Source organism: Apium graveolens, chromosome 8 (assembly GCF_009905375.1).
Source record: "Apium graveolens cultivar Ventura chromosome 8, ASM990537v1, whole genome shotgun sequence".
Lineage (NCBI taxonomy): Eukaryota > Viridiplantae > Streptophyta > Magnoliopsida > Apiales > Apiaceae > Apium > Apium graveolens.
In genome coordinates this window covers 206,245,886-206,317,974 of record NC_133654.1, presented here as the reverse complement: position 1 = coordinate 206,317,974, position 72,089 = coordinate 206,245,886, and the positions used below count along the sequence as shown (strand labels likewise).

Here is a 72,089-nt window from a genome sequence, read left to right as displayed (position 1 = left end):
GCAATAATTTATTACCACAAAAACTCTCCAACTTTTTTCTCCCTGCAATGTCCCAAACATCCTTACTTATATGATAACGATTATCCTAAATTATGTTGTGGCGATTTGGCCCCGACAACATATTCCCGAAATTGTTAAAATAAACCATCCCTGAAAGAATTTTAAAGATAAATTCAGTTACGACGTATTCAACATTACACAAAAATTAAATAATAACCAGTATTTCAAATTAAAAAACTATCACAACACAAAATCTGATTTATTTTAAATTAAATACTATTATTTTGAATTAAATACCATTATTTAATTTGAATGACCAAAAATCAAATTATCACAACTCCAATATTGTTTCATTCATACATGTAGTTACAACACAAAAAAATCTCAATATCAAACACCTAATAAGCCCCAAATTTGAAACTCTAAATCAACGCAATTCGAAAACTTACCTTTTAAAATATAAAAAACTCTTATTATCGATCGGATAATTCAAATAAAAGCAAAATATATACATACACGTACATTATAAAACTAAGAGGGATTTAATCGAACAAAAACAACCATTCAATCATAAAAAAATCATTAATTTGCTTAAATAAAATCATTTCTGATAAAGGAAAAAGGGAGAAAATCGATTACATACCGTAGTTATGAAGAAGCCCTCAAATCGGTTGAAAGTAGGAGCCTCCCTTCACTAAATCTCCTTTATTTTCCCTTGTTCACCTTTATTTTGTGTTGATTCATTTTTTTCGTTTGTTATTTGCTTGATGCGATGCTTACAATGTCCGCGGTCGTGCACAGAGGCAAATTTATAATTTCTTCGAGCCAAAAACATTGTACGCGGTCCATGTGAATATTTTTTCAAAATCAGTCGTTGGATGGTTCATCCAACGGTTACAAACCTGTTTGTTGCTTAACATGTCCCTAGCAAACATTTGCTAGGGATCGGCCCCTTAATATTTAGGTTTTAGTTCTAGTTTTGTTTCTTATTATTTCTCACAAGTTTAGATTCATTACCTTGTCTCTAATCACTCTTTCTTAGTGGAAACTCCCATGTGTTTAATTATGAAAGCAAACATAAGAGTTTTAAGAGTTTGGTTTTTATCATGGAATGTCATTGACAAATAGCACTAGTAGCAATAACTGAAGTGACATGAGTACACTATAGGTAGTAATGGTATATTTATACCTTTGTTGTGCAAGACAGCCTGTACTTTAACAAGACTAAGTCAAATTGACAACCCTAAGTAAGTTATATTATAATTTTAATTTGCATTTTGTACTTGTAATATTTAAAGTCTGTAAAAATGTCAAAAGTGCAGACTAGAGTATTTTTCTATAAACAGTGTCAAGCCTAAGAATTCTATCTGGAAGAAGATCAAGAAGATCATGCCTCAGAAGAATTATGAAGAAGCTTGAAGTTGATTAAATCTGTTTTAAGAAAAATATTCTAAGTCAAAATCTCTACAGGTCACATATTTAGTGTTATAGAGAAGTCACTCGAGAACTCCAAATGACATATAAAGAACTCAGAAAAGCTACTAGACAACTCAGAGATATTGAAAAGCTAAATTGAAGACACGAAGATTGGAGATATCGACAAGTCATTTCTTCACTGGAGAACTAAGAGTTATCGACAAGTCAACATTCATTAGAGAACTCTGAGTTATCGATAAGTCAAATTCCACTAGAGAACTCAGAGATATCGATAAGTCAAAACTCACTAGAGAACTCTGAGTTATCGACAAGTCAAATTTGACTAGAGAAATATGAGTTATCGACAAGTCAATAAGCCACTAGAAAACTCAGAGAAATCAATAAGTCAAAGTAAAGATATGAAGACTAGAGATCTCGACAAGCCAAATTCTCTTATAGAGAACTCAGAGACCTCTAAAGTCAAATTTACTATGGAGTATTAGAGATCTCGATAAGCCAATATACTTATCGAGATGTCAAGTTCTCTATAGACCAAACTGGAGATCTCGAGGTAAAATCTCAAAGTACAATTTGCAGACCAGCTCAATATCCAAGATTAACAATCAACAAATAATCCAACCAGCTGGATTGACAAGTCTACAAAACGCAGCTTGAAGAGTGTCCAACATCAAGGGTGAAGATTAACTGACAAAGGAAGATTAAAGGTAACACAGGATGTAAAGAAATGCTAAGCCAGAAATAAAAGATAGGATTTTCCTAAAATAGAAATGACAAGTGATAGTTTACTAAAGTTAATAGCATGTCTTATTATACACTGTGTAAACCAGCAGTTAACTAAATTATAAAGTTAACACTGGTCCTTTGTTAGTAGTAATAATTTAGATCATGAACTCTTGTATACTCTTAAGAAAGAAGCTAAGCTCTTTATCAACAAAGAGCCTAGAAATTTTGTAGCAAAACATTCTTAATTTTAATATAAAATTAAGTGATTTTTGAAAGATCCGTGTTCTTTATTATTGCATGTTTAGTTTCTGCATGAACACATTTCACTACAAGATTTGATTTAATTTGTTCCCAACCAAAATAGTTCAAGAAAAGCATTAAAACACAAAAATACATTCACCACCCTCTGTGTGTAATTCATTACCTAACATGTGGTATCAGAGCTAAATCTGAAAGTAAACAAATTCAATATCTTGGAAGAATGAATACACAGAAAATCAGTAGCATCAAAATTTCTACTTTTGGCAAAGCTAACTACACTCTTTGGAAAAAGAAAATGTTGCTGTTTATCCAGGTGGGCAATCCACTCTATATTCAGATTCTCAAGAATGGGCCCTTCACTCCTATGGTTAGAGTTGAAGAATCAACAGATGGTGATATGGTCATTCCATCTCATTATGCTCCAAAAGACCCTTCTGAGTACACTGAGCCTGAAAAAGAGAAAGTTTCCCTGGATAGTGGCTTGCAGCTGATATTGATAGAGTCACTTGACAATGTAATGTATAACAACATTGTCAACTGTGACACTACCAAGAAAATCTGGGAAAAGATTGAAATACTCTGTGAGAGAACTGAGGAAGTTAGATCTAATCAAAGAAGGATACTGATTTCACAATATGAGGGTTTCATGTCCAAGCCAAAAGAAAGTATCACTGATGTGTTTGAAAGGTTCAATAAGATGATAAATGACTTGCAGCTCCATGATAAATACTATGAAGCTGAAGAGGTGAACTTGAAGTTTTTGCTCACACTCCCTGATCATTTGGAAGATCTAAGCAGGATAACACTGGAAGTTCTTTATGGAATCTTAAAAACTTATGAATTAGAAATGATTCAAAGAAAATCATTAAGAATTGGTCAAGGGCATGTTGTAGATGGTTCAAGTGCTCTAATTGTCAATGAAAGCCATACCTCTAATGATGAGCCAAGATCCCAAACTCCAGTTGGCTCAACAAGTGAGCAAATAATAAATGATTCACAAGAACAAGTCATTCTGGAATTGGAAGAAGATGAGTTCTACACCTTGGATGAACTTGATGAGCTTGATCAGTTAATGGCCTATCTGGCAGGAAAGTTCTCTAACATTAGAGTAAAGAAGCCAAGATTCTTCTAGGGTAAAGGACATTCTTTCAACAAAGACAACAACTAGAAAGGAAAAGGGAAGTACACATCTAATAGCAAAAATGGTTACAAAACTGGATCTGTTGACAGATCAAAGATAAGGTGCTTCAATTATGATGAACTATGCCATTTTGCTACAGAATGCAGAAAACCCGAGAAAGCAAAGAAAGATAAAAATTATCTTGAACTGGAAGCAAAGTATGAAGGTCTTCTGAAGAAACAGCAAAGCAAAGCTTATATTGCAGAGGGAAAAAGTTGGGATGATTCTGATAATGATGAAGATAAGGAAGTTGGAAATTATGCACTAATGGCCTAGGAGCAAGGAGAGTCATCCTCATCAAAATCACATGTACCAACTCTCATTATCATTGATTTAAATGTGAGTCAATATAAGGAAATTGTATAGAAGATGAGCACATAAATGTTTCACATACATACAAGTATGGTTGCTGCTAATGAAGAAGTTAGCAGACTGACAAAGATAAATGAGAAGCTTGAAAATTAGAAACAAGAAGCTGAATTGTTGTTGGTGAAGCTTGAAACTGTAAGACAAGAAAATGCATATCTGAAGAACAAGCTCAAGTGTGCAAGTGAAATTGAAGTAGTGCTAAGGGAGAAGCTGGAAAAAATGAGGTGAAGTTGAAGTCCTTCAAGAATGCATCTGAGTTGGTTGGACAATACCATGAGAAAAACAAGCCATGTGCAAACATTGCTATTGATCTTGACTATGACACCTTAAACCACAAAAAGAAAGATATAGGTGACAAAGGAAAAGCAACAGAAAATGAAAATATTCCAGCAATGCTAAAAAGGGTTGTTTCACCTATGTTCAAGGCATGTGAAGTTAACTTCAGTGAAGAAGAGTTGATTATGAAGCAAGAAATTGATGATGAAGACAATGAGAAGAAAGATGCAGAAGCAACTCAATCTTTCAAAACTGAAGAGAAGCTCATGGAATATCAATGTTCCAAGACACCTGTCAAAGAAACCAAAACTGAAGATGCAAGAAAGAAAAAGAAAAATATAAATGGGAAAATAGGGATAAACAAAAGCAATAATTTTTCTTATGTTGCAGATGCTCCAAGAAAGAAATGTGAAAAATGTGGCTCTGTGAATCACCTAACTCACCTTTGTAAAAAGGTTGTTAGCAAGCCAGCTGAAGGAGCCTGCAAATACAATGAAGCAGATGCAAATGATCCCTAATCATTTTTTGACAAGTTTGATTGGATCCCTTGCAACTTGAAAGTAATGCAGAGTTGTCATAAACTAAGAATATACCTTAAAGAAACAAAAATTGGGTCTACAGAAGATAAGGAAAATGCACAACAGTCATTGAATTCTACTTTATCTGAAACAACTCATTCTACTTCTGCTAAATCAGTTAACAAGAAGAAAGTACCCAACACTGCTTGGGTTGCTAAACACACTTAAAACTCATTGTGTGCAGGGAAAAATAAAGAAGGTCATATGGATCATGGATAGTGGATGTTCCAGACATATGACAGGTGATAAGGCCCTGCTATCACAGTTTGAGGGAAGGCTGGCCCTTTGGTGACCTTTGGAGACAACAACAAAGGATTCACAATGGGATATGGCAAGATTGTTTCTGGAAATATTGTCATTGATGATATAGCACTAGTAGCTGGTCTTGAAGTGAATCTTCTCAGTGTTAGTCAATTTGCTGACAAAGGTTTTGAAGTTTTATTCAACAAAGAAGAATGCACTTTTATCAGCAAGAAAACTGGTGAAGTTGCTCTGAAAGGAGCAAGAAAAGGAAGCTTGTTTGTTGCAGACTTGGACTCAAGAAACAAGGATGGTATTTGCTGCTTCTACACCAAGGCATCCGAAGAACAAAGTAAGATGTGGCATAAAAATTGTCTCACTTGAATTTTAAGGCAATTAACACCTTGGTCAAAAAGGAGTTAGTAAGAGACATGCCTAATCTGGAGTTTGCTCAAGTTGAAGTTTGTGAAGCTTGTCAGAAAGGAAAAATGAAAAGATCAAGTCACAAGTCAAAAACTGTGAATTCTATAAGTGCACCATTGCAACTTATTCACATGGACTTGTTTGGACCAGTAAATGTCTTATCAATTTCAAGAAACAAATATGCACTTGTGATGGTGGATGATTTCTCAAGATACACTTGGGTAGAGTTCATGCATTCTAAAGATGAGAGTCCACACATCATAATTGAGAACATAAAAAAGATAGAAAAATAGGCTGAAGATCATAATTGTGTAAAAAGATTGAGAAGTGACAATGGAACAGAATTCAGGAATGCAACATTGAATGAATTCTGCAAAAACAAAGGCATTGTACAAAAAGGCTGGGAAGAGGCTGTTAACACTGGGAAGATGCTGTTAACACTGCATGCTACAAGGCTCATGGCAAATCACCATACTCAATCATGTCTAAGAGAAAGCCTACTATAAAGCATCTTCATGTGTTTGGAAGCAAGTGTTATATTTTTTAAGACAATTCTGAATATGTGGGAAAATTTGACTCAAAAGTTTTTGAAGCAATTTTTCTGGGATATTCATTGGAGAGAACTGCCTACAAGGTCTATGTGATTCATTAAAAGAAAATTATGGAAAGCACATATGTGACTTTTGATGATGATAAGTATCCAGGCTTGGAATGCCTTGATGAAAATGAAGCTGAAGCCCTTGCATTTGAAAATCTCAACATTGATAGTGATTCTGATGGTGAAGATGGAGTCAATGCATAACAGATATTGAATGAAGAGATAACTGAACAACAAAATCATGGGAATGGATGCTGTGTAAAAGACATGCCTGTAATTTAACAAGACTAAGACATTTTGTCAACCCTAAGTAAGTTGTATTGTTATCTTAATCTATATTTTGTACTTGTAACACTTAAAGTCTGTAAAAATGTAATAGAGCATACTGGAGTCTTTTTTCCTAAAACAGTATCAAACCTTAGGATTCTATCTGGAAGAAGATAAAAAAGATCATGCTTCAGAAGAATTTTGAAGAAGCTTGGAGTTGAATAAATTTGTTTGGAGAAAAATACTCTAAGTCAAGATCTCTACACGTCTCAGATTTAATGTTATAGAGAAGTCATTTGAGAACTCCAGAATGGCTTATCGAGAAGTCAGGAAAGCTACTAGAGAACTCAGTGAGATATCGACAAGCCAAATTGAATACATGAAGATTGGAGATATTGACAAGTCATTTCTTCACTAGAGAACTCAGAGCTATCGACAAGTCTGCATTCATTAGAGAACTCTGAGTTATCGATAAGTCAAGTTCCACTAGAGAACTCAGAGATATCGATAAGTCAAAATTCACTAGAGAACTCAGAGATATCGACAAGTTAAAATTTACCAGAGGACTCTGAGATTTCGATAAGTTAATTTGACTAGAGAACTCTGAGAAATCGACAAGTCAAGAAGCCACTAGAGAACTAAGAGTTATCGATAAGTCAAAGTGAAGATGTGAAGACTAGAGATCTCGACAAGCCAAAATTCTCTTACAGAGAACTAAAGACCTCTACAAGCCAAACTAAATATAGAGTACTAGAGATCTCGATAAGTCAATATACTTATCGATATGTAAAGTGTTCTATAGACCTAATCTGGAGATCTCGATGTATAATCTCAAAGTACAAGGTTGCAGATCAGTTCAATATCCAAGATAAACAATCAACAAACAATCCAACAGCTAGATTGACAAGTCTACAAAAAGCAGCTTGAAGAATGTGCAAGATCAATGGTAAAGATTAATGACAAAGGAATATTAAAGTGAAATCGGGATGCTAAAGATATGCTAAGCCAGAAATGGAAGATCTGCTTTTCTATAAATAGAAATGACAAGTGACAAATTAGAAAAGCTAATAGCATGTCTTATTACACACTGTATAAACCAGCAGCTAACTGAGTTATAAAGTTAACACTGGTCCTTAGTCAGTTGTAACAATTTAGATTAAATTTATTCTAACACTCTCAAGGAGAAGCTAAGATATTTATCAACAAATAGCCTAGAAGTTTTGTAGCAAAACAGTCTTAATTTTAATATAAAATTAAGTAAGTTTTGAAGATCTGTGTTACTTATTTTTCTGCAAGTTTAAATTATGCATGAACACATTTCACTACAAGAATTAATTTACTTATTTTAAACATAAGCATTCAAGAAAAGCTCAAAAACAGTAAAACACATTCACCCCCCTGTGTTTTATTCATTTCCTTACAAGTGGTATCAGAGCAAAATCTGAAAGTAAACAGATTTAAGATCTTGGAAGAATGAATATACAGAAAATCAGTAGCATCAAAATTCCTACCTTTGATAAAGCTAACTACACACTTTGGAAAAAGAAAATGATGATGTTCATCAAGATGGCCAATCCACTCTACATTCAGATCCTCAAGAATGGACCCTTCATTCCTATGGTTAGAGTTGAGGAATCTACAGATGGAGACATGGTTATCCCAGCCCATTTTGTTCCAAAAGATCCTTCTGAGTATTCTGACCCTGAAAAGGAGAAAGTCTCCCTGGATAGTAGCTTGCAATTAATATTGATTAAGTCAGTTGATAATGTGATGTACAACTATATTATCAACTGTGACACTGCCAAACAAATGTGGGAAAAGATTGAGATACTATGTGAAGGAACTGAAGAAGTTAGGTCAAACCAAAGAAGAATATTGATTTCACAGTATGAGGGTTTTGTGGCAAAGCCAAAGGAAAGTATTACTGATGTGTTTGAAAGGTTTAACAAGCTGATAAATGATTTGCAGCTTCATAACAAATATTATGAAGCTGAAGAAGTGAACTTGAAATTCTTGCTTACTCTCCCTGAATATTTGGAACAGAAAATCTCAGCAATCAGGGAAGGGAGAGACTTGAGCAGAATAACTCCAGAAGTTCTATATGGAATTCTCAAAACATATGAACTAGAGATTATTCAAAGGCAATCATTGAGATCTGGTCAAGGCCATGTTGTGGATGGCTCAAGTGCTTTAATTGTAAATGAAATCCAAATATCTAAATATGAACCAAGATCTCAAACTCCAGTTGCCTCAACAAGTGAGCAAAGAACAAATGATTCACAGGAGCAAGTCATTCTGGAATTGGAAAAGGATGAGTTATATACATCTTGAAGAACTGGATGAGCTAGATCAGTCAATGGCCTATTTAGCTAGGAAATTCTCTAATATTAGAGTAAATAAGCCAAGATACTTCAAGAATAAAGGACAGTCCTTCAACAAAGACATTAGCTGGAAGGTAAAAGGGAAGTACAATTCTGATAGTACGAATGGCTACAAAACTAGATCTGTTGACAGATCTAAAATAAGATGCTTCAATTATGATGAACAAGGCCAGTTTGGTACAGAATGCAGGAAACCCAATAAAGCAAAGATAGACAAGGCTTATCTTGAACTTGAAGCAAAGTATGAAGCTTTTCTAAGGAAATAGCAAAGTAAAGCTTATATTGTAGAGGGTAAAAGTTGGGATGACTTTGAGAATGATGAAGATGAAGAATTTGGTAATTATGCACTCATGGCCCTGGAGCAAGGAGAATCATCCTCATCTAAATCACAGACACCAACTTTTACCACTATTGATTTAAATATGAATCAGTATAAGGAAACTGTTGAAAAGATGAGCACAGAAATGTTTCACATTCACACAAGCATGATTGCTGCTAATGAAGAAGTTAGCAGACTAACAAAGATAAATGAGAAGCTTGAAAGTGAGAAGCAAGAAACTGAATTATATTTGGTGAAGCTTGAAGCTTTAAAACAAGAAAATGCTTATCTAAAGAACAAGCTCAAGTGTGCAAATGAAATTGAAGCATTGCTAAGGGAGAAGTTGGAAAAGAATGAAGTGAAGATGAAATCTTTCAGAAATGCATCTGAACTGGTCGGACAGCATCATGAGAAGTAAGCCATGTGTAAATATTGTTATTGGCCTTGACTATGATGCCATGAATGATAAAAAGAAGACGGTAGGTGACAAAGGGAAAACAAAGAAAACTGAGAATGCTTCAACCTTTTTGAAAGAGATTAATGCACCTATATTCAAAGCATGTAAAGTCAACTTCAGTGAAGAAGAATTGATTATCAAGCAAGAAATTGCTGATAAAGATACAGAGAAGAAAACTGAAGAATCAGTTCAGTCTTCCAATACTGAAAAGAAGCTAAAAAACAAACAAAGTCCCAAGAATCCTGTTAAAGGAACTAAAACTGAAGATGCAAGAAAGAAAATGAAAAATAGAAATGGGAAAATAGGGATAAACAAAAGCAATAATTTTTCTTATGTTGCAAATACTCCTAGAAAGAAGTGTGAAAAATGTGGCTCTGCAAATCATCTAACTCACCTTTGTAAAAAAGATGTTAGCAAGCCAACTGAAGGAACTTACAAATAGAATGAAGCAGATTTAAATGATCCCTATTCATTCTGTGACAAGTTTGACTGCATTCCTTGCAACTTGAAAGTAATGAAGACTTGCCACAAACTGAGAGTAGACCTTAAAAAAATAAGAAATGAGTCCACGTCAGAAGGAAAACATGCACAACAGTCACTTAATTATAATTTTTTTCTAAAACAACTCATTCTACTTCTGCTGAACAAGTTACTAAGAAGAAACTACCCAACACTGCTTGGGTTTCCAAACACACTTAAGTCTCATTGTGTGCAGGGCATAGTGTAAAGAGTCATCTGGATCATAGATAGTAGATGTTCCAGGCATATGACAGGTGATAAGGCCCCGCTATCACAGTTTGAGGAGAAGGCTGGCCCTTTGGTGACCTTTGGAGATAACAACAAAGGACTCACAATGGGATATGGCAAGATTGTTTCTGAAAATGTTTTCTTTGATGATATAGATATGGTAGCTGGTCTTGAAGTGAATCTTCTCAGAGTTTGCAAATTTGTAGAAAAAGGCCTTAATTCTTCCTCAACAAAGAAGAATGCACAGTTATCAACAAGAAAACTGGTGAAGTTTCTCTGAAAGGAACAAGGAAAGGAAGCTTGTTTGTTGCAGATTTTGACTCAACAAATAAGGATGGTATTTGTTGCTTCTACACCAAGGCATGAGAAGAAGTAAACAAGCTATGGCATAAAAATCCGTCTCATCTGAATTTCAAGGAAATTAACACCTTGTCAAAAAGGAGTTAGTAAGAGACATGCTAAGCTGGAGTTTTCTCAAGTTGAAGTTTGTGTAGTCTGTCAAAAACAAAAATTGAAGAAACTACTCAACAAGAAAATCTTGAAAATGGAAGCTCATCTCGTACACCTGAATTTAATTGCACAAACCCAGGGGGAGAAAGAAGATTTTTAGATACTTGAAGGAAACTCCAAACTTGGGATTATGGCATCTTAAGGGAACTAGTTTTGAAGTTGTTGGTTACACATATGCAGATTTTTCTAGATGCAGGGTTGACAGAAAGAGTACCAGTGGAAGCTGTCAATTTCTTGGACAAAGAATTGTATCATGGTATAACAAGGAACAACAATCTGTATCAACTTCTACAGCTGAAGCTGAATACATAGCTGCATGAAGTTGTTGTGCTAAAGTGCTTTGGATTAGAAAACAGCTAATGGATTATGACCTAGTGTTACACAAAATTCCTATTATGTGTGACAATACTAGTGCTATATCTATAGTAGCTAATCTAGTTAATCATTCTAGGACAAAGCACATTGATGTTAGGTACCATTTTATTAGAGAACATGCTACAAATGGTACCATTGAGCTCATTTTTGTACCAACAGAAAAACAATTGGCTGACATTTTACTAAACGTTTGGATGAAGCAACTTTCACTAGATTTGTAGGTGAAATTAGAATGCTTAATTCTTCATCCTAAGGCAAGAACCCAGGTAATATTTTATAGCAGATTAATCTCCAGTAAATCAATATTAATTTGATTTAGTTGGAAATTAACTAAAATATGAATTATAAATATTTCAGAAATCTCTGCATATCTGTTTTTCAAATTCAAATTTAACTAGGAATTTTTCAAATTCTAAGTAAACTGCTCAGTTGTTAATTTACATTCTTAATATGTAAAATTAACATAAGGAAGAATTACAAAAACCAAAAGTATTTAGAGAACTGAGTTCTCGATAAGTAAAAATTGACTTCTCGACAAGTCATTTTAGGACTTCTCGAGTGAGTCCTCGATAAGTCAATTACTGACTTCTCGAGTGACTTCTCGATAGGCTTAATATGACTTATCGATAAGTCTTTGTAGAGTTCTCTAGTAGTATTAATTCACAGAGTTCTCTACAAGTGTAACTTTTGACTTATCAATAACTCAGAACTGAAATAATTTAATAAATTATTTTGATAAAATACATTTGGAAAATTCATTCTAATTTTATTTTGAATTTATTCAAATAAAAGTTGGAATTAATTCGGTCCATTTTTTGGACAAACTCGGTATTTATTTGACATCTCGATAAGTCAATTTTTAGTTCTCTAAAAGAATAATTTAAAATGACTTCCCAATATCTATTTCATTTCTTAAAATGACTTCTCGATAGACAAACTCCAAATGTCTATTTTTGAGTTCTCGACAAGTCATTTACTTTTACTATAAATACCCAGACTTCTCGATACATACACATACTTACAACTTCGAGATCTAAATTGACCTAGCCTTTCAAGCAAAAACCCATTACTCTCTCGTTTCTACTCTTTTCTCAAAAATTCTTCTTACCCAATCTCTCTTACTAAGCTACAATGGCACAAAACACTATTAGAGCAACTATCCCAAAGAAAGGAACAAATTTCTTGGCTTTTACTGATGCTAACCAAGCCCCTGACAGTTTTAAGGGGTTTCTGAAATTTCTGTCAAAATCGTACATTGCAGGAGCCTTGACTGCTAATCCAGTGTTGTACCTGGATGATGATGTTGTATCCTTGGTAGTGACTTGCTCAGTTGGCGGTCAATAAATTGAGTTTAATGAGCATGATGTGAACCTAGCTTTGGGACTGCCTACTGCAAATCTGGTGGAAGTGCCAACTCCTGATGAGATGATTGAGTTTCTGGACTTCATCAACTATGGTGGAAGAATCAACTTATCAAGTCTAAACAGAACTAATCTAAGGAAGGAGTGGTCATTCATTTTTGATTCAGTGATGAGAGCCTTTACATGCAGGAAGACAAGATATGACAATATTTCAAGTGTAGTGCAAAAGCCGGTGTATTCAATTGCCCACAAAAAATACTAGAATGTTGATCTGCTGATCCTGAAAGAACTTGCAACCAGGCTAACTATGCCCCTGTCAGCTAGAGGTAAGGAAATTTTCTTCCCTAGATTTATTATGTCCACTTTAAATAATAAAGTAACAGACATACACCTACTGAATGGTATAGATTGTACTAAATTAGGCAATTGTAAGCAAGTGTCTAAAATAATATTTGGCTCACTTACTATAAAGAATAAGGTCAATGTAAGTCTGAAAATCACTCCATTTATGTTGGAGAGGTTTAGGACTTACCCTTATCCTATGCCTGACATGAGACCTAATATACAATCTAGCACATCTATGATTCCTGAACCTGTGGAAGTACAAACACAGGAACATCAACAGGGATCTTCCCAAGCTGCAACCATTCTTTCATAACCTTTAGAAGCTAGGAAACCAACTACCTCATCTTCTCAAAAGGATGAGGTCAGTAAAAAGAAGAGAAAGAGGGAAACCTTAATTGTGGTAACTGAGAGTGGTGAGGAGATAGCTGAAAAAGAATCACCTATGGTCAAAAGATCCCAAAGAAGTAAACAACCTGAGCTGACCACTCTAGCCACCTCTGCATCTTCCTAATAGGACGCAGTTGTAAAAACAACTAGGAGTGAGTCTGTACTAAAAGCAATTCAAGTATATGGTAGGAGAAATAAGGAAGGCACACACAGTGAGAGCATATTTCTTGAAGCTCCCTCATTCATTCAGGGGGAGCTGCCAACACTCACAACTGAGCAACAAATTCTTATGTCTAAAATTTCTTCTATTCCAATCCCAGTTGAATCCACTTCTCAAGTGCACCGAAAATCAAGTGACTTAGCTCAAGAAGCTTTGCTCACCACCCAGACACTCCATGTAGATGGTGAGAGGCTACATGCTGGGGTAGACCTTGATGACACCATCACAAACATGGGGGATTCATCCGTTTTTACTGAAGACCCCATGGATACTTTTAATGCACCTTCATGTGCAAAATAGTCTTAACAGACTGAAAGGTTTGAGGGTAGTACTCCTGAGGGGGAGTTATCTAAATCCTCTCCAATTCAGTTGTGGAGGTTCCTCATGTAGGGACAACTCCCCTCACAACCCTTATAATAACCCCCAAAATTTTCAACTTTTTGTAACCCTTGTGAATAGTGTTTTAGCTGAATGAGAAAACTTTTCACGCCACACTATGTAGGGGTTCTGTTATGGATATTCTGGGATATTATTAGTACTCTATGAAGTATATAAGTGTATGTAAAGATCGTCAGAATCCAATTCCGAACACTTTGGTTTTTCCCGGAAATCCACAAGATACGAAGAGAATTGAGTATAAGGTAACAGGATAAAAAGGGATTTAAATTAAAGGATTATAATAGAGGATCATAAAAAGGAATATAATGTATTGAGAAAGGTTAAGGGAACCTAAGTAATAAGATCCCGGGTATGATTCTTCAAACGATAAACGAGAACGAAAGTTAAGCGAACCGTATAACAGATCAGCGGTCATTAGGCAAACAATTAGGAAGTTAATCAAAGGGATTAGTGGTAATGATGTCATCCAACCAATAGAAAGAGGACAAGGAAGGGAGGACGACATCATGAGGATGACACAAGCATGACATGGGAAGGAAGGAGGTGTGGTGGCTTTGTAACCACACAAATTCAAGGGCAAGAAGGTAATTGACTAAATCAAACACAAAAGCAAAGCAACCAAGCCAAGTAAAATCATTTTCATCAAAAATCAAAAAGCAACCAAGGCTTGTTCTTGAAGAGCTCTCGGCTTTTTAGCATTTTAAAGGCAAAGAATTTCAAAACTCAAGATCCAAGCCTCCTAAATTGGTAAGATAATTCCCTAATCATCTTCATGCTTAGTTAGGGCTATATCATGAGTTTAAGCCATTAATTCCTTCTCAATCTTCTTCATTTAATCAAAGAAGAAGACTATGAATAGTGTTTTCAAGTTTTTTTAACTTGAAGTTTTCTTGTTTTTCTTGAAGATCCAAGCTTTCCTAAGACTTCTCAAAGCTTCTTAAGGCTTCATAGCTCCTCCCACCACTTCAAGGAAGGTATACCATCTCCAAACCCTAGATTCCTATATATTATAAGATGATTTTGATTAGTAGGATGATATTGTAGCTTGTTGTTGCGATTAGAGTTTGGGATTTGAAATGGTAGTGAAATGGAATGGTAAATGTTGTGGTTTTGATTTAAAAGAACTTAAGTATGATTAAAGTTAAGTTTAGGCATAAGTATGAATGATTAAATTGAATTGGTTGGGATTGTTATGATGAGATAAGGATGGATGTTGGTTGTATGTTGGATTTGAGGTTGATTTGGAATGGTTTTGAATGGTTTAAAATATTGGAAATCGCGTAAAAATAGCCGTCGTAACGTCCGATTTTCTTTGGACTGTTTTTGTGCATAGCATTAGGACCCGAGAACCCCCTGCTAGTTTATGACCACTGCCATGTTTAGATAGCTCATGTTACGAGCTTCGTTTTGATATGTAGTTCATTCGATTCCGATGCACGGTTTAGGAGAAACGACCGTTTCAAGTAACGGCGTTTCACGAACGAAACTTTTTCCCTCGCCTTACTTTGAAACATAGGTTAAAGACCAAAAAGGGTTAACTAATGTATGAAACATTTATGGTAAGTGTGTTAGGCAGTTGGTAAGACACTCGCGAAGGAATCGCTTTAAAACTCGTAAAGGTTAAATTATTAAAAATGGTGGAGCCGAGGGTACCCGAGTGACTTAAGCGAATCAGTGAGCGCAAAACAAGCGTTAGAGTCTAAGTTAGTTAAAGTATAGATTTACAAGTGACTTTGGTTTAATTCCAACTTACTTGTTGTTTATAGGTTACCAGACTCGTCCCGAGCCTTTTATCACCCCAAGTCGCTCAGGCAAGTTTTCTACCCGTTATAACTGTTGTTGTGATGAATATATGTATTTGCATTATCTTGCGATAGATGGATGTTGGTTAATTAGCAAATGATGCAATATATTGAAGCATGCTGCTATGGTATATATATATGCATGCCTGTTTCGCATTCTTTCCATATATATATCTGTTGGTTCAGTTGATAATACCTATGCTAGAGAATAGCGGTAACTTGCATATACCCTTAGTATAGGGACCCAAAGGTGAAAATATTTTCTAAAACCGGGAGTCGAGGATCCCGAGTAGATTTTGTATATATGGATATGGATATATATATATATATATTTATATATATATATGGTTATAGTTTTCCAAACTATTAATCGAATAAGGTTTATTCGATAACTTTAACTTTATTTTATTATTGAATATTATTTTGAATATTCATTTGAGGACTTATGACTCCTTTTATTTTAATTATCTGAATATTATTTGAATATCATTCGAGGGCTTATGACTCAGTTTATATTATTTAATGAATATTATTTGAATATTCATTTGAGGATCTATGACTCCGATTATTTGCTGAGGTATATTCTTTATTTTATTAAAGAATAAGGTGTCAATAATCAAACTTATTTTCGATTATTCAAATAAAGATAATACTTTCATATAAGTATATCTTTGGTTATTTAATACTCGTTTCAAGTATAAGTTTTAATACTTCTACTTTAATTATTTTTATAAAGATTATTCTTTATGGGAATATTATTTAAATAATAATATTCAGTCATTTTCTAAATATTCTGGGGACTGATTTACTTCATTAAATCAGCTTTACTCCAAACACTCTATAAAGTGTTTTCGAGTCTTCAAAATGATTTTTAAAGTCAGAGCGGATCCCAAAACTCATTTTTATATTTAAGATCTTCCTTTTTTAAGGGGATTTAAATACTCGCTCAAAACCTGGGGAATCCGGCTCTGTGGTGTATTTTATATTCGCAACAAGGTTGCAGTTTTGGTAAATGAATTGATTACTTGCCCAATGTTCGGGAAGTAAGCCCATCTAATTGAGTCGGCATAAGCGACAGGCCGGGGTACGGTCTATTAAAGTGTAAGTGGCTGGGTGGCAGTCCATCAATGCGTAAGAGGCCGGGTGGCGGTCCAGCACAAGGTCCTTATGTGGCCAGGGTGATGACCGGTGGGGGATTCATCCATCTACTAGTAGAAAAGGTTACTTATTGGTATCTTTGCCTGATCAGCAAGATATCTGGTTTATGCCAAAATTCTTTTCCTTTCCAAAATTTATTGGATGTTTCAAACTCTGTTCATACTTTACATAACAGAGGTTCCAGGAAATGTTTAAAGAGATATATATGTGGATATATATATCGGGACTAAATAAAGTATCTCGTAACTTTTTTTCATTCAATAATATTTCAAAGATTGAATCTATTCAAGTCTTAACTTGTGGTCTCATCTATGGGATGTTTTTTTTTAAAACTTATAATACTTTGAACGGTGGTAGTTCAAGTAGCTTTATAAAGGATATAAGTGTAGTGAAGTATTGGTAACTTCATTCCTTGTTTTTACTTATATCTATTAAGTAATTATCTTACACACGATAAAGATTCTAGTAAGTATCCATTTAGATACTTATATTATTGTTATCACTATGTATTATCTTGCGAGCTGTAAGGCTCACTCTTGCTTTATTTCTTCATCACACAACAACAGTTAGGAGAGATGGCCAGACTCCAGCAGACCCAGCGCAAGCGCATGGGAAGCGTCCCGCGTCTTCCCGATGATGTTGTAGCTGCTATAGCTGCAGAGGTAGATCCATTGTAGTTCAGACCATCTACTTTTGAGAATCAAATTATGTATAATTATAACTTGTGGCAGATAATGGCAATTAACTGTAAATTTATCAAGTAATCATTTTGGGTTGTAATAACTTTTAAATGGTGGATTCAAAGACTTGTACTTATTTCAATTTCATCACTGAGACTATAACGGGTTGTGGTGTGTGTTAGTATGGGGTCACAGCATGAGGTTATTTATTATTAATTAAGTGAAGTGATATTGTGGAAAGAAAGACCGTGACAACCCGGATCCCCGACCCCGGATCTGGGGGTGTTACAATCTAGGTCATCTCAACAGCAACTCCAGGGGGCTGAAAAGAAATCTAAAGAAGTTGATCTTGACATGGAGAGACTTATTAGGTCTGCTGAAGGACCTAGTCTGAGCAGAGAGTTTGAAGAACTACTCAAAGCCTTAAAAGCTTCTCTCAACAACAATGACTTCACATATAAAAAGGCCCTGGACAAGACAATCAATTTCATAAGAGTGATCAAGGTTAATAAGGACAACTTTCTGGAAGAAAAGATAGAGGTTAATGCAAATGACTCAGGGACAGACAGATGTATGCAGATATCCCTCAATTGCCTTGTCTCAAGGAGGGCATCTGAGTTAGATATCTTCATCAGCAAAGTTAAAGTTATAACTCATGAAGATACCATGCTATTAACTGCACTGCGAGATGCTCAAGTAGCCGCCTTCTCTGAAGCATATCTACAGCCAAGCAAGGGTATAACATACATCTGTCCAACCACCAGACAACTCAGACATTTCAATATCCTCAAAAACTGTGTCATGAGCAAAAAGAAGCTTATCATGATCCTAGAAACTAGCTTAAAAACTAAGAAAAACAAGAACAATGATGATATGGAAATGATAAATCTACTAAGTAGATATCTGAAAAATGCAGAAACCAACTTGCCCAAAAAACAGTTCAACAAGGATGACTTGGATGATGATGAGCAGAAGAATAATGATCAAAATCCTTCTGGCTCAAATCCTAGTCAGTCCAGTAAGCCATCTGGGAGCAAGGGTGGAGAGAAGAAGAAGGAGGATGACAAGAAAGATGAAGAAAAGAAGAGAAGAGGTTAGAGGAAGAGTAGAAAGCCTCATGATGATTCAGAAACTCAAACAACCCTAAAAATCCAAACACAATCAACTCATACCTCAGCTTAACCTACAACATCAACTATCTCGAACATCAAACCTTCCCAAACATCTAAGCCAAAATTTTTATACAAACAAACATCAAATTCTTTCCTAAAAATTCCAATCACCTCAAGCCAAACTAATCCCAAGAAAATGACAACCCTACCTTTAGCCAATCCTTCACTAAAATTCAAGCACAAATCTGTTGGAAGAAAGCCTAAGAATGTCAAGCCTACAAAGAAAGTGGAAGTCATTGAAAGGGCCATCTAGAAGTGTTTTAAAGAATCTGACTTTCTACCTCTAAATTGGTGCATCTCAGATGAAGACCATTTCCAACATCTAGCTGAGGAAATTGTTAGAGTTTGGATTGTATCCCTGAGAGAAGTTAGAGTTTATTTTAAGGATGGTACATTCACTCTTCTAGACAAAAATTTAATGGACTCTTTGGCTCCCACAAAAATCAAGAGAGTGATAAGTTTGTTAAAGGACAAGGATACTGCTACAAGGGAATGGAGATCATCTCTAGCTAAATGGTTAATTGAAAGGGAGGAAACCAAGAAAAGAGATGAGGCTGAAGCTGAAGAAAGAAGAATGAGGCATGATGAAGAAATAAACATGTACATAAAAAGATCAGAAGAGTTGAAAGCAGAAGGAATGAGCAGAATTTCTAAATATGGGAGATTTCTAAACATCAGAGCTTGTGGATTCTCAAGATTCTACATAGAGGTTCTGGACAAAGGTTATCCTAAGGCAGCAAGACAAAAACTTGTAGAAGCTCTAAGTGGAACACCTATCATAGAAGAACTTGAAATTCTTGACAAATTGAAGGATCAACTTAGAAAAGAAGCAGATATAAAAACTGTCTTTACCTGAGTCATGTAATCATTGAACCTTGTGAATTTTGTGTTATACAAGTTGTAATTCTACCTAGCACTATGTATTAATTTTATTCTCCATCATTTGAAACTTGGGGGTTAGTCTTGTTAACGGGCATGAATTTGTGTTAAGCAATCTTCTCACAAATTGGGGAGATTGTTGTAAAAGACATGCATGTACTTTAACAAGACTAAGACATTTTGTCAACCCTAAGTAAATTGTATTGTTATCTTAATCTGTATTTTTTACTTATAACACTTAAAGTCTGTAAAAATGTAAAGGTTCAGACTGGAGTCTTTTTCCTAAAATAGTATCAAGCCTAAGGATTCTATCTAGAAGAAGATCAAGAAGATTATGCCTCAGAAGAATTTTGAAGAAGCTTGGAGTTGAATAAATCTGTTTAGAGAAAAATACTTCAAGTCAAGATCTCTACAAGTCACAGATTTAACGTTATAGAGAAGTCATTTGAGAACTCTAGAATGGCTTATCGAGAAGTCAAGAAAGCTACTAGAGAACTCAGTGAGATATCGACAAGCCAAGTTGAAGATATGAAGATTGGAGATATCGACAAGTCATTTCTTCACTAAAGAACTTAAAGTTATCGACAAGTCTAAATTCATTAGAGAACTCTGAGTTATCGATAAGTCAAGTTCCACTAGAGAACTCAGAGATATCGATAAGTCAAAATTCACTAGAGAACTCAGAGATATCGACAAGTTAAAATTCACTAGAGGACTCTGAGATTTCGACAAGTTAATTTAACTAGAGAACTCTGAGAAATCGACAAGTCAAGAAGCCACTAGAGAACTAAGAGTTATCGATAAGTCAAAGTGAAGATGTGAAGACTAGAGATATCGACAAGCCAAAATTCTCTTATAGAGACCTGAAGACCTCTACAAGCTAAACTAAATATAGAGTACTAGAGATCTTGATAAGTCAATACACTTATCGAGATGTCAAGTATTCTATAAACTTAACTGGAGATCTCGATGTACAATCTCAAAGTACAAGGTTGCAGATCAGTTCAATATCCAAGATAAACAATCAACAAATAATCCAACAGCTGGATTGACAAGTCTACAAAAAGTAGCTTGAAGAATGTGCAAGATCAATGGTAAAAATTAACTGACAAAGGAAGATTAAAGTGAACACGGGATGCTAAAGATATGGTAAGCCAGAAATGGAAGATCTTCTTTTCTATAAATAGAAATGACAAGTGAAATTTTAGAAAAGCTAATAGCATGTCTTATTACACACTGTGTAAACCAGTAGTTAACTGAGTTATAATGTTAAAACTGGTCCTTAGTCAGTTGTAACAATTTAGATCAAATTTCTTATAACACTCTCAAGGAGAAGCTAAGCTCTTTATCAACAAAGAGCCTAGAAATTTTGTAGTAAAACAGTCTTAATTTTAATATAAAATTAAGTGAGTTTTGAAGATCTGTGTTCTTTATTTTTCTGCAAGTTTAAATTCTGCATGAACACATTTCACTACAAGAGTTAATTTACTTTGTTCAACCATAAACATTCAAGAAAAGCTCAAAAATAGTAAAACACATTCACACCCCCCTCTATGTGTTATTCATTTCCTAACAGAAGCTTATCTTAAACACCTGAATTTGATAGCACAAACTCAGGGGAGAAAGAGAAGAATAATCTAGCAGTCATACCAATAGTGAAGAAAATGATGAAGGCACAAGTCAACAAACTCATACAAGGAAGTGGGATAGAAGTCACACTAGAGAAGCAATTATTGGTGATCCTACTGGTGGTGTGAGGACTAGAATTGAAACTGCTAATGAGTGCCTACATGCATGTTTTTTGTCTCAAATAGAACCCAAGAAAACTGAAGAAGCTCTAATGGATCCTGATTGGATATCTACAATGTAAGAGGAGCTTATCAGTTTGAAGGAAATAAAGTTTGGGAGTTAGTTCTGGCACCAAAGAATAGAAGCATTATTGGAACAAAATGGTTGTTCAGGATCAAGATGGATGAAAATGGTATAGTTACCAGAAACAAGGCAAGGTTGGTTACAAAAGACTACTCACAAGAAGAATGAATTGATTATGATGAAACTTTTGCTCCAGTTGCAAGACATGAAGCAATAAGGATTTTTCTAGCATTTGTTGCATATTCAAATTTTAAAGTGTATCATATGGATGTCAAGAGTTCTTTTCTAAATGGTGAGCTAGAAGAAGAGGTTTATGTACAACCGCCACCTAGCTTTGAGGATTCAGAATTTCCAGATTTTGGGTACAAGCTACTCAAGGCTCTATATGACTAAAGCAGGAACCTAGAGCTTGGTATGATACATTGTCAGAATTCCTGCTTAAACATGGTTTTACTAGAGGTACTATAGACAAGACTCTCTTCTACAAGAAACATGGTGAAGATATGATCCTAGTTCAGATCTATGTGGATGATATCATCTTTGGCTCTACAAATAAAAAACTTTGCCAAAGATTTTCTAAGCTTATGCAGAGTGAATATGAAATGAGTATGATGGGGGAATTAAGTTACTTTCTTGGACTACAAGTCAGTTAAAGAAGTGATAAAATCTTCATCAGCCAAACTAAGTACGTCAAGGACTATTGAAAAAGTTTAGTATGGTTGATTGTTCACCTGCTTCTACACCTATGTCTACAACAACAAAGTTGGATGAAGATAGAAAAGGAAAGAGTGTAGATATTTCAAGCTATAGAGGATTGATTGAATCATTGCTTTACTTAACTGCAAGTAGACCAGACATCATGTTTGTAACATGTCTATGTGCAAGATTTCAAGCCAATCCAAAAGAATCACATCTGATGCCTGTAAAGAGGATTTTCAAATACTTGAAGGGGACTCCAAACTTGGGATTATGGTATCCTAAGGGAACTGGTTTTGAAGCTGTTGGCTACACAGATGCAGATTTTGCTGGATGCAGGGTTGACAGAAAGAGTACTAGTGGAAGATGTCAATTTCTTGGACAAAGACTTGTATCCTGGTATAGCAATAAACAACAATCTGTGTCAACTTCTACAACAGAGGCTGAATACATAGCTGCAGGAAGTTGTTGCGCTCAAGTGCTTTGGATTAGAAATCAGCTGATGGATTATGACCTAGTATTACACAAAATTCCTGTCAAGTGTAACAATACTAGTGCTATATCTATAGTGGCTAATCCAGTTAATCATTCTAGAATAAAGCGCATTGATGTAAGGTACCATTTTATTAGAGAACATGCTACAAATGGCACAATTGAGCTCATTTTTTTTCAACAGAAAAACAATTAGCTAACATTTTTACTATACCCTTGGATGAAGCAACTTTAGTAGACTTGTAGGTGAAATTGGAATGCTTAATTCTTCATCCTAAGACAAGAACTCAGCTAATGTGTTGCAAAAGATTAATTTCTGGTAAATCAAAATTAATTTGATTTAATTGGAAATTAACTAAAATATGAATTATAAATATTTCAGAAATCTCTGCATATCTATTTTTCAAAACAAAATTTTAGCTTGGAATTTTTCAAATTCTTAGTAAACTGCTCAGTTGTTAATTTACATCCTTAATATGTGAAATTAACACTAGGCATAATTAATTTAATCAAAAGTGTATAGAGAACTGAGTTCTCGATAAGTCTAAATGACTTATCGATAAGTCATTTTAAGACTTCTCGAGTGAGTTCTCGATAAGTTAATTCACTGACTTCTCGAGTGACATCTCGATAAGATTTATTATAACTTATCGATAAGTCCTTGTAGAGTTCTCTAGTATTGTTAATTCACAGAGTTCTCCAAAAAGTATAATTTTTAGACTTATCAATAACTCATATCTGAAATAATTTAATTTAATAAATTATTTTGGTAAAATACTTTTGGGAAATTTATTCTAATTTTATTTTTAATTTATTCAAATAAAAGTTGGAATTAATTTAGTCTACTTTTGGACAAACTGGGTATTTATTTGACATCTCGATAAGTCAATCTTTAGTTCTCTATAAGAGTAATTTAAAATGACTTCTCGATATGTAATTTTATTACATAAAATGACTTCTCGATAAACTAATTCCAAATGTATATTTTTGAGTTCTCGACAAGTCATTTTCTTTTACTATAAATACCCAGACATCTCGATACATATACATACTTACAACTTTCGAGATCTAAAGTGACCTAGCTTTTCAATCCAAAACCGATTTCTCTCTTGTTTTTACTCCCTTCTCATAATAATTCTTACCCTTTCAATCTCATCAATCAACAATGGCACCAATATTGTAAGAGCTACTATTCTAGAGAAAGGAACAAGTTACCTCGCTTTTACTGATGCTAACCAAGCTCCTGACAGTTTCAAGGTGTTTGTAAAACTTTTGTCTGAATCTTATCTTGCAGGAGCTTTGACTACTAACCCTGTTCTGCATCTGGATGTTCTGCATGAATTTTGGACAACATCAGTAGTGAGGACTGATATGAATGATAACTCTCTCTCTATGGTGGTCACCTGCACAATTGGAGGCCAACAAATAGAGTTCAATGAACAAGATGTGAATAGAGCTTTGGGGCTGCCAACTGCAAATCTGATGGAGCTGCCAACTCCTGATGAACTGACTGAGATTCTGGACTTCATCAATTATGATGGAAGAATCAAATTGTCAAGCTTGAACATGACAAATTTAAGGAATGAGTGGTCCTTTGTCTTTGATTCTGTGGTTAGGGCATTCACATGCAGGAAGAAAGGGTATGACAATATTTCAAGTGTGGTGCAGAAGCTGGTGTACTCAATAGCCCACAACAGACACTTGAATGTTGGTCTATTGATCCTGGAAGAACTTGCAACCAGGATGACCATGCCCTTGTCTGCTAGAGGTAACGAAATTTTCTTTCCTAGATTCATTATGTCCACTTTAAATCATAAAGTAGCAGACATACATTTGTTGAATGGTATAGATAACACTAAAATAGGCAATTGTAAGCAAGTGTCCAAAATAATATCTGGTTCACTTACTACAAAGAACAAGGTAAATGTAAGTCTAAAAATCACTCCATTCATGTTGGAGAAGTTTAGGACTTACCCTTACCCAATGCCTAACATGAGATCCAATGTACAATCTAGCACATCTCCGATTCCTGAACCTGTGGAAGTACAAACACAGGATTACCCACAGGGATCTTCCCAAGCTAAAACCATTTCTTCAAAACCCTTAGTAGCTAGGAAACCAACCACCTCATCTTCTCAAAAGGATGAGGTGAGTAAAAAGAAGAGAAATAAGGTAACATTAGCAGTTATAACTGAGAGTGGTGAGGATCAAGCTGAAGCTGAGTCACCTTTGGTCAAGAGATCAAAGAAGAGTAAGAAATCTGAGCTGACCACTCAAGCCACCTCTGTATCCTCCCAACAGGATGCAGTTGTAAAAATGGGGACTAAAAAGACTCTAGATACATCCTCTCAACAGGGTGTGTCTATTGAAAGAGCATTCACCCCAATGCATCTTGTACAGAGTCTGCACAGCCTGCACCTGAAGCAATTAAAGTGCATGGTAGGAGGAATAAGGATGGCACACACAATGAGGGCACATCTTTTGAAGCTCCCTCATTCATTCAGGGGGAGCTGCCAACACTCACATCTGAGCAGCAATCTCTAATCTCTTATATTTCTTCTCTACCTACAACACTTGAATCCAATTCTCAAGTGCAAGCTAAATCAAGTAACTTGGTTCAAGAAACCTTGTTCACCACCCAGACACTACATTCAGATGGTGAGAGCCTACTAGCTGGGGTTGACCTTGATGATATCATCAAAAACATGGGGGATTCATCAGTTTTTAATGAAGACCCAATGGATGTCTCAAATGCACCTTCATGTGCACATCACCCTTCACAGGCTGTTAGGTTTGAGGGTAGTACTCCTGAGGGGGAGCTATCTAAATCCTCTCCAATTCTATTGGAGGTTTCTCATGTAGGAACAACTCCCCTCACAACCCTAGCAGAAATTACATTAGCAGTTGATGCTAGGAGTACAATTGCCAATGATCCTGCTATGGGGGAGGCAAGTTTATCATATTCAAGTGACAGTGCTTTGCAAGAAGCACAAGGGTTTGAGACTGGTGCACATGACAGTAACCCAGTCAAATCCCTTACAATTTCATTGGAGGTTCCCATTTTATGTGAGGAACAACAACTTGTCAAAACCACAGAGGAATCTGTGACCAAAACTGTGACTTCAATCACAGGTGGTTCTGATTCACAACCCTCCACATCTCAATCACACCTCATCTCTCAATGGCTCCAAGATACTGAAAATCAACCTTTTACAGTTGAAGATCTTAGGGTTGATCAACTTGGAGGCCTTGCTCATATATCCCAACAACTTCTCACATCAAACATGTCCAATCAGGACTACCAAGCAATCATGCTCACCTACCAGGCTGATGTTGAACAAAATCAAGCAAAGATTGTTGATGAAACTGGTCAGGATGCCAATTGTGATGCTTGGCTGGATAAGGACTTCACCATTGAAATGGATGTTGTGCTGCCCAAGTTCAGGGAAGAGTACATAACAATTTTGGGAAGCAATGCTAGATCCCTCACTCCACAAGAGGTGTATGATGCCATCAATAATTTCTATAAAGCTCAAATTAAGGCTTTCCACAACTTTGGAAAAGCACTTCAAATCACATTGAAGGGAAATCAGGACAAGATAATGAAAATGGTCAGGGAAAAGATGGACCAAATCATCCCCTCTCAATCTGAGATAAAAAACAAATTCAAAATCTTCTCAGAACAAATGTCAAGGTATGATCTCAGTGGGATTGATAAAGTGTAAATCAGATCAAAGAATCATTTGTAGCCTTGTACAAAGTAGTTCAAGATCACATCACTAAATCCAATGACACAAGGTTGAAGTTGGATCAAACGCACACTGCAAGATACACTCCTTCACCTTTGGTCATGGATGAAATTCAGAAATTTATGCAAGCTACTTTTGGTCTACTGCTATCTCTACATCAAGCTCCAATCCAGCTGCATCTACTTCAACAAATCTTCAAATTTAAGCACTTCAATAACAAGTCTCTACACTGCAAAAATCAAATGATCAGCTTACAGCTCAAGTGCATGCTCTCACCACCCTGGTGCAGGGTCAACAGGCAGACATCCAATCCTTGGTGGACTCTCATAAACACCTACAAATGCACAATTCAGTTGCTTTAGGGGCTAGAATGGATAAGCTCAATATTCCATTGCCTGCACTACCTGAAGCTGTGGGCCTGTAATACCTACTCCCCTTCTCATACCTGCCAACAAGACTAGGGGGAGATAGAGGCTAGGCTAGCAAAATCAAGATCATCCACTCAACATGTCCAAGGTGCTGAAAAGAGCTTAAGTCAAGAAGTAGATATTGATATGGAGAGGGTTATTAGGGCTGCTGAAGGACCAAGTATGAGCATGGAATTTGATGAATTGCTCAAGGCTCTAAGGGCTTCCCTCAACAATAACCTCTTCACCTACAAAAAGGCCTTGTACAGAATAATAAATTCATTAAGGGTGATTTTGGTGACCAAAGACAGTTTCCAGGAGAAGAGGATAGTGGTCAATATAAATGACTCTGGGGTAGATAGGTGTATGCAGGTGTCCCTCAATTATCTTATCTCAAGGAGGGCATCTGAGTTGGATATTCTGATAAACCAAGTCAGAGTTGTGATCCATGAAGAAACCCAACTTCTAGCTAAATTGAAAAATGTTCAAATGGCTGCTTTTCCAGAAGCATACATCTGTCCTACCACCAAGCACTTCAAATTCTTCCAAATCCCTAAACAGTGTGTCATGGCCAACAAGAAGCTAATCATGACTCTAGAAACTGCCTTAAAGGTAAATAAGAATAAAACTTTTGAAGATGAAGAGATGATTAAGCTGTTGGGGAGATATCTTAGAAATACTGAAGCTAATCTGCCCAAAACTCAAATCAACAAGGATAATTTGGATGATAATGAGCAGGAGAAAGATGAACAAAATCCTTCTGGCTCAAATCCAAGTTAATCTACTAAGCCATCTGGAAGCAAGGGTGGAGAAAAGAAGAAGGAGGATGAAAAGAAAAATGATGAGAAGAAGAGAGCAAGTGAAAGAAGAAGCCAGAAGAGACATGATGGCTCAAAACCACAAAAAACCCTAAAAATCCAAACACATCTAGCTCTACATTTAGCTCAACCTTCAAAGTCAACAACCTCAATTATCAAACCTTCTCTAACCTCTAAACAAAAGTTTCTATACAAACAAACTGTAAACACCTTTCTTAAAACACCAATCACTTCAAACCAAACCTGTCTCAAGAAAATCACTACCTTACCTTTAGACAAGCCTTCACTCAAAATCAATTTCAAGTCTGTTGGGAAGAAACCTAGAAAAGTCAATCCTACAGACGGGTCCTTCACTTTTCTTGGTTGTGCTTTAATGGATTCTCTCTCTCCCACAAAAATAAAGAGAGTGATAAGTTTGCTAAAAGACAAGGACTCTGCTACAAGAGCATGAAGATCAGTTTTGGCTGAGTGGTTGATTGAAAGGGAAGAAAGAAGAAAAAGAAATGAGGCTGAATATGAGGAAAGAAAAAGAAAATATGATGAAGAGATTGAAATGCTCACGAAAAGATCAGAAGAACTCAAGGCTAAAGGAATCAGCAGAATTTTAAAAGATGGAAAGTTTCTAAACATCAAAGCTGGCAAATTCTCTAGATATAGAATTGATTTACTAGACAGTGGTTATCTAAAGGTAGACAGGATCAAACTAGTAGAAGCTCTAAGTGGGACACCTATTGTAGAAGAACTTGAAATTCTTGTTCAGTTAAGGGATATTCTTAGAGAAGAAACAGAAGCAAAAATAGTCTTTACCTGATGCTTGTAACTACTTAAACTTTGTAAATCTTCTAATGTATAAAAGTTGTAATTATGTCAATTTTCATGTACTTACTCTATTTTTCATCTTAACTTGGGGTTAGTCTTGTTAACATGCATGAATTTGTGTTAAGAAATCTTCTAAAAAATTAAGGGAGATTGTTGTGAAAGACATGCCCGTACTTTAACAAGACTAAGTCAAATTGACAACCCTATGTAAGTTGTATTGTAATCTTAATTTGCATTTTGTACTTGTAACATTTAAAGTCTATAAAAATGTCAAAAGAGCAGACTGGAGTATTTTTCTGTAAACAGTGTCAAGCCTAAGAATTTTATCTGGAAGAAGATCAAGAAGATCAAGCCTTAGAAGAATTATGAAGAAACTTTGAGTTGAATAAATCTGTTTTGAAAAAAATATTCTAAGTCAAGATCTCTACAAGTCACAGATTTAGTGTTATAGAGAAGTCACTCGAGAACTCCAAATGACTTATAGAGAACTCAGAAAAGCTACTAAAGAACTCAGAGATATCGACAAGCCACATTGAAGACATGAAGATTGGAGATATCGACAAGTCATTTCTTCACTAGAGAACTCAGAGTTATCGACAAGTCAACATTCATTAGAGAACTCTGAGTTATCGATAAGTCAAATTCCACTAGAGAACTCAGAGATATCGATAAGTCAAAAATCACTAGAGAACTCTGAGTTATCGATAAATCAAATTTGACTAGAGAACTCTGAGTTATCGACAAGTCAATAAGCCACTAGAGAACTCAAAGAAATCGATAAGTCAGAGTGAAGATATGAAGACTAGAGATCTCGACAAGCCAAATTCTCTTATAGAGAACTCAGAGACCTCTACAAGTCAAATTTACTATGGAGTATTAGAGTTCTCGATAAGCCAATATTCTTATCAAGATGTCAAGTTCTCTATAGACCAAACTTGAGATCTCGAGGTAAAATCTCAAAGTACAATTTGTAGACCAACTCAATATCCAAGATTAACAATCAACAAACAATCCAACTAGTTGGATTGACAAGTCTACAAAAAGCAGCTTGAAGAGTGTGCAAGATCAAGGGTGAAGATTAACTGACAAAGGAAGATTAAAGTTAACACAGGATGTAAAGATATGCTAAACCAAAAATGGAAGATATGCTTTTCCTAAAATAGAAATGACAAGTGACAGTTTACTAAAGTTAATAGCATGTCTTCTATACACTGTGTAAACCAGCAGTTAACTAAATTATAAAGTTAACACTGGTCCTTTGTTAGTAGTAATAATTTAGATCAGGAACTCTTATATACTCTCAAGCAAGAAGCTAAGCTCTTTATAAACAAAGAGCCTAGAAATTTTGTAGCAAAACATTCTTAATTTTAATATAAAATTAAGTGAGTTTTAAAAGATCTGTGTTCTTTATTATTGCATGTTTAATTTCTGCATGAAAATATTTCACTACAAGAACTTTGTTCACAACCAAAATAGTTTAAGAAAAGCATTAAAACACAAAAACACATTCACCCCCCCTTTTGTGTGTAATTCATTACCTAACAACCTTTACATTTCTGATAGTCATGTAGCTGTTAGCCTAATGCAGCAGGGATGTATAATTTAGATTTGCGCAAAAAGACAAAACAAAATTGAAATTGAACCAAAATCGGTAGAAACCAGCAAAATCGAAGCAAAATCGAAACTGAAAAATTAAAAATCGAACGATTTCCTGGGCCCGGTTCCGGTTATTAGTCAAGTCAATATCGGACGAAAAAACCCGAACATTGCCGAATATTTAAATAATTAAATATGCTTAATGTATATATAATTTATCTAAATTTGATGAATGTTTAAACAATTTTAAAATATCTAATATTTTTAAAATTGGGCCAAAGTTAATTTATTTGGACCTAATATTCAAGCTCACGCGTTAATAATATGCCTAACATTCAAGCTTATACCTTGTTAATAATATATGTTCAGTATCAACTACATATAGACTATAAAGTATCAATCTGTAATGCTTGATTTTTCTCTTTTCCGTGAAGATTTTCTCTGGTTATTAACAAATTTAAAATTCATGTGGCATTAGAATTGATAGAAGATAAAATAATTCCTGATTACATAATTAGTGTAGAATTAATTATGCTTGGTTTGGGCCGTAAAGAAGCCCGTTTAGAGAAGCCCAAAACCCTGAATATTAATTAGTTTCTTTATTAATAAATATGGGTAAAATCAGCTGACAAATAGAATCCAATAAGGATATAGTTCCTTGGAGATTGGCCTCCAAGAAGCCTCATAGAATAAGGAATCAATTTTCTGCATTCTAGGACTCTAAAGTCCACTATAAAGCTGAGAACTGTCCACCAAGTCTCATAAACCTAAAATGATTCAAAGCTTCCCATGCCTATATTAGGGGACTCACCTCACAAATTAAAACTATGTTTTTGACTTAATCCTTGGCATAGAGCAAGGTATGTAGGCATCTTGTGAAGGCAGATCGAGTCACGAAGCACGAGAGCAGTCAAATAGAGCCTTGAGCTCAAGAACCCTAGTCTTAAATACAATATTAAATACACCCTAATTTTTTACCCATAACATTTGGCGCCGTCTATGGGAAAAGAACAACAACCATGGTGAATACACGAAGCAGAAACAACATCCCTGAAGAAACACTAGTTGTGACTACCCCTCACTCAAATTACTCCCGAGGGACAGCAGATCCTTTGAATCCCCGATTTGAATCACAACAACCCTACCTTTAGGGGCGAATCCTCAAAACTCAAATCTAAATGCTCCTTTGGGAACTCAATCCGCGAGCTTCGAGATATCAACCATAGTGCATCATATGCCCGTAAATCCAACGTATGGGATGCCAATCTAGTTGGAGGCTGGAGGAAGTAAGCCACCCATACCCTCTCGATCCCATCCCTGGGATGACCCTAATTATCTTAGAGGTCTACAACCAATCAAAAATGCAAGAAATATATCAGGACCCTATATAACTGAGGAGAGTGGAGAGTTAACTGATGAAGATGCCCATCATAGGAGGAGAAGAAGGGATAAAGAGCCCGTTGGATGTAGACACCTTGAGCTCTTTGGGGGTAGGCAACCCGGACTTCAAGAAATTCAAGGAGTGGTATCCTAGTCTTTCAAAGAAAGGATACGTGCCCATGAGGCAAAATCTTAAGGCTAAGGAGGGATATGGAGAGGAGTTAGGCTAGCCATCCCAAGGGCCAACCAGGCGAGAGGAACTAGGGAAACTGCCCAAGTCATCAATTTGGAGGAAACTCCTAGGAGAAGATCAATGGATGTTACTCGGGGAAACCCGTTTGAATTTCTCCCCTCGAAGACCCAGACGATCCAACCACGCCTTTCACGGCAGAAATAATGAACACCCATATCACAAGGAAGTTCAAGATGCCGACTATAAAGGCTTATGATGGAATGGGAAATCCAGCTAATCATGTTAGAACCTTCTCTAATGCACTGTTGCCGCAACCCGTGAATCATGCAATCCAATGTCGGGATTTTTCTCAAACCCTATCAAGGATGACCCAAAGATGGTATAGCCGCTTGCCACCAAACTCAACTGGATCCTTCAGAGAATTAAGCCAAGCTTCCATCAAGCAGTTCATTAGTGAAAATGTGTATGAAAAAAGCTCTGCATCTCTCATAAGTATTGTGCAGGGAACAAAGGAGTCCCTTATAGACTATCTGAATAGTTTCATAAAAGAAGCCCTGAAGGTCCCAGATCTTGATGACAAGGTAACTATGATAGCGTTACAACAAGGAACCAATGATGAGTTCTTCAAGATGTTTTTGGCCAAACGGGCACCGGAAAACATGCTGCAACTCCAAAGTAGATCTGGGAAATACATCCAAGTTGAAAAAAGCATGGAGAAAATAGTAGTGAATAATGAGCCCACTGGAGGCAAGAAGCGGAAGACGGACCAATAATACAATGCCAAGGACAAGTATCCTAGAGTTGAGAAAGACGTTGATTCACCACCCAAGAAGGGGGAACCTGGGCAAAAGTTTACTAGAGTATGCTAGATTGAATGCTCCTAGGAGTCAAATCTTGATGGAAATCGATAGAGATAAAGATGTTCGTTGGCTTAAGCCCCTGAAGGCCGATCCTTCCAAGCTGGATAAAAGTAAATATTGCTGATTTCGCAAGGATGTAGGGCACGACACTGATGACTGTTGGCAACTGAAAGACGAAATTGACTTCCTTATTCAAAAAGGAAATTTGATTAATTATACTGGAGATGAAGAGAGAGTAGAAAGAAATAATAATGGAAGAAGGAATTTTGATGATCCTCAACCTTGCGGACCAGTGATAAATACAATATTTGGAGGATCGACTACAACTGGTTCGTCTAAAAACTCAAGGAAATCTTATGCTATAGAAGTCATGCATATAATTGGGGAAGCTCCGAAGAGGGCTAAGACAGGAGTAGTAATGGTATTCGATGATTTCGACTTAGAAGGGGTCAAGTTTCTCCATGATGATCCCCTAGTCATAACACCTATCATAGGAAATAGCCTGGTAAAGACAGTTCTTATAGACAATGGGGCATCAATAGATATATTACTCTATGATACCTTCATAAAAATGGGATACAACAATTCTCAATTAACCCTGACTGATATGACGATATATGGTATCGCCGGGTCGAATGTTCGGTTGAAGGGATAATTAAACTACCCCTAACGATGGGGCAGGATCCAAGACAGACTACGCAGATGTTGAACTTTGTGGTGGTTAAGGATGGATCAATATATAATGCGATCATAGGAAGGATAGACATACATGCCTTCAAGGTAGTCCCCTCATCCTATAATTCCGTGATTAAATTTCTAACCAGAGATGGAATAGGAGAAGAAATAGAAGACCAAAAGATGGACATAAGCTGTTATGTAGCCTCGCTGAGGGAAGATGGAGCCGGGGGTAGGTCTTTCCCATTAAAATCTGGATATTTGTAAGAATGATGAGAAATAAGGAAAACTGGCAAAAGAATTGATCCCGATCCTTTTGGCTCCCGAGGATCCCGAGAGAGTAACTTTCGTTAGATCGTCGTTGGAGGAGCCCCTTAGAGGAAAGTTAATAAGGTTTTTGCAAGAGAATAATGATGTGTTTCCATAGTCTGCAGCATATATGCCCGGTATATACCCAGAGTTGATCACCCATAAGTTGAACGTAAATCCATATTAAAAGACCGTAAAGCAAAAAAAAAGGAGTTTTTTCCCTTAAAGGCAGGAAGCTATCAAGCAAGAAGTTCAGAAACTCTTAGAGGCTGATTTCATTGAAGAGATTGTATTTTCGGAATGGTTGGCGAATCCTGTAATGGTAAAGAAAGCCAATGGAAAGTGGAGGATGTGTGTTAATTTCACTGATCTGAATGATGCATGCCCAAAGGATTGTTTCCCTCTCCCGAGGATAGAAACTCTGATAGACGCTACCGCGAGGCACGAGATGCTGAGTTTCATGGATAGATTTAGCGAATGCAATCAGATTAAGATGCATATGGATGGCATCCCTAAGGTATCATTTATCACTGACTTTGGTGTTTTTTGCTACCTTGTTATGGAATCTCGTCTCAAGAATGCAGGAGCCACATACCAAAGATTGGTGAACAAGATTTTTAAGGTCTTTATTGAGAAAATCATGAAGGTTTATGTAGATGACATGTTAGTCAAGAGCCTTGTAAAATCAGACCATGTAATCCACTTGAGTGAAGTTTTTCAGGTCTTAAGATATCATAAAATGATGTTGAATCCTGCCAAATGTGCTTTCAGAGTAGTATCTAGAAAATTTCTAAGATTGATGGTCATTGTAACACCCCCCAAATCCGGGATCAGGGATCCGGGTTGTCGCGAGTTCCATTTCCATTAATAACACATAATCTTAATAAAAAACCAACAACTGCGTACTGTGACCCCACAACATAGACACATACACCACAAGTTATAGCCTCAGAGATGAATACCAAAAAAATAGCATAAGTAATTTTATTCCACAATTGTAAGTCATTACACCTCGAAAGAGTTTTTGAATGAATTACATATTCTTTTCCATTATTACACTTCATAAATAAACATAAGTCTGGTATATCAAAGGTTGAAATCCTAGCCTATTGGTAGTTCCTACCTCAGCTATAGCGGCTTCAATGCCTACAGTAAACTGTGGAACATTTCCTATCTGCTCGTGAATGGAGAGCTTGGTCATGTTCATCTTGCCTAGCTGTTGTTGTGTGATGAAGTGAGGAAGCAAGGGTGAGCAAAACAGCTCACCAAAATAACATGTATAATAATTAACAACATATGAGCATTCTCATAGTACAGATGAAAGTCTTGGTCAAGCAAAAATGAACCAAGTTTGAAATCTTAACGCGACGAAGTCGTAAAATATTCAGTATATATATACACACTTTTCAAAATCTTTGAATCCTCTTCCATGCATAATATACACAGAGTTCCAGTTCATAACTGTATAAAAATATCGTTGCAATGTGATCTCATATATCTAACCTTGTCTCAATGTTTTTCTGAAAATCTTTGTCATGCATAAGATAATCATTTACTAGATATAAGTTTAAAAGATGAAGTTACAAGATACTCCAATATACTTATATCTTTTCCGAATACTACTTGAACTACCACCGTTCAAGGTGTAATCAGTTTCAAAAGTTCACCACATAGATGAGACTATAAGATAATATTTGAATAAAATCAATCTTTGAAATATCATTTAAAGAAATGAAGTTACGAGATACTTCACTAAATTTTGATATATATACACTCACATATATATATATATCTCATACTTTTCTTGAAAACCTCTGTTATGAAAAGTATAAATACAGTTGTAATACATAATGAATTTGGAAAGAAGAAAACCTTGGCATAAATCCAATATCTTGCTAATCAGGCAAATATATCAATTAAGTCACCTTTTCTACTAGTAGATGGATGAATCCCCCACCGGTCATCACCCTGGCCATATTGGGACCTTGTGCTGGACCGCCACCCGGCCTCTTACGCGTTGATGGACTGCCACCTAGACACTTACACTTTGTTAGACCGTACCCCGGCATGTCGCTTATGCCGACTCATTTAGATGGGCTTACTTCCCGAATGTTGGGCAAGTAATCAAAAACTCTTTTATTAATCAGCAACCTCGTTGCGAGTATAAAACATATCACAGAGCTGGATCCCTTAAGTATTGAGCGAGTATTTAAATCCCCTTCAAAAGGAAGATATTAAATAAAAATTGAGTTTTGGGATCCGCTCTAACTTTTAAAATCATTTTGAAGACTCGAAAACATTTTTGAAAATGTTTGGAGTAATAATGATTTAATAAAAATAAATCAGTCCCGATATTTTTAGAAAAATATCTGAATATTATTATTCAAATAATATTCCCATAAAGAATATTTTTTTATAAAATAAATGAAGTAGAAGTTTTGAAACTAATACTTGAAATGAATAATAATTCAAAAGATATACTTATACGAAAGTAGGATCTTTATTTGAATAATCGAAAATAAGTTTGATTATTTATTCAAAACTATCGAATAACCTTATTCGAATAATAGGTATATAAAACTATATATATATATATCTATACATATAGAGTTCATACACGGAGGTAGCGCCTCCCAATTTAGGAAAATATTCAACGGGTCCCTATACTAAGGGTATACGCAAATAATGCATATCTCTAGCATATGTATTATGCAGTTTAAAAGAAATTGAATCAACAATGAGATATCAAGATTACAAAACAGGCATGCATATATATATATAAGCCAGAATTAAACCACAGTAGCTTAAGAAACTAGATTTTATCCACTTATATTTTAATGTTCGCTTTTGCGCTTAATGATTTACATAAGTCGCTCGAGTACCCTCGGTTCCACCATATTTATAAAATTAACCACTTAACTTTTTAAGGAGACTCTTTCGAGAGTACTTTACCACCTTCCTAATTCACCTTACATAATTTTTTCATAATCCAATTAATCTCTTAAGGGCCTTAAACAAGGTTTCAAAGTTAAGAAAGGGGTAAGGCTCGTTCGCGAAACTCCGTAACTTAAATGATCGTTTCTTCTAAACCGTACATCGGATCTAAGAGAACTACATACCAAAACAAAGCTTACGACATGATATAGATAAAAATGGTAAAGTTATAGATTGTTCAGTGAGGTCTATGGTCCTAAAGTCATGCACAAACAATCTAAGGAAAACGGGCATTACGACGGCTATGTTTACGAGTTTTTCAAGTTTCTCACTACACCAAAACCTCTCCAAACAACCCACAACCACCAACATAAAAATATTCAACCATAATACTACAAACTCAGTCCCCAACTCCAATTTTTACCAATTTATCCAACTAATAAAAGACCTAATATTCAAAACTAATACAAATCCACCAAAACTACTTATAATCAAAGATCAAGCCTTAATACTAACAATGCTTTAATAAAATTTAATGGAATCATAAATTCAAAGCTAGGGTTTGAAATATATACCTTCATTAGATCCTTAAACCACTAACAAGAGATTTTAATCCTTAAGAGAGCCTTGATTTATGCTTATCATGTTCAAACTTGCAAAGGAGTTCAAGAATTGAGTTAGAACTTTTGGAGTTATAATTAGTCCGATTGAAAGAACTGTAACAATTAGGGTCTTAACTTGCTCATTTGGACGAGACTTGTAAACAAGAGTTGTAGGCTATCTCACTACCTTTCCAAAGAGCTATAGAACATAATATTTGAGTGAGTATTGAAGGAGATATGGCAGTTTGAAGTTGCTGGTCTTGTTTTGGCCGAAAGCAAAATGAAGAAATGGAGAAATGGAAGAGAATGAAAATGCTTATTTGATTGACTTGGTGTTTGTGTGTTGGTTTTGTTATCCTAGTTAATACTAACCAATGTTTGACCAAGGTTTAAATGCATGGCCACAAATCATTCTTGTAAAATATCTACTAATCATGCTTACTTTACTTGGCTAGAATTCATCCACACAAAATATCTCTTTTGTAACGTCTGGGAAATTTACGTCTGTATTATATCATATTTATAATAAATTATGTGTGTCAATGTGTCATGTATGTGGAATTAACTATCAAACCATAATTGCTATATGTTACGTGCATTCTGTGTCATCCCGGTATTTTTAAGATATTTTTCAGATATCTTATTTTGCATCTATAGCTTTCATTTCAAACGGTTTACGACCCGAATCATGATTTTAAAGCAGGTATTTCAAATAAAATAATGGGCCTTATTTTTCATCAAACGGCTTTTCCCATCGCATTATTCTGAACATCTAAGTATTTTATAAATTTTCTCATTTCGTGAAAAATGACTTTTTCGTGCCCCATTGAGTATTAAAAATCCCACAAAAATCCCATTTTTATTTTTATAAAATTATAAGACTTTCCTTTATACCATTTCTTTGTATTTTTGCATTATTCACAATTTTTGGGAAATTTTGGCATATATATTGCATATATAAAATATTTATAAATTAAATTTTAATACTCAAAAATTATAAAATTATGGGCTTATTAATTTTAAAAAGTGTAGAATTAGGGCATTAATTTTAACTAGGAGTATTAATTTTATTACTATAAATAGCCTAATTTTTTATTTAATTTTTATTAATTAATTAATTAAAAATCAGAAAATATACAAATTCTCTGCAAACCGGGTCGGGTAGAACAGTTGCGGGTCGAAAAATCAATCGGTGATTTTGAACTTAATACAACATCAAATCAAGTGATTCAAGTACTCAAATCAAAGGTTTTGATCTGTTCTTTCTGTTTCTAGCATCAATTTCATATTTTAATGCATCATTTTTGATTTTTGATTTCTAGGGTTTATGTTTGAATTAGGACTTTTTGATTCTGGGGTAATTATGATATTTTGATGATTGATATAGCTTCATGATGTTATTTGCAATCGTTTCATGGTGTTTAATCGAACAAACGATACCTGGATAGCAAAGTTCGATTATTAGGGTTTATGTTCGATTTTCAAATCACAACTCTGTAATTTCTGTGAATCTTTGGTATGTGTAATGTTAGGTGTAATAACCCCAATTTTTGGAAATTTTTGAAACCCTTATGAATAGTGTTTTTGCTGAATGAGAAAACTTTTCATGCCACGCTATGTAGGGGTTCTGTTATTGATCTTATGGGATATTATTAGTACTCTATGTGGTATATAAGTGTATGTAAAGATCGTCAGAATCCAATTCCGAACACTTTGATTTTTCCCGGAAATCCACAATATACGGAGAGAATTGAGTATAAGGTAACAGGATAAAAAGGATTTAAATTAAAGGATTATAAGAGAGGATCATAAAAGGAATACAATGTATTGAGAAAGGTTAAGGGGACCTAAGTAATAAGATCCCGGGTATGATCCTTCAAACGATAAATGAAAGCGAAAGTTAAACGAACCGTATAACAGATCAGCGGTCATTAGGCAACGATTAGGAAGTTAATCAAAGGGATTAATGGGAATGATGTCATCCAACCAATAGAAAGAAGACAAGGAAGGAAGGATGACATCATGAGGATGAGGTAAGCATGACATGGGAAGGAAGGAGGTGTGGTTGAATAAGAACCACACAAATTCAAGGGCAAGGTAGTAATTTGCTAAATCAAATACAAATCAAGTCAACCAAGCCAAGTAAAAATCATTTCCATCAAAAAATCAAAACAACCAAGGCATGAGTTCATCTTGCTCACGACTTTTTAGCATTTTCAAGGCATAGATTTTTCAAAATCAAAGATCAAAGCTTCCTAAATTGGTAAGAAAATTCCCTAATCATCTTCATGCTTAGTCATGGCTATATCATGAGTTTAAGCCATTAATTCTTTCTCTAACTTCTTCATTTAATCAATGAAGAAGACAATGAATAGTGTTTTCAAGATTTTTAACTTAAAGTTTGTCTTGTTTTCTTGAAGATCCAAGCTTTCTTAAAACTTCTCCAAGCTTCTTAAGGCTTCCTAGCTCCACCCACCACTTCAAGGAAGGTATACCATTTCCAAACCCTAGGTTCATATATATTATAAGGTGATTTTGATGAGTAGGATGTTATTGTAGCTTGTTGTTATGATTTAGAGTTTGAGATTTGGTATGGTAGTGAAATGGAATGGTAATTGTTGTGGTTTTGATTTAAAAGAACTTAAGCATGATTAAAGTTAAGTTTAAGCATAAGTATAAATGATTAAATTGGATTGGTTGGGGTTGTTATGATGTGATAAGGATGGATGTTGGTTGTATGTTGGATTTGAGGTTGATTTGGGTTGATTGTGGATGGTTTAAAAATTGGAAATCGCGTAAACATAGCCGTCGTAACGTCCGATTTTCTTTGGACTATTTTTGTGCATAGGATTAGGACCCGAGAACCCCCTGCTAGATTATGACCACTGCCATGTTTAGATAGCTCATGTTACGAGCTTCGTTTTGATATGTAGTTCGTTCGATTCCGATGCACGGTTTAGGAGAAACGACCGTTTCAAGTAACGGCGTTTCGCGAACGAAACTTTTCCCCCCCGCCTTACTTTGAAATGTAGGTTAAAGACCAAAAAGGGTTAATTAATGCATGAAACATTTATGGTAAGTGTTTTAGGCAGTTGGTAAGTCACTCGAGAAGGAATCGCTTTAAAACTCGTAAAGGTTAAATTATTAAAAATGGTGGAGCCGAGGGTACCCGAGTGACTTAAGCGAATCAGTGAGCACAAAACAAGCGTTAGAGTCTAAGTTAGTTAAAGTATAGATTTACAAGTGACTTTGGTTTAATTCCAACTTACTTGTTGTTTATAGGTTACCAGACTCGTCCCGAGCCATTCGTAACCCCCAGTCGCTCAGGCAAGTATTCTATCCGTTATACTGTTGTTGTGATGTATACACTTGTATATGCATTATCTTGCGATAGATGCATGTTGGTTATTTAGCAAATTCTTGCGATATATTGTAGCATGTGATATGGTATATATGCATGCCTGTTTCATATTCTTGAAATATATATCTGTTGGTTCAGTTGATAATACCTATGCTAGAGGATAGCGGTATCTTGCATATACCCTTAGTATAGGGACCCAAAGGTGAAAATATTTTCAAAAACCGGGAGTCGAGGATCCCGAGTAGATTTTATATATATGGATATGGATATTTATATATATATATATTTATATATATGTATGGTTATAGTTTTCTAAACTATTAATCGAATAAGGTTTATTCGATAACTTGAAACGTTATTTTATTATTAAATATTATTTCGAATATTATTCGAAGGCGTATGACTCCTTTTATTATTTATTGAATATTATTTGAATATTCATTTGAGGATGTATGACTCCTCTATTTTATTTAATGAATATTATTTATAATATTCATTCGAGGGCTTATGACTCAGTTTATATTATTTAATGAATATTATTTGAATATTCATTTGAGGATGTATGACTCCTCTATTTTATTTAATGAATATTATTTATAATATTCATTCGAGGTATTATGACTCAGCTTATTTTATTTATTGAATATTATTTGAATATTCATTTGAGGATCTATGACTCCGATTATTTGCTGAGATATATTCTTTATTTTATTAAAGAATAAGGTGTAAATAATCAAACTTATTTTCGATTATTCAAATAAAGATAATACTTTCATATAAGTATATCTTTGGTTATTTAATACTCGTTTCAAGTATAAATTTTAATACTTCTACTTCAATTATTTTTTATAAAGATTATTCTTTATGGGAATATTATTTAATTAATAATATTCAGATATTTTCTAATATTCTGGGGACTGATTTACTTCATTAAATCAGCCTTACTCCAAACACTCTTTAAAGTGTTTTCGAGTCTTCAAAATGATTTTTAAAAGTCAGAGCGGATCCCAAAACTCATTTTTATATTTAAGATCTTCCTTTTAAAGGGGATTTAAATACTCGCTCAAAACCTGGGGAATCCGGCTCTGTGGTGTATTTTATATTCGCAACGAGGTTGCAGATTTGGTAAATGAATTGATTACTTGCCCAACGTTCGGGAAGTAAGCCCATCTCATTGAGTCGGCATAAGCGACAGGCCGGGGTACGGTCTATTATTGTGTAAGCGGCTGGGTGGCAGTCCATCAACGCGTGAGGGACCGGGGTACGGTCGAGCGCGAGGTCCTAATGCGGCCAGGGTGATGACCGGTGAGGAATTCATCCATCTACAGTAGAAAAGGTTACTTATTGGTATCTTTGCCTGATCAGCGAGATATCGGGTTTATGCCAAAATTCTTTTCCTTTCCAAAATTCATTGGATGTTTCAAACTCTGTTCATACTTTGCATAACAGAGGTTCCAGGAAATGTTTAAAGGGATATATATATGTGGATATATATATATCGGGGCTAAATAAAGTATCTCATAACTTTTTCATTCAATAATATTTCAAAGATTGAATCTATTCAAGTCTTATCTTGTGGTCTCATCAGTGGGATGAACTTTTGAAATTGATTATAACTTGAACGGTGGTAGTTCAAGTAGTATTTGGGAATGATATAAGTGTAGTGAAGTATTTGGTAACTTCATCTTTTAAACTTATATCTAATTAATAATTGTCTTATGAATGACAAAGATTTTCAGAAAAATGTTGAGACAAGGTTAGATATATGAGATCACCTTGCAACGATATTTTTGTACAGTTGTACAATGGGACTTTGTGTATATTATGCATGGAAGAGGACTTCCATTACTTTGAAAAGTATATATGTATATATACTGAATATTTTGCGACTTCATCGCATTAAGATATCAAACTTGGTTCATTTCTTTTGACCAAGATTTTCATGAGTATTATGAGTAGACTCATATACTATTAATCATTATACATATTATTTTGGTGGGCTTGCTGCTCACCCTTGCTTTCTTCTTTCATCACACAACATCAGATAGATAAGATGAACAGGACCAAGCTCCCAATTCGCGATCGGATAGGAAGCGTTTCGCAGCTTCCTATAGGCATTGAAGTCACTGTAGCTGAGGTAGGGAACTACCAATAGACTAGGCTTCAACTTTTGATGTACCAGATTTATGTATATTTATGAATTGTAATAATGGAAATGAAATGTAAATTTATTCAGAACCTTTTTAAGGTGTATTGACATATAATTGTGGAATAAAACGACTTGTGATTATTTTTGGATGTTCATCTCTGAGACTATAACGTGTGGTGTGTGTGTTTATTGTGGGGTCACAGTACAGAGTAGTTGAGAAATTATTAAGATTGTGTGTTAATAAGGGAAATGGAACTCGTGACAACCCGGATCCCCGACCCCGGATCTGGGGGTATTACAGAAATGGTATCAGAGCTAAGCGTTATAAACCTCAGAGATGATGGGACGTTAAGATAATAAGTTAACTAAGATAATAAGAACTCTTGCCAAGTTCATAGTCGGGCTACCTAACGTAGCACTGACAGTTAAAAACCTTATGGGAACCCTTATAAATATCGTGATAGGAGCGTAGTTCGTTATCGTATATGGTAGCGGGACTCCGAACCCTGAGGTTGAGGAGCAACATCGTGATGATATTTTATTACTAATTGGAGATCGGATTGTGGATCCGATAGAGTGTCCTAATATAGGACCGGATGATGTTGATATTGAGGATGTTGTCCTAGTAGGGATAGTTGTTGAGGAGGACCCCATGCAGGATCCTAACAGGATTGGATAAAGGACCACTGATGAATTGATGACCATGGTTTGGTCGACTACCAGAGGTAGGATTGGCCGGTCACTACCGGAGGTTCGTTCAAGTTTGTAAAGATAGTAACCCCTTTAACGCGGCTTACTCGTAAGACTGAGAAGTTCGAATGGACAGAGAAATGTGAGAACAGCTTTCAAGAACTGAAGTAGAGGTTGGTGATGGCCCCTATGCTGGCATTGCCGAATGGAAAAGGAGATTTTGTGAAGTGTGGTGACGCTTCGCACAAGGGCTTAGGGTGCGTGCTTATGCAGCACGGTAAGGTAATCGCGTACATGTCAAGACAATTAAGGTAATATGAAATTCGATATCCCCGCCCATGAGCTTAGACTCGTGGCAATAGTTTTACCCTAAAGATTGGAGGCACTACTTGTATGGAGAGAAGTACGAGAATTACCTAAGCCATAAGTGCTCTAGTACATTTCTACGTAGAAAGAGCTCAACATACGACAGAGGAGGCGGTTAGAGCTAATCAAGAATTATGATTGGGAGAGTTGATAAGAGACTTTGAGAAAATGGAAATAGTAGTGAAGGTAACCGGAGCCGGTACCGAAAAGCTGTTTGAGATTGCAATAGAGACCGAATTATTGGAAAAGAACATATTGTGCCAGAAAGAGTGATGAATGAAGGCAGAGAGCCAACAAATAGATAAGAGGTTAATACTGAGAAAGATGAGAAGGGAATAATGAGGTATTCCTACAGAATTTGGGTTCCAAATGTTCAAGAGCTTAAAGATGAGATCTTAGATGAAAGCTAGTTTGAGGAATAAAATTTTGAGCAAACCCTGAACCTGATAGTCAGGGAGGTCGCCATCAAGATAGAAGGAACCCATAACATAATGTAGTGGAAAATGAGGATTTTAACGTATAAGATAACCCCGATTATGGGAGAAGGTTGGAACATTTCATACTGAGAAAACTGAAGTTGAACAAGATAGGGAGAATCAGGATGGTACTCGTATTGGGCAATTCATGGACCTGCCTAAACAGAACTTATACTATTATCCCCAACCACCACCCTGAGGAAATAATGCGGTGAGAAATTCTTTCAGGACCTTTAAGTCGCTAAGCTCTCAGAGTTCCAAGGAACAGGTTGACCCAGTCGAGGCAAGAGCCTGGCTAAAGGAAATATAGGAATTATTTGAGATTCTAAATGATTGACGAATCACAAAAGACTATTTTTATCACTTACCCTCCTAAGAGAGAGACCACCCACTGGTGAAAGACCAAGGAAGGCACGGAGCAAGAGATTATAATTAACTGATTTAAGTTCAGTCAATTGTTTTCAGGAAAGTACTTCCCAAGGTTATAGAGATAGAGTAAAAGCTTTAGAGCCAGAACAAAGGCAGACGAGTATGATGAATTGTGAATTTAAGTTGTAAAAGTTGTCAAGATTCGTTCTGAAGACACGAATCCAGAATGACGGAATGTTTGGAATCAATGCTTATGTTGTGTTGGTTCATGAAATAATGATAAGAGAAAGGAATATAACGGCAATATAGTTTGAGGAATGATAAGGGAGTTGGGTATGAGGAAACCCTAAAGACTCGTAGAAATAGAAATAGAAGAGTATGTAATCGTCAGGATGAGGGTGATTCACCATGAGTTAAAATTGATGGTTGAGGGCATAAGAGATACATATATTTTATCCCCCGTAAGTTGGGAAGATTCGAGGAAACCTTGAGATAATTCGAAGGATAAATAAGGAGACGCGGATAGACTGAGGAGACAAGAAAGTAAGAAATTAAGAAAATTGGATGAAGGAAGTGACCTTCAAGAAGGTGAAGTGTAAGACCGGTGGCATGATACCCAGAAAGGGAGACGCCAGATATGAAAGATATCCCAACATCGAGGTGACTGTTGAGATAAACAACAAAAGTAAATAAGGAATTATTAAGAAGAAGTTCACGTTGAACACGACCAATATCCTCCAGAACATCCTTGTTATCGTTACCAAATTAGGCAAGAAAAGCGGGTGACCATTGTTATCTTTTGGAGGCCAGATGGATTGACCTCAATTTGAATAAGGATGCTATTATGAAATTAGGTATCGACTATCGAGGTGGGAATGATGAATAAGATAATCTGTCAAGGATATATGACTTGATTTATCCATGGATGGATGCAGGTACCTTTTAAAGGTGGAATTAAGGCTAGAACATCGGTAACTTAAAATGAATCCTAGGGGAATGCATAAAGGTTTGCATTTCACCCTTAATAGGGACAGTATGAGTTTTGACAGTATGATTGGGAAAGGGTTAAGGTAGCAACAACCTTTAAGAATCAGTGGAGAAATTTTTCAGAAGTATATAGACAATGGTTCTAGTATTAGTAAATGGTATTTTGATATGCCCTGTATCTAGGGAATACAGGAGGAACGATTGAAGGATAACCTTAGAGGTTTTACAAGGAGAAAGGTAATATTCAAAATTCTCAAGAATAGAAATGTGGATAAAGGAAATATGACGTAATTATAATGATGCCAAGTGGGGCACGTGTTAAACCACGAGAAAGTATGGATCGAACCAGTAATGGTCGAAATTGTTCAGGGCAATCAGGACTTAAGAAAAAAAAAAGTTCTAAGTATGATTGAGAGTCAGTCTTGACAGTGATTAGCCTCTAAAGACTGAGGCAATAACTTATGGAAAAATGGTGATATTTTTTTTCCCATCTGATTTTAAGGAAAACATCTTCACTCAAGCAGTGATCGGAAATAAGGTAGAAAATTTATTTGGAGGTGGTTAAAATGACATTGACTGTAAGGAAATTTTACTATCAGGAAAGGCCAAAGAGGTGGCCGACACTTTAAAGGTAAGTGGATAATTATAGGAGCGTGTGCCAAAAGAAAACAGTGATGATGGTTAAAAATGTGAAGGTTGAATTATGGTTTGGAAGATTGACATTCCTTCTGATGACTGTGCAATACCCAACCGTAATAGTAGTTGGTAAAGGTTTAATTCGTGTAATCGCCAGGAACGGGCTATCTATCTTAGGAGGTACTATCTTGAGAATAATCCAGGACCATGTTTCATAAAGGACTAAACGAACCTTTGAGTTAAGTCTTCTATTTAAGGCATATGATTAAAAATGGTATTAACCTGCTATCGTTGCTTTGATTGAAACTCTTCTGCAATTTTATCTGCTTCATGACATGAAAGTACGTCAGAGTTTGGAGTGTTCTTCATGAATTGTGATTGGTGGTTATGTTAACTCCTTAGGAGAATTTGATACGACATGTATAGACTCCGTATGGTTAGATATTAAGATTTTATGGAAAAATGAATGACGACAGTAGGTCAGTGGTGGACCATAGTAAGGCAGCAATGATTCTGCGAGTATTGAGCTGATTACAACCGTGAGAGTTGTATTGGAATGGATGTTGAGATTGAGTACCACTAATCAGGTCGTGGTAGTGTATAAGTTATCATTGATAGACTAATTAAGTAGATTATCTACCTAGTGAATAATTATTCTATCTTATCAATAGAGAGTCGTATTATTATATGAGGAAGGTTGCGGTGCAAGCATAGAATTCTAGTAACGATGATGTATAGAATGAGATCCCAGATTCGATTTTCGATGTCGAGGGAGTTTCAAAGGTGATTATGTATAAGCTCGAGGAAGAGTGTGGGTCCATAGAATGATGGACGGGATAGCGAAAATATTTAGGCATGGGAAATATGAGGCTATAATGCTTGATGCTGATATAAATACGTATATGTTTTGTTCTCCTATGACAAACCTCTATAGTTCAGAGGTAGGTTCCAAGCCAGATATTTTGTGGCAGTATATTTTTTTTCATATATACAATTCTCTTCAGTTCGTTCTTTTCTCTTCTTTTCATTTCATGTAAGCTGAGAAGAACAACCCTTCCAGAAGGGGAGGTATTGCCGAATGACTATCTATCTGTGTGATAGAAGCCGAGTAGGATACCAACTATTGTTGAATTGCTTGTCAAGTACTAAAGGCTGGCCACCTTCTGTACTAACTATGCAATAGGACAAGTGTTCGTGATCATAGTGATCTCTCAACAAATTCCTTTACTTCTATTTGATTGATCAAATTCCGGAAAATAGAAACAACTGAAAAGGGAGTAATAAAGTGGTGGTAGTATGCGGAATGGGAACACATTCGTGATACTAAGGTTGACGTGGTTATTAAAAGGTTATAGAACGCTAACGAGCAAAAGTATAACCAGTATAATATTAGGAACGGAAGGTGATAGCGATTACGAACTGGAAAAGAATGGGTATTGAGAAGCAAAAGCTTTAATGTTAAAAGCTATAATGAGAGTCTGTGCAATAGACTTGAAAGAAATTAGAATGATCACTTAACACGGATTGAGTTTTCTTACGACAATAGATCATATGTCAGTATTGAGATATCGCCTTATGAAATCCTTGAGGGAAGACAATGTCGATCTCCCTTATGTTAGGATGAAGTTGTAGAGCGCAAGATGCTCGGACCCGCAGTAGTCCAAAGGACCAAGGATATGATAGATCTAATCAGAGGACGGCTGGTAGTAGCCCAAGATGGACATGATAAGTATGTTGATTTCACACGAAAGGATAAAGAGTATGAAATAGGGGACCTAGTAATGTTATAGGTATCCCTTAGAAAGGATTGATGAGGTTCGGAAAGAAAGGAAAGCTAAGTCTACAATTTGTTGGACCCTTGGATATATTAAGATGTTTGGGAAGTTAGCATATGAGCTAGCCCTAACCCCGAACATGTAGCAGGTCGTAACGTGTTTCACGTATCAATGTTAAGGAAGTGTAATTCAGATGCCAGATAAATAGAGGCATATGAGCGCATAGATATGCAACCCGACGTAACCTATATGGAGCAACCAGGAAGGGTTATAAAGTGAAAAAGGAACAAGTGCTTAGGAGAAGGATTATCAAACTAGGCAGAGTTTGGTGGTAGAACCACAATGTGGGAAAATTGACTCGAGAGTTAGAAAGTGTAATGCTAAGCAAGTATTCCCATTTGTTTTCTATCTGATTCCGGGACGGAATCCTTTTAAGGAGGGGAGACTGTAATAACCCCAATTTTTGGAAATTTTTGAAACCCTTATGAATAGTGTTTTTGCTGAATGAGAAAACTTTTCATGCCACGCTATGTAGGGGTTCTGTTATTGATCTTATGGGATATTATTAGTACTCTATGTGGTATATAAGTGTATGTAAAGATCGTCAGAATCCAATTCCGAACACTTTGATTTTTCCCGGAAATCCACAATATACGGAGAGAATTGAGTATAAGGTAACAGGATAAAAAGAATTTAAATTAAAGGATTATAAGAGAGGATCATAAAAGGAATACAATGTATTGAGAAAGGTTAAGGGGACCTAAGTAATAAGATCCCGGGTATGATCCTTCAAACGATAAATGAAAGCGAAAGTTAAGCGAACCGTATAACAGATCAGCGGTCATTAGGCAACGATTAGGAAGTTAATCAAAGGGATTAATGGGAATGATGTCATCCAACCAATAGAAAGAAGACAAGGAAGGAAGGATGACATCATGAGGATGAGGTAAGCATGACATGGGAAGGAAGGAGGTGTGGTTGAATAAGAACCACACAAATTCAAGGGCAAGGTAGTAATTTGCTAAATCAAATACAAATCAAGTCAACCAAGCCAAGTAAAAATCATTTCCATCAAAAAATCAAAACAACCAAGGCATGAGTTCATCTTGCTCACGGCTTTTTAGCATTTTCAAGGCATAGATTTTTCAAAATCAAAGATCAAAGCTTCCTAAATTGGTAAGAAAATTCCCTAATCATCTTCATGCTTAGTTATGGCTATATCATGAGTTTAAGCCATTAATTCTTTCTCTAACTTCTTCATTTAATCAATGAAGAAGACAATGAATAGTGTTTTCAAGATTTTTAACTTGAAGTTTGTCTTGTTTTCTTGAAGATCCAAGCTTTCTTAAAACTTCTCCAAGCTTCTTAAGGCTTCCTAGCTCCACCCACCACTTCAAGGAAGGTATACCATTTCCAAACCCTAGGTTCATATATATTATAAGGTGATTTTGATGAGTAGGATGTTATTGTAGCTTGTTGTTATGATTTAGAGTTTGAGATTTGGTATGGTAGTGAAATGGAATGGTAATTGTTGTGGTTTTGATTTAAAAGAACTTAAGCATGATTAAAGTTAAGTTTAAGCATAAGTATAAATGATTAAATTGGATTGGTTGGGGTTGTTATGATGTAATAAGGATGGATGTTGGTTGTATGTTGGATTTGAGGTTGATTTGGGTTGATTGTGGATGGTTTAAAAATTGGAAATCGCGTAAACATAGCCGTCGTAACGTCCGATTTTCTTTGGACTGTTTTTGTGCATAGCATTAGGACCCGAGAACCCCCTGCTAGATTATGACCACTGCCATGTTTAGATAGCTCATGTTACGAGCTTCGTTTTGATATGTAGTTCGTTCGATTCCGATGCACGGTTTAGGAGAAACGACCGTTTCAAGTAACGGCGTTTCGCGAACGAAACTTTTCCCCCCCGCCTTACTTTGAAATGTAGGTTAAAGACCAAAAAGGGTTAATTAATGCATGAAACATTTATGGTAAGTGTTTTAGGCAGTTGGTAAGTCACTCGAGAAGGAATCGCTTTAAAACTCGTAAAGGTTAAATTATTAAAAATGGTGGAGCCGAGGGTACCCGAGTGACTTAAGCGAATCAGTGAGCGCAAAACAAGCGTTAGAGTCTAAGTTAGTTAAAGTATAGATTTACAAGTGACTTTGGTTTAATTCCAACTTACTTGTTGTTTATAGGTTACCAGACTCGTCCCGAGCCATTCGTAACCCCCAGTCGCTCAGGCAAGTATTCTATCCGTTATACTGTTGTTGTGATGTATACACTTGTATATGCATTATCTTGCGATAGATGCATGTTGGTTATTTAGCAAATTCTTGCGATATATTGTAGCATGTGATATGGTATATATGCATGCCTGTTTCATATTCTTGAAATATATATCTGTTGGTTCAGTTGATAATACCTATGCTAGAGGATAGCGGTATCTTGCATATACCCTTAGTATAGGGACCCAAAGGTGAAAATATTTTTAAAAACCGGGAGTCGAGGATCCCGAGTAGATTTTATATATATGGATATGGATATTTATATATATATATATTTATATATATGTATGGTTATAGTTTTCTAAACTATTAATCGAATAAGGTTTATTCGATAACTTGAAACTTTATTTTATTATTAAATATTATTTCGAATATTATTCGAAGGCGTATGACTCCTTTTATTATTTATTGAATATTATTTGAATATTCATTTGAGGATGTATGACTCCTCTATTTTATTTAATGAATATTATTTATAATATTCATTCGAGGGCTTATGACTCAATTTATATTATTTAATGAATATTATTTGAATATTCATTTGAGGATGTATGACTCCTCTATTTTATTTAATGAATATTATTTATAATATTCATTCGAGGTATTATGACTCAGCTTATTTTATTTATTGAATATTATTTGAATATTCATTTGAGGATCTATGACTCCGATTATTTGCTGAGATATATTCTTTATTTTATTAAAGAATAAGGTGTAAATAATCAAACTTATTTTCGATTATTCAAATAAAGATAATACTTTCATATAAGTATATCTTTGGTTATTTAATACTCGTTTCAAGTATAAATTTTAATACTTCTACTTCAATTATTTTTTATAAAGATTATTCTTTATGGGAATATTATTTAATTAATAATATTCAGATATTTTCTAATATTCTGGGGACTGATTTACTTCATTAAATCAGCCTTACTCCAAACACTCTTTAAAGTGTTTTCGAGTCTTCAAAATGATTTTTAAAAGTCAGAGCGGATCCCAAAACTCATTTTTATATTTAAGATCTTCCTTTTAAAGGGGATTTAAATACTCGCTCAAAACCTGGGGAATCCGGCTCTGTGGTGTATTTTATATTCGCAACGAGGTTGCAGATTTGGTAAATGAATTGATTACTTGCCCAACGTTCGGGAAGTAAGCCCATCTCATTGAGTCGGCATAAGCGACAGGCCGGGGTACGGTCTATTATTGTGTAAGCGGCTGGGTGGCAGTCCATCAACGCGTGAGGGACCGGGGTACGGTCGAGCGCGAGGTCCTAATGCGGCCAGGGTGATGACCGGTGAGGAATTCATCCATCTACAGTAGAAAAGGTTACTTATTGGTATCTTTGCCTGATCAGCGAGATATCGGGTTTATGCCAAAATTCTTTTCCTTTCCAAAATTCATTGGATGTTTCAAACTCTGTTCATACTTTGCATAACAGAGGTTCCAGGAAATGTTTAAAGGGATATATATATGTGGATATATATATATATCGGGGCTAAATAAAGTATCTCATAACTTTTTCATTCAATAATATTTCAAAGATTGAATCTATTCAAGTCTTATCTTGTGGTCTCATCAGTGGGATGAACTTTTGAAATTGATTATAACTTGAACGGTGGTAGTTCAAGTAGTATTTGGGAATGATATAAGTGTAGTGAAGTATTTGGTAACTTCATCTTTTAAACTTATATCTAATTAATAATTGTCTTATGAATGACAAAGATTTTCAGAAAAGTGTTGAGACAAGGTTAGATATATGAGATCACCTTGCAACGATATTTTTGTACAGTTGTATAATGGGACTTTGTGTATATTATGCATGGAAGAGGACTTCCATTACTTTGAAAAGTATATATGTATATATACTGAATATTTTGCGACTTCATCGTATTAAGATATCAAACTTGGTTCATTTCTTTTGACCAAGATTTTCATGAGTATTATGAGTAGACTCATATACTATTAATCATTATACATATTATTTTGGTGGGCTTGCTGCTCACCCTTGCTTTCTTCTTTCATCACACAACATCAGATAGATAAGATGAACAGGACCAAGCTCCCAATTCGCGATCGGATAGGAAGCGTTTCGCAGCTTCCTATAGGCATTGAAGTCACTGTAGCTGAGGTAGGGAACTACCAATAGACTAGGCTTCAACTTTTGATGTACCAGATTTATGTATATTTATGAATTGTAATAATGGCAATGAAATGTAAATTTATTTAGAACCTTTTTAAGGTGTATTGACATATAATTGTGGAATAAAACGACTTGTGATTATTTTTGGATGTTCATCTCTGAGACTATAACGTGTGGTGTGTGTGTTTATTGTGGGGTCACAGTACAGAGTAGTTGAGAAATTATTAAGATTGGGTGTTAATAAGGGAAATGGAACTCGTGACAACCCGGATCCCCGACCCCGGATCTGGGGGTGTTACATTAGGGGTTTGATTATACTGTTCTTTAGCTTTGATTTGGACTATAAATCATCGAGTTTCATGTACAGAATCAAAAGTTAGTATTTTGGCCGGAGTTAATGTCGGTTTAGATCGAAGATTGTTATTCAGGGATGTTTTTGGTCGAGTTTGGCCTGAAACAGATCGGTGAAGTGATTTGGGATGGAAACTCTGTGAGAAACGAACCAAACCAGGTCATTTTTTGCCTGAAATAGGCTCACCGGAATCTGCTCCGGTGGCCGGTTTCTGGGAAACTTCCGGTCATGTTCTTCATGACCCGGAATTGACCCGTTTGACCCGTATGAAATACCCGGTTTTGATCCAAAATTGACAGAGTTTGAATTCTTACAGGTGTTTCTGGATTTTTATTTTTATTAATTGTAAATATCAGTTTTATTTATTTTATAAATTGATTAATTAATTATTTAATTAATTGATTTATATTATAAATAATTCTAAAATATTTTTTAAAAATCAGATTTAATTATTTTCTTAATTACTTATTATTTATTTATTATTTATTTAAAAATGATTAATTATTTTGATAATTAATCAAATAATTTTCAATAAATCATAATAAATTCATTTTAAATCCAAAAATTATAGAAAAATCATTTTCAGTTCTGATTTTTCTTAAATAATTATTTGAAAATTATATTAGGATTTAAAAATTAGTAATAATTATTTATATTGAATAATAAATTGAATTATATGTGTTTAATTGATATTAAATAGACCGTTAATCCGATTGGAGTGAAAGGAAAGCCCTTTGACTCAGAAAAATGAAATGTTTTCATTAAAAATAATATTAAAACCTAATTTCTTCTAGAAATTAGTTGAATTTGTTATTTATTTGATTATAAGCCGAATCGCGTGTCGAGACGAGTTTGATAAATCCCGAAAAATAGGAAACGAGTCAGATAATGATCAGTTAAACGATCAGCGAGTCGATTTTGATTCTAAAAATTATTTTAACTATGAAAGTGATTAGGTGCTTATGTGTATTATGTGGTTAATCGAGTCTTACTTGTTAATATATAATTTACGAGTCAGTCGTAAGCGCATGGGTAGACAATAGGAACGATGTAAAGTCGGTTCAAGACGCAATTGAAGTACGAAATGACAAAACCAGTCTATTTCTCTAAAAAAGCTAAGCCAGCAAGGCAGGTTGAGTCGGAGATTGACGAAGATGATATAATTGAATTGAGTCACGCAGAAGGCAAGTTTTTCCCCTATTCTAATTTCAGAATAGTGATATTTCTTGAGATTCTTATCACGCTTGCACTATTTGATTTTTGTTCATAAACACTGATACACACTTGTTATTCTCTTGTTCATATTTCATTTTGATTCTTGATTTCTCCTTTTCCTTTGAATTCATTGTTCATATTTCAATTGCTACGCATACACATTGGTATATTCTGGTGATTAGAATATATCAAAGTATACGGATTGTTCCGGTTGCTACTCCATGGACTGGATAATGATATTTTTGGGGATTAAGTTTACTTAATCCTAAGGACCGGAATATAATCGGATCCTTGAGATGGGCCGTAGTTCCTGGGTGCCCGACTGGATCTATATAGTGGGATATAGATCTACACTGTATCCTGGCTGATCAGCAGGGTATAGATGTGAACTTGTGTCCAGTTAGTTCATTTATACTCGCCAACAATGGTCTTCTTTCTATTCTCGCGGGGTTATATCTTTGCAGATTTACCCAGGTTACCGATTCATTTAACTGCTTTAACACTGTTTATATTTTGTGGACTTGTTGAGCAATTTTTGGCTCACCCATTTTTGTTGTTATTCGCCTTATTTTTTTCAGTTAAGAAGGTATATGTAACCCATCAGGACTCGAGTGGTAAAGAAGCGGGTCAAGCCTCGGGATCCTCTCATACCCAAGGTGTTGATCCCAATCCAGGAAGAAAGCTTTGAGTTGCCCGAACAGGTGGATTGCAGATAGTTAGGTAGTGTGTTTGAATAAAAGATGAAATTAGTTTAAAACTGGTTAGATAATGGTTTTTAATAAAGAGAGTTTATAAGATTTGAATTTAGTTTATAATAAAGTAGTTAATGGTTCTTGTTTTCATACTTCAACCTAAAAAGATCCTGGTTAATGTTGAAGGGGTTTAGATACATTTCTTTATTATTTGTTAATCAGATTGTACATGTTTGGTAATTAGCTAGTAACCCCCAGACTTATACCCCGGGTCTGGAGGGCGTTACAAGTTTGGCATCAGAGTTGTAAGTTTGGTCCCTAAAAACAAGAACACTAGGGTTAGGATAAGATAGGGAGATCACATAGGATAGGAATAGTCAACTAGAAAGAGTAGTGTTAAGATTTAAGTAAGATTAGGATAAGAAGGTATTAGTTCTAGGAATGGTTTAGTGACCTTTCTTCTTTCTTTGGTATATTATCAGATGGCATCATCAGGATATTCAGGTTCATCCGAGAGGTTTGTGACAGGACTAGTTGCACCAGTTGTTCCACCAGTGTCTGAGTATATGGTTCCACCTCTTCCACCTCCTCCGTCATTGCCCCAGGAGCCAGCACCACCAGTAATGGGGATAGTTCATGATCCTGTAGAGATGTTTGATCCATTAGAGTTCTTCGAGCCGATGCTTCCACTTCTATTTCCAGTAGAGCACCAGTTTATGCTAGAGATTGAGCCAGAGCTTTCACCACCACCAGTGTTACCACCTATTCTGGTACATGCTCCGGAGCCATATATATTTTAGATGATTCTAGTTGAGGGTATGGGTGAGCATGATATAGAGTTACAGATGGGGTTCCCACAGCAGGGTGCAGGGATGCCGAGGGTTCCGTCACAGGAGTTAGTAGGATACATTGCACAGCCACATATGGTTCTGTATCATGAGTACAATGTTATGAGAGAGGACATTGTGTACTGGAGAGCTCAGTGTAGAGAGATTATGCACTTGTTTGATCAGAGAAACCGAGGACCGTTAGCCGTATTATAGCCAGATTATATGATGAGACAGAGGTTACAGTCTATTTTGATGAGTGGTACATGGGAGTTAGATGATTTGACACATGACGGGTTGCCTTCTTTTGCGGAGTTTTACAGGATTTTCCAGTTAGCACAGACGTTGGTTCAGATACTTCGAGATGAGCTGAGGCGTATTCCGCCGGGGTTCTGAGATTTTGACTACAGAGGACTGACGTAGTGGAGTTGACAGATGTACATAGATGCAGCCTAGTATGACATAGTGAGTAGTGTATGTGTGTAGTAGCAGCTTGACTTGTAGTAGTAGTCTGACTAGTAGCAGTAGCCATGACCAGCAAAGCGAGACTTTTTGTACCAAGCATTCACACCTGGAGCTGGTGTTATATATAAAATGAACTTTTTTAAATTTTCTTTTATTTAAATTTCAGTTTTGACAGTTTTACAGCATTTACCTTTACTTTATTGTTTTACATTTTTTCGTACTTTAAATTCTTTAAAGAGAAAAGAGAAAAGAGAAGAACAAGCATTTCATTTAACTGTTTACATTTCCTGTTTTTATAATAAGCAAACTGTTTTTCTTTCCGAACTATTATCCAAATTTTTGTTAATACAGGATAAATTGTTTTCTTACCTACTGTTAATTGTTTAATAAACTGTTAAAAAGACATCACTTGTTTTATTATCAGCAAATGGCACCTAAGAGAAAGACTAGGAATGATACTTCTAACAACAACTCCGAAGAACAGACCAATAATACTATGAACCAAATGTTCCATCTGATGCAACAACAGATGGTAATGATGCAACAACAGATGCAGCAATAACAGCAGCAGATTCAACAGCAAATGTTACAACAGCCACCGCGTCCTGAGCCCCAGATACCACCAGCTATACCTATTGTTAGTTTCAAACAGTTTCAGTCGGTTAAACCTCCAGAATTTGATGGGTCAGCCGATCCTATTAAGGATACCACTTGGTTGAAAAAGATAAAAAAAAAATTGTGCTAGTAAAGGTAAATGAAGACCAGAAGACTAATTTTGGTAGTTACTTGTTGAAAGGAGAAGTAAATTATTTGTGGGAATCTAAGAAGGCTTTAGAAGGTGAAGATATTATTGCATGGGATAGGTTTAAAGAGTTGTTCTTAGAAAAGCATTTTCCTCACTATGTGAAGAATCAAATGCAGGTTATGTTTTTGGAATTGAAGCAGGGAAGTATGTCCGTGACGGAATATGAAGCCAGATTTACTGAGTTGGCTAGGTTTGTCCTACAACAAGTTGATACTGAAGAAAAACAAGTCCAAAGGTTTCAAGAAGGATTATGACCGTGGATCTGTGGGAAGTTGCAGTTCTTGAATTAACAACGGATACCGCCGTAGTCCAAAAAGCCCTGATTATCGAAGGGGAAAGCGAAAGATCTCTAGAGGAAAGAGGACAGGGAAGTTTCCAAGACCGCTTCAGCAGGAAGCCGGGATTTCAAGCTCGGAAAAATTTGAATTTTAAAAGGATAGGACAAGGTATCTAGAAAATAGGTAATCGTTTCCAAGCCCCCATCCAGCAGGGAATTGTCAGAGTCCCAGTGCCGTACTGCAGAACTTGTGGACGAAAACATATTGGCATCTGTATCAAAGCGGATGTGATGTGTTTCAAATGTAAGTAGAAAGGGCACTATTCTAACGAATGTCCAATGGGAAAGACAGAAGTTACTTGCTACCAGTGTGGAAAGAAAGGAAATATTGCGAGGAATTGCAAAGGACCGGCAATGACAGCTAGTATTCCGAAAGTGTTGGCATTACCTCCTCCACCGCCGCCTAATTAACCTAGAGCAAGAACTTTCAACATGACAATGAAAGAAACAGTGCAGAGTCCTAGTGTAATTGCAGGTACGCTTTTGGTGAATTCCGTAGATTCAAAAGTATTAATTGATTCAAGAGCTACCCATTCATTTAATTTTGAAGAATTCCTTGATAAGTTACATTACGAAATTGAATGGTTGGGCGAGATGTTAATTATAAAATTAGCGAATGACGACCAAATTCTGGTAGATCGAGTGTGTCCAGCATGCGATATAGAAATAGTTAGGCATAAACATGATTCCTTTTAAACTAGGAGAGCTTGACATCATTTTGGGAATTGATTGGTTAGCTTGTCATAATGCTCAAATTGATGGTGCGAACAAGAAAGTCAAATTGTGAACTGCGGAAAATACAACGGTAATGTTCAAAGGCGAAAAACAGCGGAAAAGTTTTCTGAAAGTTATGCAGACCAAACGATTGCTTCGACAGGGAGGTGAATTGTATATAGCTTATGTGTTAGATACCGAGAAGGGAAGTCCCAAAATAGAAGACATTCCAGTTGTATGTGAATTTTACTAACGTCCTTCTAGACGAGTTTGCAGGGTTACCGCCAGATCGAGAAATCGAATTTACGATTGACTTAGCGCAGGTACAGAACCAGTTTCGAAAGCTCCGTATCGAATGTCCCCAGTCGAGATGAAAGAATTGTCAGTGCAATTGCAAGATCTTCTAGACTGAGGCATCAGAAGACCCAGTGTATTACCGTAGGGTGCACCAGTATTATTCGTGAAGAAGAAAGATGGCAGTATGCGATTATGCATCGACTATCGGAAACTGAATAAGCTCACTATTAAGAATAAGTATCCGTTACCGAGAATCGATAATTTATTCAATCAGCTAAAAGGAGCCGCATGGTTTTCAAAGATAGATTTGCGATCGGGCTATCATCAATTAAAGATTATAGCTGAAGATATCCCCAAGACTGCATGGACATTATGAGTTTCTTGTAATGGCATTCGGTTTGACCAGCCCGCTAGCAGCATTCATGGATATGATGAACAGGGTATTCAAGAGATATTTGGACAAATTCGTGATTATATTTATTGATGATATCTTGATTACTCAAAGACGGAAGAAGAGAATGTTGAGCACTTGAGGATTGCTTTGGAGATTCTAAGGAAGGAGCAACTGTACGCGAAATTCTCGAAATGTGAATTCTGGTTGAAGGAAGTACAATTTCTAGGGCACATCATCAGTAGAGAAGACATTCAAGTCGATCCAGCGAAGATTGAAGCTGTGTTGAGCTGGGAAAGGCCGAAGACACCAACAGACGTTCGAAGTTTCTTGGGATTGGCAGAATATTATAGAAGATTTATCAAAGATTTTGCGAAAATAGCAACGCCACTAACCAAGTTAACTCAAAAAAATGAAAAGTTCGTATGGGATGATAAATGTGAAGAAAGTTTCTGGGAGCTGAAGAATCGATTAGTAACTGCACCGGTACTCATATTTCCAGATGAGCAGGGAAATTTTGTCATTTACAGCGATGCTTCATACCGCGGATTAAGATGTGTACTGATGCAGCACGGTAACATCATTGCATATGCTTAGAGATAGCTAAAACCTTATGAACGGAAGTATCCTACGCATGATCTGGAATTAGCAGCGATCGTATTTGCATTGAAACTTTGGAGACACTATCTCCACGATAAAAAATGTGAAATCTACACGGATCATAAAAGTATGAAGTACATCTTTACACAGAAGGAACTGAACATGAGACAATGCTGATGGCTGGAATTGATTAAAGATTACGATGTTACGATCAGTTATCATCCAGGGAAAGCGAATGTTGTGGCAGATGCGCTGAGCCGGAAAGAAAGATTGAATCTGTTAACTTCATGTGAAGAATTGGCCAAGGAATTTGACAAGTTGGAAATTGAAATTCATGTTCTCAATGAATCTACTAAAGCTATCTACGCTATGACTTTTCAACCAGAATTACTAGAGAAGATTCGACGCTGTCAGGAAGAAGTGCTGAGTCAAGATGACGACTAAACAGGAGAAGAAATTACAACCCAGAAGGATAACGAAGGAATCTTACATTTTGCATTAAGAATATGGATCCCTAATGTGGCAGAACTAAAGGAAGAAATATTTCGAGATGCACACAATTCGAAGTATTCCATTCATCCAGGAAGTACAAAAAATGTACCGTGATCTGAAAGAAAACTTTTGGTGGCCGAATATGAAGAAGAAGATAGCAGAATGGATAAATAAATGCTACACATGCCAGCAAGTTAAAGCGGAACATCAATGTCCGAGTGGATTACTGCAGCCATTAGATATTATGGAATGGAAATGAGAACATCTAGCGATGGATTTTATGTTAGGACTACAAGTACTAAAGCAAATCATGATGTGATATGGGTAATCATTGACAGACTAACAAAGTCGGCACATTTTCTATCGATTAATGAAAGATTTTCGCTCGACAAGCTAGTGCAATTGGATCTTAAGGAAATTATGATGCGACATGGAGTTCCAATATCTATCATGTCTGATCGAGATCCCCGTTTCAATTCAAGTTTCTGGAGACAATTTTAAGAATGTCTTGGAACTAAATTAAACATGAGTACCGCTTATCATCCGCAAACCGATGGGCAGAGTGAAAGAATTATCCAAACAATCGAAGACATGCTACGAGTTTGTGCGATTGACTTCGAAGGCAGTTGGGATGAGCATTTACCTTTGGTTGAATTTTCTTACAACAACAGCTATCATGCAAGCATTGGAATGCCACCGTACGAAGCGTTATATGGGAGAAATTGCAGATCACCAGTATATTGGGATGAAGTTGGAGAACGCAAGGTTTTGGGTCCAGAATTAATTTAAAAGAATAAATAAAAAATAAAACTTATTTGAAAACGATTGGATGCAGCACAAAATAGACAACGCAAATATGCAGATCAAGCTAGGAAGGATATGGACTACCAAGAAGGAGAACAAGTGTTACTCAAAATATCGCCATGGAAAGGATTAACAAGATTTGGTAACAAGGGTAAATTAAAGCCACGATACATCGGACCATTTGAAATTTTAAAGAAAGTGGGAAAAGTTGCGTACGAATTAGCTTTACCACCTCATATGCAACATATTCATAATGTGTTTCACGTGTCAATGCTTAAGCGATATAATCCTAATTCTAGGCATGTAATAGAGTACGAACCGGTAGATATCCAACCTGATTTGTCTCTTGTATAACAGCCGATAAGAATTTTAGATCGGCGATATAAAGTGTTGAGAAATAAGTCTGTGTTTCCCGTGCGAGTATTGTGGAGAAACCCTATGGTTGAAGAATCAACCTGGGAACTTGAGAGTGAAATGTTGGAGAAATATCCTCATGTATTTTCATAGTGAGATTCTGAGAACAGAATCCTAATAAGGAGGGAAGGATGTAACGTCTGGGAAATTTACGTCTGTATTATATCATATTTATAATAAATTATGTGTGTTAATGTGTCATTTATGTGGAATTAACTGTCAAACCCTAATTGCTATATGTTACGTGCATTCTGTGTCGTCCCGGTATTTTTAAGATATTTTTCAAATATTTTATTTTGCATCTATAGCTTTCATTTCAAACGTTTTACGACCCGAATCATGATTTTAAAGCAGGTATTTCAAATAAAACAATGGGCCTTATTTTTCATCAAACGGCTTTTCCCATCGCATTATTCTGAACATCTAGGTATTTTATAAATTTTCTCGTTTCGTGAAAAATGACTTTTCCGGGCCCCATTGGGTGTTAAAAACCCCACAAAAATCAGATTTTTATTTTTATAAAATTATAGGACTTTCCTTTATACCATTTCTTTGTATTTTTGCATTATTCACAATTTTTGGGAAATTTTGGCATATATATTGCATATATAAAATATTTATAAATTAAATTTTAATACTCAAAAATGATAAAATTAGGGGCTTATTAATTTTAAAAAGTGTAGAATCAGGGCTTTAATTTTAACTAAGAGTATTAATTTTACTACTATAAATAGCCTAATTTTTTATTTAATTATTATTAATTAAGTAATTAAAAATCAGAAAATACACAAATACTCTGCAAACCGGGTCAGGTAGAACAGTAGCGGGTCGTAGAATCAATCGGTGATTTTGAACTTAATACAGCATCAAATCAAGTGATTCAAGTACTCAAATCGAAGGTTTTGAGCTGTTCTCATTGTTTCTAGCATCAATTTCATGTTTTAATGCATCGTTTTTGATTTTTGATTTTTAGGGTTTATGTTCGAATTAGTGCTTTTTGATTCTAGGCTTATTATGATGTTTTGATGATTGATATAGCTTCCTAATGTTATTTGCAATCGATTCATGGTGTTTAATCGAACAAACGATACCTGGATAGCAAAGTTCGATTATTAGGATTTATGTTCGATTTTCAAATCACAACTCTGTAATTTCTGTGAATCTTTGGTATGTGTAATGTTAGGAGTTTGATTATACTATTCTTTAGCTTTGATTTGCACTATAAATCATCGAGTTACATGTACAGAATCAAAAGTTAGTATTTTGGTCGGAGTTAATGTCGGTTTATATCGGAGATTGTTATTCAGGGATGTTTTTGGTCAAGTTTGGTCTGAAACAGATTGGTGAAGTGATCTAGGATGGAAACCCTGTGAGAAACGAACCAAACCAGGTCGTTTTTGGCCTGAAATTGGCTCACCGAAATCTGCTCCGGTGGCCGGTTTCTGGGAAAATTCCGGTCATGTTCTTCATGACCCGGAATTGACCCATTTGACCCATATGAAATACCCGGCTTTGATCCTAAATTGTCAGAGTTTGAATTCTGACAGGTGTTTCTGGATTTTTATTTTTATATTATTTTTATTAATTTTAAAAATCAGTTTTATTTATTTTATGAATTGATTAATTAATTATTTAATTAATTGATTTATATTATAAATAATTCTGAAATATTTTCTAAAAACCAGATTTAATTATTTTATTAATTAATTATTATTTATTTATTATTTATTTAAAAATGATTAATTATTTTGATAATTAATCAAATAATTTTCAATAAATCATAATAAAGTCATTTTAATTCCAAAAATTATAGAAAAATCATTTTCAGTTCTGATTTTTCTTCAATAATTATTTAAAAATTATTTTAGGATCTAAAAATTAGTAATAATTATTTATACTGAATAATAAATTGAATTATATGTGTTTAATTGATATTAAATAGACCGTTAATCCGATTCGAGCGAAACGAAAGTCCTTTGACTCAGAAAAATGAAATGTTTTCATTAAAAATATTATTAAAACCTAATTTCTTCTAGAAATTAGTTGACTTTGTTATTTATTTGAATACAAGCCGAATCGCGTGTCGAGACGAGTCCGATAAATCCCGAAAAATAGGAAACGAGTCAGATAATGATCAATTAAGCGATCAGCGAGTCGATTTTGATTCTAAAAATTATTTTAACTATAAAAGTGATTATGTGATTATGTGATTATGTGCTTATGTGTATTATGTGGTTAATCGAGTCTTACTTGTTAATATATAATTTACGAGTCAGTCATAAGCGCACGGGTAGACAATAGGAATGATGTAAAGTCGGTTCAAGACGCAATTAAAGTACGAAATGACTAAACCGGTCTATATCTCTAACAGAAGCTAAGCCAGCAAGGTAGGTTGAGTCGGTGATAGACGAAGATGATATAATTGAAGTGAGTCGCACAGAAGGCAAGTTTTTCCCATATTCTAATTTCAGAATAGTGATATTTCTTGAGATTCTTATCACGCTTGCACTATTTGATTTTTGTTCATAAACACTGATGCACACTTGTTATTCTCTTATTTATATTTCATTTCGATTCTTGATTTCTCCTTTTCCTTTGAATTTATTGTTCATATTTCAATTGCTACGCATACACATTGTTATATTCTGGTGATTAGAATATATCAAAGCATACTGATTGTTCCGGTTGCTACTCCATGGACTGGATAGTGATAATTTTAGGGATTAAGTTTACTTAATCTTAATGACCGGAATATAACCGGATCCTTGAGATGGTTCGTAGTGCCTGGGTGCCAGATTGGATCTATATAGTGGGATATAGATCTGCACTGTATCCTGGCTGATTAGCAGGGTATAGATGCGAACTTGTGTCCAGTTATTTCATTTGTACTCGCCAGCAATATCCTTCTTTCTATTCTCGCGGGGTTATATCTTTGCAGATATACCCAGGTTACCGATTCATTTAACTGCTTTAACACTGTTTATATTTTGTGGACTTGTTGAGCAATTTTTGGCTCACCCCTTTTTGTTGTTATTCACCTTATTATTTTTCAGTTAAGAAGGAATATGAAACCCATCAGGACTCGAGTGGTAAAGAAGCGGGTCAAGCCTGAGGATCCTCTCATACCCAAGGTGTTGATCCCAATCCAGGAAGAAAACTTTGAGTTGCCCGAACAGGTGGAGTGTAGATAGTTAGTGCGTGTGTTTGAATAAAAGATAAAATTCGTTTAAAACTGGTTAGACAATGGTTTGTAATAAAGAGAGTTTTTAAGATTTGAATTTGGTTTGCAATAAAGTAGTTAGTGGTTCTTGTTTTCATACTTCAACCTATAAAGATCCTGGTTAGTGTTAAAGGGGTTTAGATACATTTATTTATTTTTGTGAATCAGATTGTACAGGTTTGGTGATTAGCTAGTAACCCCTAGACTTATACCCCGGGTCTGGAGGGCATTACATCTTTAACTTTGATGATGTCATAATCCATGGCTTCTTGTACAAGCTTGTCTCTTTGTCGCTTATTTGTTTTACAGTTCGCTTTACTCTCGTTCTTGTTAATCGTTTGAGGGATCATATTCGGGATCTTATTACTTGGGCTACCCTAAACCTTTATTAATATCTTATATTCCTTTAATGATCCTCTGCTATAATCCTTAAATAAAAATCCTTTTAATTATGTTACCTTATACTTAATCCTTTCGGTATCCAGTGGATTTTCGGGAAAAAGCAAAGTGTTCCAATCCGAATTCTGACGACCTTTACATACTCTCATTTACTTTATGCAATATGTTAGGTCACACACACTGTAGAGGGGGTGAATACAGTGTAAAATACAATCAAATCGAACTTTTAATATTTCAAGTAACAGAAAACAAACTTTATTGAAACAATAAACTTTGTTACAGTATGGGACTGTTACCTCTCAGTGATGAACAAATATCACGAGAGTTGCTAGGGTTACAATGAATAATCTTCTCGAATATGATAACACTTCTAGTGTAAACCCTATGTCTGTGTTTATATACTACACAGTTACAAGATAATCGCTAATTGATATGGAATATAATTCTGCTTCCTAAAATATATCAATCAGATATCTTTTCTTCCAAGTATTCCATTCTTCACGGAACTCCTTCTTCATGCATATCTCTTCTTATGTTTATCTTGATCTTCTTTCCTTTAATCAGCTACTATCCTTATCTGAACATACTTCAGCACTTAAGTTCTGATATCCATCTTCTGATGATTATCTCCTGATAATATAAGTACTGATATCCTTAAGTCCTGACTTCTAGTAAGTACTGATTTATCCTGTTTAAGTAAGATCTGAAAACTAAACATAAATCATATTAGCCATGACATTATCAAATATATCTAACAATCTCCCCCAACTTGTAAATTAGCATAATATACAAGTTTAACAGATATTTGATGATGTCAAAAACATTAAGTACAAATACATGAGAATTAGACTTGATAACTACAACTTACAGTCCTTAAAGCTTTACCAATCTTTAACTTCTGTTAAAAACTTCAGTCTGTACAAATATCAGAATTTAAGCAGTTGTAGATCTTGACTTGGCTTCACTTTCTGATCTCTCTGATGTCAGGAGTTGTTCTGAGATAGTTCTTCAACAAACATCTCTCAGCATATCTAAGTTCATCAATCATTCTCCTTTTAGCATCTTTAAGCTCTACATTATCTTCACCAATTTGAAAGATTGCAGCCCTGAGATCATTAATCTTTGCTTTTCTTATATCCTGATTCAGTCTGATCAAATAAGCTTTATCAGACTCAAGATTGAATTACACAGCCCTGTAACCCAGAAAGGTAGTTATAATTTTAGCAGTGTTGGGCTTCATTTCAACTATATCACCCTTGTGATCTCTGTACTTTGGAACATATGTGTTGTCAGACTTAACAGAATAAAGTCTTTTCTGTCTCTGAATCTGATCCTTCAAATAGTTTGCAGCACTTCCTGTCAATCTGTCATCCACTTGAAGTAAGAATAGTACATGCTCCAGTTCTTCAAAATACTTCAATGGAATGGCATTTTGCCTTATATGATAAACCCTACCATCTGTCATAAAGTACAACAAGATGTGTTCTTTCAAGTAGGTATGGTAAACCATTTGTACAGATTCCAGTTGATTCAATCTCTCAGGAGTTGCTCCAATACCTGGTTCACTCAAGGAAGTTGGATCATTGGTAGTGTTCTGTATTCTTCTTTCATCAGCACTTCCCAATCCAGTTTTATCTCTTGCTTCCTTTCCAATAACTACTCTTGCTTCAAAACAACTTGCAGCAGTCTTCAGAGGTTGAGTCTGTTTTGCTTTAGTGAATCCTGGTAGGAGTTTCTTTGGTCTATCTTCTGATATCAAGTTAACTTTAGCTATGTCAGAGGTTACTTGCTTCTTTGGAATATCAGAACTTACTGTCTCTTGACTCTGAACAACTTGAGCCATGTCAGAGGTTGTTTTAAGAACTTTTCTTGAAGTCAGAGCAAGATCATCCTTTTCATTAGTGATTTCTTCATTCTCAGGAGGCACATAAACCTTGATAGGTTCATCAACCTTTTCTTTAACCTTGGATCTTGGATCTATCTGCGGTTGTGATTTAGCCAATGTTGCTTCAGTATATGTCCTTTCTTTTATCACAACGCCTTTGAGTTTTGGAAGTGTCTTTTTACCAGAAGGTACAGATTTAGATGTGACTTTTTCTGATTTAAGTCTGGCTTCTTCTTGCATTAAACTCTCCAAGTCCATTCCTGGATTTTCCTGAAGAAATAACTGTCTTGACATTTCTTCATCAAGATCTAAAAGTTCATTAGAACTTATCCTTTTACCAGCATCAGAACTTGTCCTGTGACTTGTGATTTCAGCTTTTCTTGATGAGAAACCTCTACCTTGACTATGATCTCTACCCATTCCAGGGTTTCCTTGATCATCCTTTTCATCATCCTTCCCTTTCAGTGTCATGTCAGTCTTGCATTTGGACTTAATTACGTTCTCCCCCTTTTTGGCATCAGCAGGTAGTAGAAGAGAGACAAGCAATTCCACTGAGGCTTGGATTTCAGTAAGTTGAGATTGCTGAAAAGCTTGATTTTTCAGAATATGATCAATCTGAGCTTGTTGTGTTTCTTGAGTCTTCTCAATATAAGCAATCCTGTCAAAGGTAGGTTGGAAGAACTTTTTCTTATCAATCTTGTGAACTTGTTCTTGCTTCATTAGTTCTTCCCTTAAGAGATGTAACTCTGCATGAGTATTTGAATGAAGACCTTGTAAATGTTTAGTACTCAATGCAGTGACTCTAAGCTGTGTTTTGAAATCATCAGTATTTAACATCTCATCAGCTTTTGTCAATTGCTCAGCCAGATTCTGTGCAGAAGGAGCACATGTGACTGAGTTCCATTCCTTAGTCCACTCCTGTCCTGCAGGAGTTTCACTCCAAGGTAATGGTGCTTCTCTTGTAACAAACTTCTTAACAAGTTGAGATTTAAGAACTGTTTGTTGAGGAGCATGTTCTGAAGGACCTGCTTCATCAGCATCTACTTGTAGAGCAGCATCACCAGTATCTCCAGCATTTGCAGCATCAGAACTTACAGAATCAGTATCTTCTGATAAAACAACAGTGTGAGTAGCAATGGAGGCTTCAGCATCCTCTAATTGCTGATCTGGTTCTAAGTTCTGATCAACAACCATATCCTGATGCTCACCGAAATTCTGATCATCAGCATCTAGATGCAGAGAAGGTGTAGTAGATAACTCTAGAGTTTGAACAGCATCAGTAACAGGTGTTGTTGAAGGATTAGTTGTTGTTGGAGCTTCTAAGAGAATTACTTCAGGCACAACCAAGATCTGAATATCAATATCAGCACTTGTGCCTGGATTAACAGGAGATACAGATTTTTGAACAGGAGATATAGATGGTGTGGTGGCCTTTTCAGTAACAGCTTCCTGAGTTGGAGTTGATGGAGAAGTAGAGACTGGAGCAGAGTCCTTTTCTTATAAGATCAGAGATTCCTGATCCCCTTCCTTAGCTGCTGCTTCTTCATCATCTGAAACTGGCCTTTTTGCCCTCTGTTTCTTATATCTCTTTGTAGATATGGATTCCTTGGGAGTTTCAGGAACAGTCATTCTTCGAAGCCTCTTGAGAAGCCTAGATCCCCCAATTCCATAATCCTTCTGAAAAGTCACTTTCTCAGCTTCTTTAACAACAGGTTCTGAAGAAGGAAACTGTTCCTTAGTATCAGATTCAAGTACGAGTACCACTATCCCTAACCATAGTGACTATTAATCTTCCACTTCAACATATTCAGGTTTAAACTGAGACTGTTGTCAAATTTTATCCACAAATAAGTCAAGTAAAGAATCAGATGTGAATATCAGAACTTAGACTTATATCAGAACTTAACAGTCATCAGAACATAATCTCTTAACTCGAAAAATGAATGCCTATCTTAGTAAATCCTCACACAAATTCTGATTTATATTCTTGAGAACATAATCATCAGAACATGCAATCAAAACTTATCCTCAGAATTTGTGCAATGTGACACAATGACTGTTCATCTAAAACAACATAGATCACCATAGTGATTTTCATCATTCATATGGAGTGGTTAGTGTGTGCATTAAGCTAAATATCAGACAAAGAGTAAAGTCTGATTCACTTCAGTACATCTTAGAAATAAGGCATAACTAAAACTTTGCTAAAGAGCTGTCATTATCCTGAAACCTACTGTTGAATGAGTTCATGCTTGAGTCCACCTCAACTATTGTGTGCTAATTTTGTGCATCTTTTTAAATTCCTGTTTACAGTGGCTTCTCAGTGTAAGTGAGTCATGACTGCTTATCAGAATTTATGCTATTATCAGAGTATTTCTCCAGTAATCATAAAGTGTGAAAAGTCACCAAGAAAATATTTTATTTACTTTTCTGATGCATATTACTTAATACCAGCAATGCACTTGGGTCTTCCCTTCCATATTTTTACTCTAGATCTCAAAGGAGTACCTGATTTTTAATCCTTGTTTCGTTTTTTTTTTATAAGTGAGGTTTACCAGCACTTAGTTCATTCAACAGATTTACTAGCATCAGAACTTAACAGATGAGTAGCATTATTCTAGTTTATGACTTAGTAATAAGATAGACAAAGTAAACTCAACTAAGCTCAATTATCAGAATTTGCTTGTGTCAATAGATTTCCACAGAAATAATTACTTCTTACATGGGATCCCTTTTTTATTGAAGACTACTAGGTCAGCATCTAGCACAGATATCCTCATAGGATTGAATAGTTACCTAAACAGACATATCACTATCAGAGTTTAGAAACATTGATCAGACAACAGTCAGTACTTAAACATATTTTTCATTTAAGCACAGAATACACAAAGAGATTGAATTCTTTAAATACTGATCATAAAGTCTGATGTAACATAACAAAACTAAGCAGATTTAGAGAAAGAACTTGAAACCATTCCAAGTTCATTTACCAATCTTGTAAAACTAGCTTCACACAATAGTTTTGTGAAGATATCTGCTAGTTGTTGATCTGTTGGAACAAAGTGCAATTCCACTGTACCTTCATCTACATGTTCCCTGATGAAGTGGTACCTGATGCTGATGTGCTTTGTCATAGAGTGTTGAACTGGATTACCTGTCATAGCAATAGCACTTTAATTATCACAGTAAATAGGGATTTTGAAATATGTTAACCCATAATCCAGTAACTGATTCTTCATCCAAAGAATCTGTGCACAACAACTTCCTGCAGCAATATATTCAGCTTCTGCAGTTGATGTGGAAATTGACTTTTGTTTCTTGCTAAACCAAGAAACCAATCTGCCTCCAAGAAATTGGCAGCTTCCACTTGTGCTTTTCCTGTCAATTTTGCCACCTGCAAAATCTGCATCTGAGTAACCTATTAGTTTAAAATCTGATTCTCTGGGATACCATAATCCCAGATCAGCTGTTCCCTTAACATATTTAAAAAAAAAATCACAGTTGTTAAGTGAGGTTCTCTTGGATCTGCTTGAAATCTTGCACAAAAACAGGTCGCATACATGATATCAGGTCTACTAGCAGTTAGATAGAGTAAAGAGCCAATCATACCTCTGTAATCAGTAATATCTACTGATTTGCCAGTATCCTTATCCAGTTTTGTTGCAGTGGCCATGGGAGTGGATGCACTTGAACAATCTTGCATTCCAAATTTCTTCAGCAAGTTTTTGGTGTACTTAGTTTGACAAATAAAAGTGCCTTCTTCATTTTGCTTGACTTGAAGGCCCAGAAAATAGCTAAGTTCCCCCATCTACTCATCTAATACCTTGACTGCATCAGTTTGGCAAACTTCTTGCAAAGTCTGTCATTTATAGACCCAAAAATGATATCATCAACATAAATCTGGGCCAAAAGTAAGTCATTTCCATGGTTGAGGTAGAACAGTGTTTTGTCTATTGTTCCTCTATTGAATCCACTTTCCAGAAGAAACTGAGCTAAAGTCTCATACCATGCTCTATGAGCTTGCTTAAGTCCATAAAGTGCTTTATCAAGCCTGTAGACATAATCTGGATGTTCGGAATCTACAAAGCCTGGAGGTTGTTCAACATATACTTCCTCCTCCAGTTCTCCATTGAGAAAAGAACTTTTCACATCCATTTGAAAGACAGTAAACTTTTTGTGAGCAGCATAAGCCAAAAATATCCTTATGGCTTCTAACCTGGCAACTGGTGCAAATGTTTCATCATAATCAATTCCCTCTTGTTGAGAATATCCTTTTGCAACCAGCCTTGCCTTATTCCTTGTAATTATGCCATCACTATCAGTTTTGTTTCTGAACACCCACCTTGTACCAACAACAGATCTATTCTTTGGTCTTGGCACTAGGGTCCAGACTTTGTTTCTTTCAAATTCATTTAACTCTTCCTGCATTGCTTGCACCCAATCAGCATCTTGAAGAGCTTCTTCCACTTTCTTTGGCTCAGTCTGAGAGAGAAAAGAATTATAAAGACATTCGTTTGAAGTACCTGTTCTAGTTCTGACACCTGCATCAGGATTTCCAATTATCAAATCAGGTGTATGTGATTTAGTCCACTTCCTTGCAGATGGAAGGTTTTCTCTAGAACTGGATGCTCCCCCATGATCCATGCTGTCTTCATTTTCATTTTCTGATGCTCCCCCTGAAACTATGCTCTCTGAGTTGGATTCTTCAGAATTTAGATTTTCAGAACTATCAGAACTTGGCTTGTCAGAACTTGACGAATCAGAACTTGAAGAGCCAGATGTATGTTCTGATGCTTCTTGAGATGTGGTATGTTCTTGAGTATGCTCCCCCTGCATAGGTGCATCTTCCTTTGGCGTAGTCACCACAGTTTCAATAACATCATAGTTTAATCCATCAGAGTTTACAGTATCAGGACTTAGACTGTCAGGATTTTCAGTATCAGAACTTGAGTCTTCATTTTCAAATCTCAGCTGATTATGATCAATAAAATCTTCAAGACTAGTAATATTCTTGTCATCAAAAGAGACATTGATACATTCCATGACCACTCTTGTTCTCAAATTATAGACTCTGAAGGCTTTTGTGGAAAGTGGATATCCAACAAAGATTCCTTCATCAGCTTTTAGATCAAATTTAGATAGCTGTTCAGGATGAGTCTTGAGAACAAAACACTTGCATCCAAATACATGAAAGTACTTCAAATTTGGCTTCTTTTTCATCACCATCTCATATGGTGTTTTTCCTTGCTTGTTAATGAGTGTTGCATTTTGAGTAAAACAAGCAGTCTACACAGCTTCAGCCCAAAAATAGGTTGGAAGCTTTGCTTCTTCAAGCATTGTACGTGCAGCTTCAATGAGAGTTCTATTCTTCCTTTCAACAACTCCATTTTGCTGTGGAGTTCCAGGAGCAGAAAATTCCTGCTTAATTCCATGGTTTTTGCAGAACTCTTCCATTATCAAATTCTTGAACTCAGTGCCATTATCACTCCTTATGGTTTTCACAGAATCTTTGACCAATTTATCCAGATGTTTGACATGATCAATCAAGATAGATGCAGTTTCACATTTTTGTGTGCAAGAAATACACCCATGTGTATCTGGTGAACTCATCCACTATGACCAACACATATTTCTTCTTTGTAATAGACATGACATTCACTGGACCAAATAGATCAACATGTAGTAGATGATAAGGCTCAAGAATTGATGATTCAGTCTTGCTCTTGAATGAAGATTTTCTTTGTTTGGCCTTCTGACAAGAATCACAAAGGCCATCAGGAGCAAATACTGACTTTGGCAGTCCTCTCACAAGATCTTTCTTGACTAGTTCATTTATATTGTTGAAATTTAAATGAGAGAGTTTCTTGTGCCAATTCCAGCTTTCTTCAATTGATGCTCTACTCATCAAACAGATTGCAGAACCATCAGTACTTGTTGAAAGCTTAGCTTCATAAATGTTACCACGCCTGTATCCTTTTAGAACAACTTTGCCTTTGGATT

General features: G+C 35.6%; 1 protein-coding gene across 1 annotated transcript; it reads left to right on the top strand.

Annotated features, from left to right (window-relative positions):
- The first annotated feature begins 31,799 nt into the window (after positions 1-31,799).
- Positions 31,800-32,339, top strand: LOC141680278 (uncharacterized). The gene has a single exon (XM_074486547.1). It carries the CDS (start codon positions 31,800-31,802, stop codon positions 32,337-32,339), a length of 540 nt encoding a protein of 179 aa, XP_074342648.1.
- The last annotated feature ends 39,750 nt before the right edge of the window (positions 32,340-72,089 follow it).

Bases quoted from the DNA above. Each gene is read 5' to 3' on its own strand.
- LOC141680278 (XM_074486547.1), top strand. From the start codon at position 31,800: ATGCCGACTATAAAGGCTTATGATGGAATGGGAAATCCAGCTAATCAT.